General features: G+C 38.7%; 1 protein-coding gene and 1 long non-coding RNA gene across 6 annotated transcripts; one reads left to right on the top strand and one right to left on the bottom strand.

The window, feature by feature from the left end:
* The first annotated feature begins 37110 nt into the window (after positions 1-37110).
* Positions 37111-46099, top strand: REM1 (RRAD and GEM like GTPase 1). 4 transcript variants are annotated; one of them, XM_074211829.1, is made up of 5 exons: positions 37111-37210; positions 37592-38889; positions 42103-42185; positions 42642-42846; positions 43682-46099. In XM_074211829.1, the coding sequence occupies exons 2-5, from the start codon at positions 38484-38486 to the stop codon at positions 43954-43956; spliced, it is 969 nt and encodes a 322-aa protein (XP_074067930.1). In that variant the 5' UTR covers positions 37111-37210; positions 37592-38483; the 3' UTR covers positions 43957-46099. The 4 variants fall into 4 exon arrangements, with proteins under 4 accessions (XP_074067930.1, XP_074067932.1, XP_074067931.1 ...); XM_074211831.1 differs by having other exon boundaries at positions 38522-38889; XM_074211830.1 differs by lacking the exon at positions 37111-37210 and having other exon boundaries at positions 37244-37747; positions 38522-38889.
* Positions 41808-54198, bottom strand: LOC141505729 (uncharacterized). 2 transcript variants are annotated; one of them, XR_012473680.1, is made up of 3 exons: positions 53860-54198; positions 42589-48854; positions 41808-42305 (listed from the first exon to the last, which is right to left on the bottom strand). It is a non-coding gene; the product is annotated as an uncharacterized LOC141505729 (long non-coding RNA). The 2 variants fall into 2 exon arrangements; XR_012473679.1 differs by having other exon boundaries at positions 41808-42316.
* Between the last annotated feature and the right edge of the window lie 17891 nt (positions 54199-72089).

Genomic DNA, 72089 nt, shown 5'->3' on the forward strand with positions numbered 1-72089 from the left:
ATCCAGCCTCAGACACCTAGCTGTGTAGCCTGGGGCAAGCCACTTGGGCAAGCCACTTAACCCTATTGCCTTGCAAAAAACCTAAAAAAAAAAAGAAAACCACAAATTGGGTCATGAAGAGGGAAGAGACAACACAAATGAACTGACTTAACATCAGAAAGGCAGGGTGTCTATGAGACATCCAAGAAGTTTGAATGATCTCTTTTATTCCCCCTACACAAATAAAAAGTTCTACTAATAACAACCAATCTTGAGTCTCATCCCTCCAAACTAGTGGAAAGGACATCATTTATGTCCTTTTGGGAAAGAACTGACCAATTCTATGTGAAAGGGGACCTTAAAAATTAATATTTAATCTATAATGTATTATTATTATTAATCTATAATGTATTAATATTATATATTTATTATTATCTATCATTTCCTCCCAAACCATACTCCATCTCCTGTCTTTGCACTGGCTATGTATGTTTCCTACTTCTGGAATGAACATCCTCCACACATCCAAACTTGAATCTCTAATTTCCTTCAAAAACTCAAATCAAACAGTACCTTCCACAGTGAAGCCTTTCCTGATCTTCCCAACTGATAGTATTTCTCTTACCCACCAAAAAAATGCCATGAATATTTTGTATATATGTCAAATTTTTCCCATCCCTAGAATAAAAACATCTTGAAGACAGGTCCTATTTAATTTTTGCCTTACTATTCCAGCATCTAGAATATAGTAGACACTTGTAAACAATTGTTTATTGGTTGATTAGGGGACATGACCTCCACATGAAAGTTAGGGGACATGATCAGGGGATATAACTTCCACATGAAAGATTTAAGAAACATCCATATTTACACTAACAAAACTGACTGGTGCAATATATCATATTTGATTTATATACCCCTTTCCATAAAGGGTATAAGGACATATCAAGACTATTAATCCTGTATGTATTATCTTTATTTTGGTAAATGAATTTCTATTACCTGCTCAAACTATAACTAGGAAAAATCATAAATTCTCCCCCAAGGACTATGCCTCAAGGCCAGTTCCCTGGGTAACTGATGAACCTTAGAAGATAGTCTCCTTAGGGTATTTTCTTTTCTATAAATACAATTTACTGCAATTACACAATTTTTTCTCCCATCCTAAAACTTCTGGGAAGATCTGACACTTTTTGCAAAACTGAGATAATACTTAAGTCAGCCCAATAGAAGAATTTGTTTATATAGCATTCTAGTTCTTATAGATAACAGATTTCTGCAAACCAGAGATAAGAAAAATGAACCTTCCTACCCGTGAAGTCTCTTAAATTTTTAAAGATTTTTTAAATAGACCATGATGTCACCTGTAAATAAAAATATTTGAATCTCTTCTTTGACCATTTTGACTTTGACCAATTTCTTTATCTTTTATATAGGTAGATATAATCCATGTACTAATCAGTGAGGCAAGAACCCAGGTCAATGCCAGGGCACTGCATATTTAAAAAAAAAGGTTTTGCACAGCAAAAGTCAATGAACTCAGAATAATATGGAAAGAACAATCTCTGGGCAAAAAAAAAAAATCTTTGCATTAAACATTTTCAACAAAAGCATGACATCCAACTTTAAAAAGAACTAAATTTATCTGAATCTTTCTCTAAATAATAAATTGTCAGAGGATACAAATAAACAATTCTCATAAGAAGAAGCTTATTATTAACAATCACATGAAAGGAGTTCAATATCATTAGTGATTAAAAATACAAATGGAAATAATTCTAAAGTTCTACCTGAATCCCATCAAATAGACAAAAATAACCAAAACTGACAAAATTTAGTGATTACATGTATGCATTAAGATAAACATTCTGTTACACATCTGTTGAGGTTGAGAATTAGTCTAGCCTGTCTTGAATGCAATGAGTTACCAAAATATGGATACACTTTAATCCAGTAATCATTCCCCTACCAGGTCTATTCCTGGCTTCTGAAGTTCAAGACCATAACTCTAACACTGTCTCATCCTGGAACTTCCCTTAGAGCCTAGAGTCTCCTCATCCTCAACAATATCTTCAGCCACTTGAAATATTCTTCTTTAATAGCCATGTCCTTCCACTAGTGAATTCCTACTGAGGAATTCATTTTGTTTCCTTCCTGGCTTTCAGGTCAAGCTCCTACAATCTCCAGGCTAACCCAGCCTTTTTTTATTCCCTTTTTGTGTGTCATTTCCTATTAGAATGCAAACTCCTCCCCCCCCCAGAAATTGAGGTGACTTGCTCAAGGTTACTCAGTTAGCAAGTGTCAAATGTCTGAAAGTCTGATTTGAATTCAGTCCCTACTGACTCCAGGACCAGTTCTCTAATCCATTGAACCATCTGGCTGACCCAAGAATGTAAGTTTTTTGAAGATAGGAACTTTCTTTTTGCTTGTTTCTATATCATGGTGTAAAGCACTTAAAAAAATGCTTAATTTCTTCTTCCTTTTATGATACCACCACTAAAAATGTAGCCTAAGGAAAAATTGAAATAGAAAAAAGACCCATCTGCACATGGAAGATATGTAGAAATACAGATAGAGATATAAAGATATAGGTATGTCTCTATCTATGTATCTGTAAATATACATGTATATGTATATATATATATATGTCTGTATATAATAGCATAAAATTGAATCACAAAAATTGCATAATAACCAAAGACATATGAGAAGACATGAAATGTTGGATGAAGAAAAAATCAAAAACCATATTGATGAACCAAATGAACCAAAAACATATTGATAATAACCATGTAGTTAAAAATAACTATGAAGTTAAAATTGCATTATTCACACAAGGAAGATCAAAGGGATGAGCAAAACAAGGAAAAATTGGATACTACTATGTTAAAGCATATATTATATACAATATATATGTTACAAATATTAACAATTGTTAGATAGGAAATTACAAATACATGGCAATCACTGGAAACTTCCTTTATTTTGTTATAACTTAAAAATTTGTTTTCCTTATTCTTTATATTTTTTATGTTCTTAACAAAAAAAAAAAAGAATAATGATGATGATGATGTTCTTGTTTCCCTCCCCCAAAGACTTACTCCAATACTTCAAACTAGATGACCCTAGATTTTCAAAGGATCTGCCAGGATTCTATCACTCTGGAAAGATGTCTAGTACAGTTCCAATGTCCAAGATGATTTATGAGGACCAGTTCAGTTAAGTACAGGGAAGAAGTCATCACCAATCTAGTAGTGAATTCTTTGGCATTATTAACCAATGGAATAAAGAAAAAAAATCATAATGTCCATCAGTCCTAGATTGCCTCTATTCATTTCTGCAGTGACAGTGACAGGGGATTCTGAGAATCATACAGTTCTTAGACCAGTATAAACATTGGTTTCACTCTGGAGCTTTAAATGAGAAATCCATGTCCAATAACTAGAAAATAAACATGTATTGGAAGACAGGAATTGTGTTCACTTTTTGTATATAAAGAAAATTAAAACGCAAAAGCTCCTTCTCTTCCTCTTCTCATGAGCTACCTCAGTAATCACTTAAAATGGTGAAATACTTGATCTGTATGTGTGGGATAAAAATCGACTTTAAAAAAATAGAGACTCCTTTAAGCAAAAAAAAAAAAAAAAGTTTATTTTGGCTTTTATCAAGAAAAGGGCACACTCCAAGTCTCACAAAGGTAGTGAAGATCAAGCAGCTGCCCTGAATTTGACAGTCAAGCAAGATTATATGGCCTAACACAATCCCCTCCTTATCACCCCTTTCTGTCGACTCATTGGTTACTCTTTGGAAGTCCATTCTACTAGTGAAAATCCACCCCAGCAACAAAGAAAAGAATGAAAGGGTTTCATAAAATATTACCTCACCATCCAGATGGTGAGAATAATCTTCAGTATTATAATTATCTTATTGAAGTAATGTAACTTGTCTAGGAACAGTCTACTTATTGTCAAACAAGAGTAGTCTTATGTGCTTCTTTGGATTACAAGATATTTCTTGTGGGAAAAAGTCTACTATTCTTCCAGTAGTCAGTAAAAGTAGTCTTATCAAAAGTTTGGAGAGTGAGCCACCTGTTTGAAATACAAGGGGCTTTCTTCTAGAAATAGTTTAAGAATAATAGTTTGTTCTTTCCTTAATATTTCTTAACCCTGAGAAGACTTCATGAGAAATATTAACCCTGAAATGGTTTTATTGGGAATATTCCACTCATGAAGAACTCTCCAAAATTGTACAAGTCAAGAAATTCAATCTCTGAGTCCACTCCACAAATACCTGGGAAACTATTCAAGCTATGGAAGACATGATTATCTTAAAAGCTACCAAGTACTTAAAAGATATCATACTAAAAAATGATGGAGCTAGTAGATGTGCCCAGGCTAAAGAGAGGACCTGGACATGTTGAGTTATCACTGAGCATGTTCAAAAAATATACACAGAACTTCTGGGTATACATTCTCTCATCATTAAGAATATTCACATTCACAAGTTTACTGCAATGGGTAGGCATATTAGAGGTGACTAAATCCATCTCTACATGAGTTCCCCTGGTCATATTGAAATAATACTTCCTGAAAAGTATTAAATTGTTCAGTAAACCCGAAAAAAGGCAGTGACTCAGAAAGAAAAGCTACCCCAAAGAAACAGAAGGAAAAAAAACTTATGAAACAAGAATAAATGTGCCATTAATGTGCAATTAAGAGGGGAAATTAAAATTTAAAAATTATCAAAACTAGAAGACAAAATAAAAATACAGTCCTATGAAAATGTGGTTCACCAACTCTCTTTGAAGAAAGAAATTGGTTTTGTCATGTACCCAAAAGCAACAAGATAAGTCATTTCTTGGAACATTTGGTAATATCATATTTCAGCACTTGTGGAATGTGTTTGCATCATTACAGAGGCTGAATTAAAGAAATTCAAAGAACTTGATAAAACTCTCAAATTAAATTAATATGGACTTTGATGATATAATGAAATACAAACAAATGTGGAAATAAGGGAAGAAAGTAAGAAGTATTTTGGAAGATATGGTTCAGAAATAAGAGAGAAAAGAAATTAAAGACTTGTAGATTACACAGACACCTAGCTATATACAGAGTCTACTTTCCTCAAAAAAAACAAAAGAATTGGAGGGCATAGCAAGGACCATGACATATCACCAAACAATGAAATTGTTTATATTTTAATCAACAGAAAATAATGCCTTACTGTTATGGAAATAGCTCCTGAAATAGTTGTTTCAGTTGTCAGACAACTGACTGATTAAAATCTACACCAAAATTAAAACAAATCTAATAGAAAGAATAAAAATGAGGAGGGGAAATGAGTGCAATTAAAATGACTTAATCCTGGCCTAGAAAACAATTTATTGATACTGAAAAATGGAAAATGGATGTAGAGAATGGACATTGACCTTGTTTATAATGATTTCATAGAAAAGTTTAACTGATGTAAATCAATTACCATCAGGAGAAACCAAAAGAGAATAAAAACTGCCTCAGGAAACACTTGTTCTCCTTGCAAAATAAAGAGAGGTGGCAAAACACAACAATTATTTAGACTCTTAGCTCATTTATTAAAAGCTTAGAGATGAAAGGCAAAAGGTTATGAGCAGTGTTGCCTTATAAAACTGTGAAGAATAAAGGAAGGAAAAACAAGGACAAATAGAAATTGTTAAGAGATACAACTAAACCATGCCAAGGATATTAAAGGATGAAAACAAAAGAACAATAAACAGTAGATGAATGGAAAGATCTATAAAGATTTTTATCAAGTTCTTTCTCCTTCAAGTGCAGTGTAACTACCACATTTGGTCTCTAATATCACAGAACCAATTGTTCTTTTGAAGAAGTGAATATAGTTCCAGTGAAAACAAAGAAAGGAAAATTACCTAGACTAGATCAAGTATTTTCTGAGGATTGTACTGGAATTTGCACAATTTTGTTTCAAAGAGGGAAAATGTTGGACTCCGTTGTTTAAAAAAAAAAAAGACAAGTGAGAGAATGTTATTTATTACTGAGACATTTGTCTCCTCTACAATCAACAAAAAATGTTTTTGAAAATCTATACATATGTCAAGGGCCCTTGATGATGCTATTGTTAGGGAACAAACATTTTCAAAAGTTAGATTCCACAGTTAGATCACAACTTTAGAATAGGTACCTCCAATTCCTTTACTCTCACTCTCTTCTAAAGTCTAGGTTCTGACCTCATCTTCCCACTAAACTGCTCTATCCAAAGTTACTAATTATCTTTTAATTGCTATATACAATGCCTTTTTTCAATCTTCCAACTTCTTTACTTTTTTGCAGCCTCAGACGCCATCAACCATCTTCTCCTAAATTTTCTTTCATCTCTAAATTTTCATGACTCCACTCTTTTTTGATTCTTCTCCTATTGATCTGACCATGCCTCATCTTCCTTTGCTGATCTTTATGCAAATCAAGCTTACTAACAATGAGAGTCCCACAAGACTGTCCTGGGCTGGCTATTATTCTCCCTTTATACTATTTCACTTAGTGATCTCATCAGCGCCCATGGTTTCAATCTTCTCTAGAACTCTGTACTCTAATGATGATTCTCAAATATATTTATCCAGCCCTAACCTCTCTGTTGAACTCCAATCTCATATCTACAACTATCTTTTGGACATCTTAAACTGGATGTCCCATAGACATTCTAAACCCAATGTTTCCCCTGAAACCTTCTCCCACTTCTAAAGTTCTTTTACTGCTGAAGGTAACATCATCTCAGTCCCCTAGATTTATAATCTAGGGTGACAACCTTTTCTTTTCACTGTCTCTCCCCCCTCCCCCCCCACAATAAGCCTTTTCCAATCCCTCTTAATTCAAGTGGCTTCCCTCTGTTTATTATTTCCATTTTATTCCATATAGAGCTTATCTATACATAGTTATTATCAACTCCATTAGATTGTGAATACCCGGAGAGTTGGGACTATCTTTTACCTTTGTATCCCTCATCATTTAGTACAATGCTAAGTATCTAATAGGTGTTTAATAAATGCTTCTTTGATGACTCTCTGATTTGAATATAAAGTGAATCATTAGATGATAAATGTTTGCTCACCCAAAGTGTTCAAACTTCTCATGGAAAGGGTCTAAATGGAAGAAGGATTCTATATAAATGATAAGGACCTCAAGACATTTCTTTTTGTAGATCAGATATTATGCTGAATACATTGACTCAAAATATTGCAGCTATTAAATTATATCCATGATCACTCAAAATGGTGTGTCTTGACTATGTATGTAGGAAAAATCAACTGGATATAGAAGGACTACTATCCATTGATTCTATGATGTTTTCATGGATTACCTATGGGAGCTTGTTAGTTAGCTTTTATACTTTGGAAGGATACTGCAAGCAAACAATTAAGTTGGCTCAGAATTAAGCAGAAGAATGAGCTTGATTGACTTTATAGACATAGTTAACTGGCAACAGAGTGGACAGAGTATTGGACCTGGAGTTAAGAATTAAATGGAGCCTTAAGTGATTCCTAACTGTTTAAACCTAACAAATCATGTAACTTCTGTTCACCTCAGTTTCCTATCTATGAAATGGTAATAATAATAATAATAATAATAATAATAATAGCACCTATCTTGCAGGATCAAATGAGTTAATAAACAATTTTTTTACATATAGTATGTGCTGTATAAATATTTATTCCTTTCCTTGTCCCTTCCCCTTTGGGAAAATGCCTAGTAAAAGTAATAACTATCTTCTTGTCATCAGAAGTCTTTTAGCAATGTGACATGAATGTGGATAATAGAATACTACGATTTCTATCTTTTATATATCACTATGTGCCAGGCCTGTGCTAAGAGCTTTAGTCCTTAACCCTGGGAAGTAGATGCTATTATTACTCCACTTAACAGATGAAGAAACTGAAATGGAAAAAGGTTAGATGACTTTCCAGGCTCATCCTGTTAGTAAATGTCTGAGGTCAGATTTGAACTAAGGCTTCTGGATTCTAGGCTCACTATGCCATCTAGTGGCCCCGATAAATTGAAACTGAAGTTCATGCCAATGTAAAGGAACATGGTGGGTATGAACAAACTGTGAAACAAGCCTTGTAAATAAAGAATAAACAGAAAAAATAATTGTAAAGAATGCTGTTCAAAATGAATAATTTGGCAAAAGCAAAAAGAGCAGCCACTCATGTAAGCAAGAATAAAGAATAATTCATGGTCTTAATTATTAGGTTATATTATTATCTATATAACATAAAAAAAAGGAAGAGCTCTCCAGGACATTCAATATTTTCTAATGAACTTTGGAGAGAATACACATAAGAATCACACAGGATAGACAGGCATGAATGAGAATGATCACCACCACTATAAATAATACCCACATTAATGATGTCACAGTGTCAAGGGAATATTGGAGCATTTATGCATTTGAGTATCTAGACATGTCAGTGGTAGCAGAAAAAAATTTGAATGGACAAATACAACAAAGAACTATTTTTTAAAGGCCAAAAGTTTTATAAACTAGTAAATTTAATCATAATGAGGGAGAAAACAAATTTCTAAACTTAGAAATAAGTAAAGGGAGATGGCCTCTCTTGACCACAATTTCCTCTTCTGAAGAATGGAAATAATAACAGTACCTCATTCATATGTTACTGTGAGATCCAGATAAAATAACATATGTCAAGTATATCAAACCTTCATAAAGGTTTAGGTAAAACTAAGATTGAATCTCAAAGCCCTGGATGTCTCTTCTAGTTAAACTTTTTTGGGAGTTTTTCCTGATTATAGATGATTGAACAGCAGTCCCAAGATGAATGTATCCAGCCTTAAAGACAACTTTGTGAATTTGAGAAGTCAGAGATCCTGTGTACCTTGGTCAAAGTTCACTAGCAGTAGGGGGAGGGAGTTTCTGCATTAGAGACATTGACCACCAAAGAAGAAGGGAATGACTTGGACTGGTCTGATCAAAAATTTATTCCAAGAAAGAATTGTTTGGAAATTGTAGGGATGAGATGACTATTTGTCAGTCCATCAAAATATTTTGATGGTTTTAACTCTCAATCTTCTAGGAAGTTATAACAGTAGTTATTATATCCTGTTTTGAGTATTTTTGTCAAAGAGCATTGGCATTTAGCATTTCTTTTATGTGGAAAAAGTAAATAGCTGTCATATACATGGTATCATACCTACTCTCCATTTTTGGAAAGTTCTAGATTTAAACCAAACCTAAATTTTCAGTAATTTTCCCTGGGCTCTGGGTTGGGAGGTCAGGGTATAAAGAACCAAAAAAAAGTTTAAAAAAGGGTAACTTTTTCTTTAGACTCCACTGTCCCCCAGTAAGCTTTTATCCAGAAAAGAGGAAACTCTTAGTAGAGGAGAGGATTTAATTATCTAAGCCTCTTAGGTCCAGAATCAGTTTCTGTACCTACCAATGCCGATTTTTTTTTATCTTTTTTGTTTCCCATGGCTAACATTTATAAGACTGTGTTGAAATAATAATGGTGAGAATGGAAAGCCTTATTTAACCCTTGTTCTGAATAGAAAAGTTTTCTATGGTTTCCTTATTGCATATAATGCAATATATATATATTGCATTATACATATATATATATATATATATATAATGCAACATATAATATAATACAAATAGAGAACAGAGAAAATCACTGGAGAACACTATATCCAATATAATTTAGTATACTGAAGAGTGAACTGTCCTTGGAGTAAGATCTGGGTTTAGGCCCTATTTCTGACAAATTGGGCAAGTCATTTAACCTCTCAGTGATCCAGGAAATGTTTAAAGGATGATTTGACTTGGGAGGACTCCCTCTCTAGGAATTCCCTATGCCACTAAAACTAAATCTCTTTTTAAAAAATTATACACAAATACATGCCAATAAACCTGAGAATGTAAAAGTAAAGGCTGACTACCTACAAAAAATTTAAAAAGGTAAAGTGACAAAAGAATAGATAAATCATCTAAAGGGCTCAAGATGGGGGGGGGGGGGAACAAACTTTAATGAAATGATTCATTAAAAAATGGCCTAGATGGGGGCGGCTAGGTGGCATAGTGGATAAAGCACCAGCCTTGGAGTCAGGAGTACCTGGGTTCAAATCCAGTCTCAGACACTTAATAATTACCTAGCTGTGTGGCCTTGGGCAAGCCACTTAACCCCATTTGCCTTGCAAAAACCTAAAAAAAAAAATGGCCTAGATGTATTCCATAGTGACTTTTGTGTAACTTTCTTTTTTTTGTTTGCTTTGTTTAGGGGGAGGGAGGGTTGGGAGACAACTGGGTTAAGTGACTTGCACAAAGTCACACAGCTAATAAGTGTCAAGCATACAATCCGATTTGACCTCAGGTCCTGAATAAAAGCAACTCTGAAAACAGTCAGTTTTAAATTACCTCCAAAATCAATTATCTCAAAGAATAAATGAACAGAAGATTGCAAACATTATTATCCATACGATTTTTCTGTTAGTTTTACTCAATTGTGCATTGTCAACAAATATTTATGAAGCACTTATGTGCAGGCACTGGTTTGAGCTCCGGGATCCAAAGAAAGATAAAAGATAATCCCCGCTCTCAAGGAGCTCATAATCTAATGGGGAAAGACAGCATATAAAAGGAAGCTAAAAAGTAAAGGAGAAAGAGAGGAAGGAATGTATAAAGAGAGAGCTTGATGAAGTCATTCAGCTAGATGGGAAATGATGAAACGTTATCTGTGCTCCTTCCTAAAATAGAGGATCTGGGAAGAGCTCTCCAATGTCCATCCTCCAACCCCCACCAACAGAGAGAAGAGGGACTCCAATGGGAAGGAAAATTTGAGGAAGTGGGAGTTTCTGAATTGAGTTGATCATGCAGGAAGATGAATGTTTGAAGCCAATGATGAAGTTCAAATCAGCACATAGAATGTACACAATACATTCCTGTTGATTGTCTGATTTGTTGTGAGAGTGGTTTCAATGTGGGGGGATAGTTGGGAAATGATTAAAGTATTTTTTAAAAGACATTGAAAAACATTTTTATCTATCTTTGATTTCTCTATATCTAAGAATATGATCAATTTTTGTGTTTGTTCCATATGTGCTTTATTTTCTTTTTTGGAAGGCAATGGAGTTAAGTGATTTGCCCAAGATCACACAGCTAGGTAATTATTAAGTGACTGAGGCCAGATTTGAGCTTATGTCCTCCTGACCAGGGCTGGTGCTCTATCCACTGTGCCACCTAGCTGACCCTTCCATATGTGTTTTTTAAAAAAATACATGCAACCTTACTTCAACAATAAACTCAGAAAAATTAACTTTATAAGTGAAGATTCCCCAAACTTCAGAAAAGAATCTTTGCTTTTTTTCTACTAAATTCTTTGGATCTAACTATGAAATTCATTTTATTCAATACTGCTAATTTGTTGGTCACTGGAGAAAGAATACCTGTAGTTAAATTACTGTTTTAAAAGTCTAAACCTGTGTTTCTTTTGGGGTTTTTTAGCTCTCAGGTAGCTTATTTTTTTAATTTATTTTTATTAAAGATGTTATTTGAGTTTTACAATTTCCCCCCCAATCTTGCTTCCCTCCCCCTGCCCCCCCCCCACAGAAAGCACTCTGTCAGTCTTTACTTTGTTTCCATGTTGTACCTGGATCCAAATTGAGTGTAATGAGAGAGAAATCATATCCTTAAAGAAGAGACAAGAAATCTAAGAGGTAGCAAGATCAGACAATAAGCTATGTTTTTTTTCTAAATTAAAGGGAATAGTCCTTGAACTTTGTTCAAACTCCACATCTCCTTATCTGGATACAGATAGCACTCTCCTTTTCAGACAGCCCCAAATTGTTCCCGATTGTTGCACTGATGGAATGAGCAAGTCCTTCAAGGTTGATCATCACACCCATGTTGCTGTTAGGGTATACAGTGTTTTTCTGGTTCTGCTCATCTCACTCAGCATCAGTTCATGCAAATCCCTCCAGGCTTCCCTGAAATCCCGTCCCTCCTGGTTTCTAATCGAACAATAGTGTTCCATGACATACATATACCACAGTTTGCTAAGCCATTCCCCAATTGAAGGACATTTACTTGATTTCCAATTCTTTGCCACCACAAACAGGGCTGCTATAAATATTTTTGTACAAGTGATGTTTTTACCCTTTTTCATCATCTCTTCAGGATATAGACCCAGTAGTGGTATTGCTGGGTCAAAGGGTATGCACATTTTTGTTGCCCTTTGGGGGTAGTTCCAAATAGCTCTCCAGAAAGGTTGGATGAGTTCACAGCTCCACCAACACTGTAATAGTATCCCAGATTTCCAACAATGATCATTATCCTTTCTGGTCATATTGGCCAATCTGAGAGGTGTGAGGTGGTATCTCAGAGAAGCTTTAATTTGCATTTCTCTAATAATTAATGATTTAGAGCAATTTTTCATATGGCTATGGATTGCTTTGATCTCCTCATCTGTAAATTGCCTTTGCATATCCTTTGACCATTTGTCAATTGGGGAAATGGCTTTTTGTTTTTAAAATATGACTCAGTTCTCTGTATATTTTAGAAATGAGTCCTTTGTCAGAATCATTAGTTGTAAAGATTGTTTCCCAATTTACCACATTTCTTTTGATCTTGGTTACATTGGTTTTATCTGTGCAAAAGCTTTTTAATTTAATGTAATAGAAATCATCTAATTGGTTTTTGGTGATGTTCTCCAACTCTTCCTTAGTCATAAACTGCTCCCCTTTCCATAGATCTGACAGGCAAACTCCAGAGGGACAGCAACAACACCAGTGCCTCTGCTCCCTAGCTGACTCAAGCCCCCACCATCTAGCCCCACCGCTGATCTAGCACGTCCGGCTCTCCAGCCCTCAGACTCCCAGCTCCACTTCAGCTGCTTGCTATTCTGGCTGATCTGGGGCTGAACCACCCTCTGAGGCCAGATTCACCCGCCCAAATTCGGCCAATGCTGCTGCCAGAGACAAGTCCTGAGGTAGATGTTCTTTCTCCTGGCTTTTCTTTCTGGGTTTTGTGGGTCAGATTTCTGTTAAGAGGTTTTTTTCATATGATAGATGGGGAAAGATCAGGAGACTTTAGAACTGTGCCTGTCTTCTCTCCACCATCTTGGCCCGAAGTCTCCCCTAAACCTGTGATTCTTAATGGGGCACTACAATCATTGCAGAAAGGAATGGCCACACAGGAAATAAGGTCATTTAAGTTTTTGTTTGTGTTTCATAGTTGTCAGTGTTAAAGAACTGAGAGACTAAAGAGTAACCTGCTGTTGTTAAGACCCTACACATTCCTCAGACAGCAGACTTAGTCTATTACCAGGACTCAAAACAACATGGCAAGTAGAACCTTTTGGAGTTTGAGTTCCATTTGCTATAGACTTCAAAAAACTCAGTTTCTTCAAAGAATTCTCTGACACAATGAAGCGTCAAAGTAGAATTTTGTGAAGCTTGTAGCATATTTCCAATGATGACCTATTCCATACAAAACAGTATTTGAGATAGTTTATCCAGGATAACTAGGATCAGAAAGGGAGGCAGATGAGTCATTCAATATGATTAAGACAACAAATGAATGGTTCAAATGTCTCACGAGTACTCCCTGCTACAAAAAGATCTAAAAGCCTTCTCCATGCACAGAGAATGGAAAAGCATGAAGGGAATGTGAGCTTCCCAGACGGACAAAGGAAGAAGATCACAGTTCCCTTTAAATAAGAGAAGACAATACCTTCTTTATGTCTGTGGCATCTTTTTCTATTTTTTTCCCCATTCATATATAAAATTTTTAAATTTGCTGCCACCTTCATGGATAAGAAAGAGAAACTGTTCTTTTAGCAAATATGAAGATTGATTCACATGTACTATATCCCCCCATTAGCATGGAGAAACATCCCATGATCTTCAAGGAGCTTATTGGTAAATTTGTTGAGAAGAGGGATTATCTTACTTTTCTGTTGTTATTCAAAGCACTACACAGAGTGCTTTGCACATAGAAAATGTTAATTAAATGTTCTAGTAATTTATCCATTCATTCAGAAGATTATAAAATTTCAGAAAATTTTTAAATTTTCTATATTTCTTTCTCCAGAGCTGTGACCCTTTATTTTATATATATATTTGTTTTCAAAAAAAATTGCAAACTATCAATAGCCACCTGAAATATCATTTCAAATCACTAATAAAAAGAGAAAGAAAATTAAAGGGACACACCCTCAATAGTGATCAAAGATAATAAAAGATTATGCTGAGGATTTGTTGGTTATTCTCTTTTTTTAAAATTTTTATTTATTTAAGGCAATGGGGTTAAGTGACTTGAAATTATTAAGTGTCTGGAGTCATTTTTGAACCTCAGGTCCTCCTGACTCCAGGGCCAGTGCTCTATTCCCTGTGCCACCTAGCTGCCCCCATGTTGGTCATTCTCAATGTTGGAGGAGTTGCAGGATGATAGAGCTGCCAAACATACAGTCATTTCAGAAAAGTCACTAAATTGCTCATATTCTTTGACCAAGCAGTCCCACCATTGAGCAAATATCCCAAGGAGTCAAAGTGGCACTTTTTATGGTAATAGAGAAGTAGAAATAAAGTAAATGTATAGATACATTGTGGTGCAGTGGATAAAGTACTAGACTGAGAACCAGGAAGTCTCATCTTTGTGAATTCAAATCTGATCTCATACACTTATTAGCTGTGTGACATTGAGCAAGTCATTTAATCCTGATTGTCTCAATTTTGCATCTGTCAAATGAGGTGGAGAAGGAAATAGCATGATCCAAATTGGATCATGAAGAGTTGGACACAACTGAAAAGATTGACCAAAAACAATTGTGGAATGCTTGAACAAATTGTGGTATATAAATATAGTGAACTATTATTATACCAAATGGTGAATATAAGCAATTCAATGAAATATTGAAGAGATTTATGAACTGTCTTTCTGTCCTTTGGAAGAAAAGGGTCATGAAGCTATTGACCCCATTAAGTCATACCCTATCATTTCTTTCCCCCACTACTCCATTATCATCTCCTTGAAATATCCATTCATTGTAGCTATATTCCTATCAACTATATCCTTAAAACTATATTACATCATTTCTGCTTCACAAATTGATCAGCTATGATAATCTTTCCAGACAATCTTACTATGCCTTCTCACTTTCCTTCCAGAAAGGATTCATTTTAAGGGGGGGGGTCATCTCTATCAAAATGATAATTCCTGATTGAACTCAATTTTGACTGGGGAAGTTGTCTCTAGCCTTGATTACTCTACCTTCTAACTCTATTCTTGTCCTCCTGACTTAGAAACATACATCTGATTTTCTCCTTAGAATAGGAGCTCTTTAAGAATGGAGTAAAAGGGGGCAGCTAGGTGGTAGTGGATAGAGCACCAGCCCTGGAGTCAGGAGTAGCTGAGTTCAAATCCAACCTCAGATACTTAATAATTACCTAGCTGTGTGGCCTTGGGCAAGCCACTTAATCCCATTGCCTTGCAAAAAAAAAAAAAACCCTAAAAAAAGAATGGAGTAAAACACTAGTCTTATCTCTAAAGATAGTAGATAAAAGTCTACACAGCAAGAAATCAAGGGGCATAGAAAGAGTTCTAACTTGCCCCCATCACTCCTCTAAACCCAGATCCTCTAAAGATCCACCTTCAGAGCTCAAATCTTTTTATTTAAGACTTTGTTCAAATACAGAAGACCTGAGAGGAGTCTTACTAGAAATTCTTGAGTTAGTCATCTGAACCTCATTATTCGATTCACTACACTGCTTGATATATTTACCTTTGAACTAATAAAAGGCAGGTAATACAGGCAGTACATATGGCAAAAGGCCTGGAGTCAGGAAGACTACTTGAGTTCAAATCTGGTTTTAGAAACTTACTGGTTGTGAAATCCTGGACAAGTCACTTAGCCCTGTTTGTATCCATTTCTTCACCTGTAAAAGGATCTGGAGAAGGAAATAGCAAACCACTCCATTATCCTTGCCTAGAAAACCCCAAAAAGGGTCAACAAAGAGTCACACATGACTGAAACAACCAAACAAAAATTGAACTAATGTGTCTCAGGGGGATAGAGTACTACATGGAGGGTCAGGAAGACCCAGGTTCAAATTAGAACTCAACTATTTACTATCTGTGTGGCAAGTTACTTAGCTGCTCTCTTCCTCAACTTCCTCATAAGTAAATTGGAAATAGTACTAGTACCTACCTCATAGGTTTGTTACAAAGGTCCAGTTAGAGAATACATGAAAAGGACATTTCAAAAATTGAATCACAATATAAATGTGAGCTACTAGAACTTAAAGTCCTTTAGAAAAATAGTTGTTATTATTCCAAGAAATTCAATTGATGATTCTCCTGATTCCCACTACTGGTGACCATGAAAGGTAGAAGACCTTAATTCCCTAAAATTTCCATTGACTTTCCTGCTTCTCCCCAAAATTCCAGAAAATGTAGCCCACAAGCTCTGCAATCAATAATTTGTGGAGAATTCCTATTCCATTCTCATGATCCATAATCATTATGTCTGTCCTTGGGCTAATAAACCTAGTACTGTCTACCAAGGAAAAGTGAGGAGGAGGGGAATGCCTCTAAGATCCCACCCTCATCCAAGGCCCCTGTGCCTAATAACCATTGTCTAAGCCTGGCCACATTCCCCATACCACTTGGCAAACAGAAACAACAGTCAGAGAAATGCTTTTTAATAAAGTCCAAGAATATACTAGGGTTTCGAATCCCATAATTGGGATGTTGTTATGTGGTACTCAGTTGTTTGTTGTGGTTGTTGCTGTTTGTTCTTGTCTACAGGAGTTGAAGATGAAGGGTACAGGAGTATATCATCGATTACCATTGGTGGAATAGTTTCAACTTCCGGAGGCAGGCAACACTTTTTATGATTTGGACATCGTTCAAAGAAGACCTCTTCGGATTTGCAGACAAGTCTACATCTTCCTTTCCCACTCCAGCACTTCTTTAGAAGCCATGTCTCCCCTCCAAGAAATAATCATTGAGCTACTATAAATCTTTTAAAAACTGGAACCCATGATGGAGGTGGAGAGGGCAAGAATGGAACTTGGCTCTGTAAATGATTTTGATGTATAGTGTCCAGGGAAGGAGGGAAAGGGTCAGGGAAAGGCTGCCTGCTATGTTCCAAAGAATGCCCCCATAAGGCTCTAGGTTTGCAAGGGCTCCTTATGTCTGTGTCTAGGCCCCTGAAATCCCTTCCCACTCATAAATCACATGTTGACCAAAAGTGTTCCCAGGGAGAGATACCTGGGAGGGAGGGGGGAACAGAACAGTAGTATTGATAGAGGAAAAATACCAAGAGGTATTTTTCAAACCCCTACTTGTAGCCCAAGCTTATTGCCCAAACCCATCCCATTACCACAACCCCTTCTAGCCCTCCAGTCCCCCAACCCAAATCTCAAATTCCATCCACATTCCAGATCCCTCCCAATCTCCACTCCAGTCCAGCCCCAGGCTCCCTAATCCAATTGCAACCAGTTCCCCAACCCTCCAGTCTAATCCTCATTACTCTCCTCATAGATTAATCTATTCTAGCATCTGAAACAGACAACAATTATACCATCTGGTCTTTGAAAACACCAGTTTGGAGGTGGTCATTAGAATTGCTGGGGTCTGGATCTCCTTAGGGACTTTCTTCAGTCTTTCTGGTCCTTCTCTTTCGGATCCCTTCCCCTCCACTCCAACCCTCAAAAGATCCAGAATAATTTTTTTTTAATTCTTCTGGCACCATCCCTGTTCCTTCTGAAAATAGGTATCATTGCTAGGTTTACCTAGAGGTTCCTGAACTAGGACCAGGGAAACAGCCAAGATCAAGAAAACCACCTCATGGTTGAAGGGAAAAGAGTTGAGTCAATGTCCTGTGACCTGAAGTTTCTGTCTTTATTGTCCTTGCTTCTCAGAGGGCCAGAGGTGATAGACCCAAGACTGAGCAGAATGCCACCAACATGCAGAATTTAAGATGCTGTCTCACTCAGTGCCTATCCTCCTATCTTTCTCCTGATTAATTGCCATGCTAAAATTAGCCAAACCCTAAAGGGCATGATCTCCATATCCACTATCTCCCCAGGAGGAATGGCTGTATTATCGCCAGCAGTATCACCTTTCCACCCACAGGCTCCCACCACCACCACCACCACCACCACCACTACCATCTTTTTAGAAAGAGCTTTCTGTTCTGGGACAAAATGATCAGGAAGTTTTGATTCAAGGTCAGAAAGACATTCTGTCCTGAATTGAATACAAAGAGATTTTGAGCTCAAAAAAAAAAAAAGGAAAGAACAAGAATTATGGCAGAGGCAGGGATCTGTCTTTCCAATCTGCTAGGCACTCAGGGTCTTTGCCAGAGAGCAAGAAGTCCAAGGGAGCCATCTCTCAGTACTGATCTGGGTAAAACAGCAACTCCTTATAATTTCCCACCACTGGATTAAATTAAATGTTGATCTCCATTATAAGATCAGCAGTTTCTAAATAATACTTAGAACTTAGTGGCAGGGCAGCTAGGTGGCGTAGTGGATAAAGCACCGGCTTTGGCGTCAGGAGTACCTGGGTTCAAATCCGGTCTCAGACACTTAATAATTACCTAGCTGTGTGGCCTTGGGCAAGCCACGTAACCCCATTTGCCTTGTCAAAAACCTAAAAAAAAAAAAAAAAAAAAAAAAAACTTAGTGGCAAAGAATGATGGGGAATATATCCATAAGGTTGGAGCAAAATCCTGGTCCTTCCTGGAATTCAAATAAGCCAATAAATTTTTACCTATCACCTACTAGATCATTAAATCCTGCACCCTACCCTGTGGCAACTCAGAAATAAAAGATCACATTCCTAAAGGGCTTAAAGGTTTCCAAAGTGATTTTATCACAACTGTGAGAAGATGATCAGGAGGCAATGGTAACATTCCAGGGAAGAGTTGATGAATGAAAGTCTAAGTTCTAGAAAAAGGCTAATAGATCTTCTATATAAAGAACAAGTTATAGCTAGCTAGATAGATAGATAGATAGATAAGGAGTTATATTGAGAGAGGAGAGAGAAAATGATATAGATGATATAGATATATTGATGGAAAGAGCAATAAACTTGGGAACAAATCCTTGATATTCTTAATAGCTATTTGACCATGAAAGAATCACTTAACCTCTAAGAGTCTCTATTTCCTTATCCATAAGTGAGGATGATAATATTTGAACTATCCACCTCATAGATTTGTCTTAAGGAATACACTTTGTAAGCAATTATCCTATTGAGGTCATACCCCAAGGAAGTTAAAGTTAGGAATTGGTCCCAAGTGTATCAAAATAATCATAGGCACCCCTTTATGATAGAAAAAAATTGGGGGAGTGTCAGTTGATTGGAGAATGGTTGAACAAACTGTGGTATATGAATACAATAAATTATCATTATGCCTTTGGAGGGAACACTTAAGAGACACAATGGATAGAGCTCCAAATATGCAGGATGACTCCCTTTCCTGAATTCAACTCAAACCTCAGACACTCACCAGTTGTGTGACCCTGGCAAGTTACTGAACCCTGTCTGCCTTAGTTTCCTCATCTGTAAAATGAACTGGAGAAGGAAATGGCAAACCACTCCAGTCAGTATCTTTGCCAAGAAAACCTCAAATGAGGTCACTGAGAATCAGACATAACTGAAAAACAACCAAACCACAGAGGGGAAAAGTGCTTCAGGAAGCCATAAATTTGAGGAATTTAGAGAACCATTAGAAAATGTTTATGAACTGATATAGAACAAATAAAGCAGAGGTCACGCATTATGCCAAATTCTAGGAATACAATGTAAGCAAAAAAGGATAGCCCTTACACTAAAGGAACTTACATTCCAGTGAGGGAAGACAATATGTAAAAGGAAGCTAAAAGAGATGAACCAGTGATGTACTTGGAGACCATGGTACCTGTCTGGAAAATGAAGAATGGCTGGTCTCACCCTTCCTAATGTATAAATACCATTCTATGGCCCCCTCACCACCTACCACTCTACTCAATAAACTCCTGTGGCTCCCTATTGCCTCAAGGATCAAATACAAAATTATCTGTTTGACATTCAAAGTCTTCATGACTTAGCTCCTCCTACCTCTCAGTTTTCTTACACCTTAATCTTTGATCCAGGGACATATTCTCTGCCTATTCCCCATATCTCTTCATCTCCACCTACTGGCTATCCTGGCTTCCTTCAGGTCTCAACTAAAATCTCACCTTCCACAAGAAGCCTTTCCCACTCTCTCCTAATCCTAATGGTTATTCTTCAGCAGGGCAAAGTCCCGGGGTATACCCACAATTAGGATGATCTGGAAGATAATGAAGCAAAGGAAACTGGTTGACAGGTTAGAAGAGAATCAAGGAAAAATCTCTCATAGTAGTAGTTCTTGAACTGAATCTTGAAGGAAGCTAGAGATTCTGAGAGGAAGAGATGAGAAGCAACAATCTGTGCAAAAAGGTATTGATATGGGTACTAAAGTATGTTTGCAGAACACAAAATGGGCCATATACAAGGATATTATCCTTTTTTTAGAAATTTAATACTTTTCAGTTAAAAATCTCTTCTTTCCTCTAACTCCCTGTATATTGAAAAAAAAGAAAGAAAATAAATGAAAAGTAAAACCTTGTGACATATATTATAGTCAAGCAAAGCATAAAGTCTTAATTGAGCCTCTTTAGCTTCTAGTACCATGCCCCAGTTGCCATGTTTGTATTTTCTATTTATTAATTTTTACATTTTGTCTCCACCCAGAAACTTGCCAGAAGGTATTATTTCATCTTTGGCTTTATACTGTCAGGCTCTAGCATAAGTGGTACAGTGAACAGAGTGGACTCAGGAGGACCTGAGCTCAAATTCAGCCTCAGAAATTTACTAGCTGTGTGACCCTGGGCAAGTCGTTTAACCCTATTTGCCTCAGTTCCTCATTTGTAAAATGAGGTGGAAAAGGAAAAGGCAAGTCACTCTAGTGTCTTTACCAAGAAAACCCCCAAAAATGGAAAAATGGAGAGTTGGTAATGACTGAAAAGATAAATGTTTTTTGATTTGAATTGAATTGAACTAGCCTTTGGGTGGTAGGTGAACAGTTGGATGTTTCAGTGGATAGAGTGCCAGTTCTAAAGTCAGGAAGATTCATCTTCTGAATTCAAATCTGGCTTTTTACACTTACTAGCTGTTTTACCCTGGGCAAGTCACTTCATCTTGTTTTCCTCAGTTTCCTCATCTGTAAAATAAGCTGGAGAAGCAAATCATTTCAATATCTTTGTTAACAACAACAACAAACACAATGCCTACTGGATGCTAATAACACTGACCACATATTGGCCATGTCCGAAAATATACTTCATTTTGTATCTTGAGATCAGAACTTTTGTCAAAAGGTGGATAGTATATTTTATCATCAGTCCTTTGGAATCTTGGTTAGTCATCTCATTTGGCAAATTTCTTAAATATTTCAAAGTAGATGTCTTTACAATTGTTTTTTAATTGGTGTTGCTCACTTCACTTTGCATCAGTTCATACAAATCTTTCCAAATTTTTCTGAAATCTGCTTGTTCATCATTTTTTATTGCATATAGCATCCATAATATTTATATACTTGTTCAGTCACTCCTTAATTGACGGGCATCCCCTCAATTTCTAATTCTTTGCTACCAGAAAAAGAGCTTGCATTAAATATTTTTGTACATGCAGGTCTTTTTTTCCTTTTTTTCTTTTAATCTCTTTGGGATATAGTGCTAGTATTCCTGGACCAAAGGGCATGCACAGTATGACCTCTCTGATTTTCTTCCTTTCTATTCTTCTCTCTCCTATCTCCTCCTCTCCTCATCTAACTTTTTTCATTCTCTCCTCCAACCTCACTCCAACAGGCATTTTTTCCTCCCAACCTTTCCCGTCTCCTGTTCGATATCTTTTCCTTTGTCTGTGGCCACCAGAGGGAGACACTTCTCTCTCTTTCGCATTCCTGCCTAAACTCTCTCATGCATGAATTGGTTATCTATCCTATCCCATGAAGGGTTCACAGGTTCTAGCAAGGAAGGACCTTCTAATCTCCTTGTACTCTCCTTGGCTCATTCTCTGAGACTTATTGACTGAATTGTCTGAATACACAGAACTGCCATTCTCTTGGGTTAGAGGGTACGGAGAGGAAGGGGACAAGAAGACAGGACAGAATGTAGAATCTTTTATAAAATAGTGCCTTCTGACTCGGGGGCGATGATCAACCTTGATGGACTCGCTCATTCCATCAGTGCAACAATCAGAGATAATTTGGGACTCTCTACAATGGAGAATACCATCTGTATCCAGAGAAACAACTGTGGAGTTTGAACAAAGACCAAGGACTACTGTCTTAAATTTAGAAAAAAAAAAACTGATATCTTATTGTCTGATCTTGCTATCTCCTATACTTTATGTTTCTTCCTTAAGGACATGATTTCTCTCTCATCACACTCAATCTGGATCAATGTATACCATGGAAACAATATAAAGACTGACAAATTGCCTTCTGTGGGGGGTGGGGGGAGGGAAGTAAGATTAGGGGAAAAATTGTAAAACTCAAAATAAATAAAATCTTTAATTTTAAAGAAATTAGAAAAATAAAATAGTGCCTTCTGGGGCTGCTAGGTGGCACAGTGGATAGGGCACCAGCCCTGGAGTCAGGAGTACCTGAGTTCAAATCCAGCCTCAGACACTCAATAATTACCTAGCTGTGTGGCCTTGGGCAAGCCACTTAACCCCATTGCCTTGCAAAAAAAAATAAATATATATATATATACACACACATAATGGATTAAACAATCCAATAAAATGACAGAACTAGAGACATCGAGAAAAGGACCTGGTTTAGGGAAGATCATAAAATCATAGAATCTCAGAGCATGGATCCATTACTTAGCGCATAAATCTTCATAAATCTAAGGCACTACCCTTTAAAAGTGATCATTCAGTCTCTTCTTGAACATCTCAGGTGACATTGAGCCCACTACTTCTGGAGGCAATGCAGTTTCATTTTGGTCAGCTCTGATTTTTAGGTATATCTTCCTGATGTTGAAGCAATTACTTTCATTTTGGAAACACCGTGTTAAAAGGAAGCTATCTTTTAGCATTAAAGTTTTGGGACTGAATTTTGGCCTAGCAGAATGGAAGATATATATGTGAATTTTAGTGATATGAAGTTAAGAATTGAAGTTGGCTAAGTGAATGAAGAAGTGTAGAGGGAGGAAAGGACTAGGACAAGAAATTTCATTCAATTCATTCAACAAATACTTGGGGGACAATCTTGGGTCTAACCCACAACCCCTTTTTTGCTCTAAGTAATAACCAGAAACAAAGGCCAGGTAAGAGATTTTAATGAATCAGTAGTCAAATGAGCTTTCTAGAGAAATGAGGTTTAAGGAATAGGCAAGATTTCTTTCTAAGTCTTGTTCTTCATATCAAGTGTTCCAGGATATCATTAGGCATGTAAGAAGGCTTCACACAGCATCTTTTTCCATTTAGACAGAATATGTAGAATCTCTCCTTATTATAACACTGCCCTCTGCAAAATCCTTTTTGGTCCCAGCATGTGTTTTTGCCTCTCACTGCAGAGGAGAAGGAAACATCCATCATCAGCAGTGAATGAAGAAGGAAGGTGAACAAAGAAGATGAGGGGATATGGGAAAGATTAGAGACAATCTTGTGCAGTGGAAAGATCTTGGACTGAGAGTGAATAGATTTGGGTCTGAGTCCTCTGTCCATCTTCCCCTTTCTATCTCTGTTTCTATTTCTGTTTTTGACTTTCCATCTCTATCTCTGTCTCCACCTCCACTTTCACCTTAGAGTCACAACTAAGGTGAGGTAATCTGGGGTTTACTCCAGAGCACTGGATTTGGAGTGTGCTGAGAGTCTATGCAATACTTCTACAGAACAGAAATAGCAGTCTAGTAAGCAGTAGCAAAAATAAATTAGTTAAATAAAAAGCAACCTTGCAATAGACTGGGTTGAGATTCTCCCTCCTACCTGCCCCATTTTCCACATATGACCTGGAGTGGGAACCATTAGCAACTTCTTAGTGATTTCTTGGGGTCTTTTCATCCCTCCAATAGGGCATTTCCCAAACTCATTTCTCTTCTCCAATTACACTATAGTTTCTCAAAGATGGAAAAGCCAATATGCACACATTTATACACTTAGCTTAAAATCTGACCTACTTATTTGATCTCATGTCTGGGTGGCATAGCATTTTATTTCCCCTGATTCATCCCCCACTTCTCACCTGGTTCCACTGGGACAAATTGGGTGACAAAGCTCTGGTTCATAGTACATGTGACACTCCAATATTCATCAACCCAACTGTCCACTACCGAGAAGATCTTTTATCCAAGAAACCTCTGCCCTTTACTTTTACTTTTATCTTGCTCTTGGTCTTGTGGGTATTCTGGCTCTCTCTACAGTCCAGGACTGTACTGATAGAATTAGGATATTCTTATTAGGAAAAAAATCAGATGATGGAATTGTCCCAGAAAGAGGCAATGATTTGTCCAGGTAATATGGAGAATTGTTAGCAGAGGTAAAGGTTTTTGTCCATACTCTCAACTTGGAGGGGTAGGGAGGGATGAAGGTAGACAAAATTTCGACAGAACAGAAATAGCATTCTAGTAAGCAGTAGCAAAAATAAATTAGTTAAATAGGAGGCAACCTTGCAATAGACTGGATTGAGACAGACCTAGATTTGAGATTAGACCTAGAAAAAAAAATAAAGGAAAAATTCAAGGATAGAGGGGAGGGGGGTTAGAATTCTCATATTATAGATATTTAATAAATATATTTTGAATTGAAATAAATTGAACTGAATTGAACTGGAGAAAGTATAGAAGGAGGAAGCCAGGGCGGCTAGGTGGCCTTGGGGGGGGCTAGGTAGCATAGTGGATAAAGCACCGGCCCTGGAGTCAGGAGTACCTGGGTTCAAATCCCGTCTCAGACACTTAATAATTACCTAGCTGTGTGGCCTTGGGCAAGCCACTTAACCCCATTTGTCTTGAAAAAAAAACCTAAAAAAAAAAAAAAAAAAAGGAGGAAGCCACAAACTCATAGCCCCTCCTCCCAAACTACCTTGCATTTAACCATTTCATATTTATTTGTTATTTGTATGTATTCTTTTTATATGTATTCTATATATTCTTATTATGCCTCCCCATTAAAAAGGAATATCCTTGAGAGTCAGAAATGATTCATTCATTGCATTTCTATCTCCAGTATCTAACAGTGTCTGACATAAACATATGGATTGATTGAGGTTGAGATCATCAAAGATAAATTTACTATCTCCCTCTCTTGAAGTAGTCTCAGAAGATTTCCATCCAACACAACCTAAGCACAATTTCTCTCCACAACATTGTTGGCAAATGGCCTTTCAACCCCTCCTTGAAGCCTCCAGTGTGGAGGAAGCCACCAACTCCTCAACAGTGGGATGACTGAGTTTTAGAAAGTTCTTCAGGCTATTTTCCTCACTGCAACTCCCACTCAGAGAGGAAATTTCTGAGAACAAAGCTGGGAGAGGACATTCTGAGCAGCAATAAAGTTCCATGCCAGTGGCCTCTACACTAAAACCTGAGACAAGTCTGGCCCATCTCCCACTAGAAACATTAGAGGAATTGAGACTATGCCACTCTAATGACCTGAGCCTCCCAACATACATACATGGATATTCTCTTCTTGACCTAACCCCCAACCTTGGCCACAGGCATAAAAACATATATACACACACATAATCTATTGAGTCCTTTATACCCTATAGAGCCTGTAATGTGCTAGAAAGATGGAGGGGACAATGGGAAGGGAGGGAGAGGGAAATTATAGGGACAAAGTGGATGAGGGAAACAAAGATGGGGCAGAAAAAGATGGGATGGAAAAAGTGATAAGGAAAGTAAGGATGGGTTTGAAGAATATTAGGAAAGGGGTGGAATAGAGGAAAGGCTGGAAATGGGAAAGTAGAAGGCAGAGGGAAATGAAGAGGAAGATTTTTGGGATGGGGAGGGGAGGAAGAGAATGGAGTGGTAGAAAACTCCAGATGTGACAGAATAGGGTAAAGCCTACCAATCTGGAAAATGAACCCATGAACATTCACAAGAACCCCTAAACAGTACAGCCTCTGAGCCCATCTCCTTCTATCTATCACTATAGGCACCTGGTAGCACAATGGATAGAACTCTGGACTTGGAGTTATGAAATCCTGAGTTCAAATAAAGTCTTACACATTTACTAGCTGTGTGGTCCTGGGCAGGCCATCTCTGTTTCCCTCAGTTTTCTCCACTGCAAAATGAAGATAATAATAACAAAAAAGGGCTTAGCATAGAAGGCATCATTTATGAGATTTTTCCCCTCCCTTCTCCAAAATAGGGGAGCAGACACAGGAACCAGGAATTGGTGTTTTAATGAAATAGCATAAGAAAGCTAGGGTTGGGGACTGGGGCTGGGACTGGAGCTGGGCTAGGATGGGTGAAATAAAGAAGTCTAGGTCAACTAGCTATTCTCAGGCTTAGGCTCAGGCTTCCTCAGCATAAAGGAATAGGCACAGCACATGGAGTTGTCTCTGCAGAAGTGGAGGAAAACTTCCTTACATGTGCAGAAGTTTTGACAGATCCCAGCACTCATAACTCACAGCTCACTGTAAAGGAAAGAGAATGACTGGTCCTCAATCTCTCAGAGTCTACCTAGCTGAAATAAGCAGGGAGGTAGGCACTAAGTGACCATCTACTCCCCAAATGGTTGCAAGTGCCAAACCAGGTAAGTAACTGAAGATGGGAGAAAGTTCCCAAATCTCCCACTCTGCACCTCTCAGAACTAGCCTAAGGTGATTGAATCAACAGGTAGCAGAAGAGAGATAGAAGGAAGAAGAGGGAAAACAATGAGAAGAGGGAAAGAAGTGGTCTGCCATCATTGGGAGTATTCAAGAGGAAATTGGCTACTATCTATCTAGCTATCAAATGAAGAAGAGATGAATCTTACACTAGATGAAATGTTGGACTCGGTATTCTCTAAGAAGATGGCAAAAGATTTTGAATAACTGATTTGAAGAGATATAAGTCCCTGAAATCATTAAAAAAAAAAAAAGAATTGGATAAACTTTTTATCTTTCTTTATTAGTGACTTGCTATGTGAACTTCAGAAAATCACTTGCCCTCTTACCAGTACTGAAATGATCTGGTTCAATATTCCAGATGAAAATGTGCTTTGGAAAATATTTCATTCCCTTCAATAGATATTTGGGGGTTTTACTTTGCATTGCCTTATATTGACTTTGTGCTTTGAATAGAAACTTGACTGGACTAGTTAGGATGAAGTAGTTTGGACTAATTGAATTTCATTCAGCCTGCCTAATGTTCTCCCTTCCTAGAGTCACAGCATGTCACAGCCAGAAGGAGCCTTAGAAGACAGAATATTAGAACCTAGAAAAAGGGGATGCTAGAACTTGAGTCCTGATGCCAGAGATGGTTTGGTCTCTCTTTTACTCACTCCATCTCCTGCTTACATATCTTTCCACTGGTTGTCCCCCGTCAGGCTTTCACTTCGTCCTCATAGAATTGCTTACCTCCTTTAAGTTTTAACTGAAGCACCACCTTCTACACAAAACCTTTTCCTATTTCCCCTACTGCTAATGACTTTCTCCCCAAAGTAGGAATTTATTCTATATACTTAGATAAGTAATTGTATCCTCTGATAGACTGTAAGCTTTTTGAAGGGACTGTTGCATTTTTCTTGTCATTGGTCCCAGAACTTACAACAGTATCTGACATATAGAATGTGCTTAGTAAATATTAATTTTGTATCTCCAGTGTCTAGTACATAGGTTGCATGTAGCAGGCAATTAATAAATGTTTGTATGATACCTTGTTGGAGGTAATTAGATGGCTCAATGGATAGAGAACTAAGCCTTGAGTCAGGAAGAACTGAGTTCAAATCTAGCCTTAGACACTTATTGACTGTTTGACCCTAGCCAAGATATTTAATCTCTGTTTGCCTTAATCTACTGAAAAAGGAAATGGCATACCATTTCAGTGTCTTTACAAGGAAAATTCCATGGACAGTGTTGGCATTCTATGGTTTACGGGTCATGAAGAAACAGACACAACTGGGCACTTTGCAGATATTATCTCATTTTTGAACAGAAACAGTGGCTAGAGAACTGAACTTAGAACCAGGAAGATTCATCTTCCTGAATTCAAAGCTAGCCTCCGACACATCTTACTGTGACCCTGGACAAGTCACTCAACCTGACTGTAAAAATGAGCTAGAGAAGGGAATGGCAAACCAATATCTTTGCCAAGAAAACCCCAAATGGGGTCACAATAGCCTGACAGGACTAGAATCACTCAAACGATAAATATCATGTTGAATTATAGAATATTAAAGTTGAGAGGGACTCTAAGGCCTAGAATATTAGAGCCAGAAGGTATTTTAAACCTGATGATAGGATTGGAATTAGAATGATAGGAACTAGAAATATGATAGTATGTTAGAAGACAAAACATAAAATATCAGAGTTGGAAGGGATATTAAAACATGGAACAAGAATATGAAACACAAAATATTAAATATAGAAAGTTAAATGATAGGACATATATATATCAAAATTAAAAAGGACCTCAACACAGAATTTAGAATGCCAGAGCTAAAAGGGTCTTAGATTAGGACCATAGAATACAAAATACAGAAGAGTGAGATTATATAATATCATAGTAGAAAAGGTCTTTAGGACATAAAATATGTAACATCAAAGTTAAAGGGATCTTAAAATATAAATTATAGTAGCAAGGTCAGGATTAAATTTAAAGGTCATATAATCTGATCCCCTTATTTTATAAATGAAGAAAATGAGGGGAAAAGAAAAGCCCAGGTTGAGAGAGCTAGCTGGCACTTGGTAATTCAGTGGATGGAGTGCTGATGGAGTGCTGAGACTGAAGGAAGACTCATCTTCCTGAGTTCAAACCCAGCCTCAGACACTTCCTAGCTGTAAGACCCTAGGAAAGTCAGTTAATTTCTATCTGCCTCAGTTTCCTCATCGGTAATATGAAGATAATACAATACAGGTTTGTTGTGAGAATCAAAAGAGATAATATTGGGGGGGGAATCTCTTAGCACAGAGCCTGGGACATAGAAGACATCATATAAATGCTTATTCCCTTTCCAGCACAGCCAGGACTAGAACTCAAGTTTATTGACTCCCTAGCTAATCTTTCTACCCATCAAAATTTCCTATGATGCCTTAAGAACATCTGGGTCCCTGCTCCCATAAAAATTCAATTCTATCTGTTATCTTATTATTTCATCAACAGAATATTGTCATCTTCTTCCTCCCCATTCTAGAGAATTCCAAGTTACCTGGGGGCCCAAAGGCCAGAAGCAGGAAAATAGACAAGCCCAGAAAAAGGAGCTTCATTGCTGAAGGTCCACCTCAGAGAGAGGGACAGCAAACCTGATGAGAAACAGAATATCCTATGTGGGCCACAACTCCTTCCTTTATTGCCATTGGATATGGGAGTGGACCACAGGTAATGAAGCAGAGAAAGATGCATAGCTCCAGATCAGACAGGGAGACAAGTAGTAAAGCATAGAAGGAACTACCTGTGCTGATGGAGGGAGCAAAATGAGAATAAGCAGCCAAGAGTGAAGTAAGCAGAAGAACATTGTTCACATTAATAGCAACATTGTATGATTATCAACTATGATGAATACAGATCCTCTCAGCAGTTCAGAGTCCAAAGACAATCCTAAAATACTTGTGTTGGAAAATGCCATCTATATCCAGAGAAAAAAACTATGGAGTCTGAATGCAGTGTAAAGTTTACTACGTTCATTTTTTAAAACTGTTTTGTTTTTTTCTTTCTCAGTTTTTTTCTCTTTATTCTAATTCTTCTATCACAACATGACTAACATGGAAATATGACTACGTATTCAGTCCATACCAGATTGCTTGGGGGGGAGGAAAAATAGGGTGATAGAAAAATGTGGAAATCAAAAGTTTGCAAATAGATGAATATTGAAATAGATGAATATTGAAAACTATCTTTGTATGTAATTAGAAAAAGTAAAATAATATAATAAAACATGTTAAAATATGTATTAACATATTAAAAAAGAAAGAGAATAAGCAGCCAGAATATGGCCTGGATAATCCATGATCATAAATTCAGATGTTATCTAATGCAACTACTTCATTTTACAGGTGAGGAAACTGAGGTTTAGAAAGGTGAAGGACTTTTTCCAAGGTCAACACAAAAAGATACAATCTCTATTACTGTTGAACACAGGACCAGGTCTAACTTATATTTGATGTCTCTAATTCACCTCACCTTCTCTAGTTCTAATCCCACTTTTTTGGGGGAGGAGGGCAGAAGGCTAGGCAACTAATTGGGATTAAGTGACTTTCCCAGGATCACACAGTAAATGTCAAGTGTCTGAGGCAACATTTGTATTCCAGGGCCAGTGGTCTATTTAGGGCACTACCTAACAGCCATCTCATCCCACAGTTGTCATTTGTTTACTATATTACCAGAGTCAAGACTCTTACAATCTCTCAGAATTTCACTTCCCTTCTAAAATAAGAAAGTCCCTAAGGTCCCTGATACTCTGGGTTCTATGTCCTCTCCAAATCTGATGTGCTCTGAGTCTATGGTTCATCTGTGGAGAATAATAATAGTAGTAGTAGCAGTAAAAATTATAATAATGACTAACATTTAAATAGCACTTCCTATACACTAGGCACAATACTAAGCAATTTACAATTATGTTCTCATTTAATCCTTACAACAACCCTGCAAGAGAGGTACTATTATCATCCTCATGTTACAATTGAAGAAACTGAATCAAAAAGAAGTTCAAGGACTTGCCCAGGATTATACAGACTCAAAGTGTGTGAGGTCAAATTTGAACTCAGAACTTTCTGGCTCTAGAGTCAGCACTCTATCCACTGAACTACCTAATTGCCTCAGTTCAACTAAAGAGAAAGGTAAGAGTAGAATCCTAAGGAGGACAAAGGATAAAGAAAAGTCAAAGTTCCCACATAAAATTTTGCATAGAACAGTCTCATTAGTTCACCTTCCAGGCCAGTTTAGAGACAGGAATAGTTTCACTCTGAAGCAGTTATACTTCATCTCGAAATAATTTCAGTTCTGAAATATAATATTCTAAGTTTTCTTCAGTTCTGAGAGGCTATAAGAGCCTTGTCTCGCAAATCTGAAAAAAAAAGGTTTTGTTTATTATTCTAAGTCTCTTCCTTGAAGAGGTTACTTTGAGGTCCTCTCTAACACTTAAAACTGAACCAAGAAAGTCCAGTTTCGTGGTCATCTGAGCTATGTCCAATTTCAATTCATGTTATCCTACTTCTCCCATATCATTCACATCCTGGTCTAATGTGATCCAATCTGCAATGATCCAACAGCACAACATATTCCATCTTACTTTGTCAGGGCCCTAATGCTAAGCCAATTATCTACTCACACAGTTACCCCTCTAATTCAAGACTTTGTCACTTCTTGCCTGGAATATTGTAATAGTATCTTTTTAAAAATTATTTAGTTATTATTCCAACTACATGCAAAGATAGTTTTCAACATTCATTTTTGTAAGATTCTAAGTTCCACATTTTTCTCCCTCCCTCCCTTTCCTCCCTCTCCCCTTGACAGCAAGTAATCTGATATAGATTATACCTATACAATGATATTAAGCTCATTTTCATATTAGTCATGTTGTATAAAAAGAATATTCTCAGAACAAAAGGGAATAAAAAGCCATGAGAGTCGAAAGAAAAAGAGAGAAAGAAAAACAAAAAACATAAAGCAAATTTTTAAAATGAAAATAGTATGCTTTGGTTTGCATTTAGATTCCATAGAGTTCTTTCTCTGAATGTAGATGCTATTTTCCATCACAAGTCTTTTAGAATTCTCTTTGATTATTGTACTGCTGAGGAGAGCTAAATACATCAGAGTTGATCACCAAACAATGTTACTATTAATGTCTTCAGTGTTCTCCTGGTTCTGCTCACTTCACTTAGTGACTTCATATAAGTCTTTCCAGGCTTCATCAGTTCATGTAAGTCTTTCCAGGCTTTTCTGAAGTCTATCCAGTCACAATTTCTTACAGAACAATAGTACTCCACATTCATTTACCACAATTTGTTCAGCCATTCCCTAGTTGATGGGTCTTCCCTCATTTTCCAAGAGAACTACTCTAAATATTTTTATACATGTGGGTCTTTTCCCCTCTCTTATAATTTCTTTGGGATACAGACCTAGTGGTGGTATTGCTGGATCACAGTTTTATAGACCTTTGGCTATTGAATTCTAGAATGGTTGGATCAGTTCACAAATCCACCAACAATGCACTAGTGTTCCAGTTTTCCCACATTCTGTCCACATTTCTAATTTTCTTTTTTTATCTTATTGGTCATTCTGGTAAGTGTAAGGACCTGGTACCCCAGAGTTGCTTTAATTTGTATTTCACTAATCAATAATGATTTGAAGGATTTTTTTCCTCCATATGATTATAGATAACTCTAATTTCTTCATCTGAAAACTGACTATTCATATCCTTTGTCTATTTATCAATTGTAGAATTGTATTCTTATAAATTTGACTCAATTCTCTACATATTTTTGAAATGAATCTTTTATGAGAAAAGCTAGCTATAAAAATTATTTGTCAACTTTCTATAATTCCTTCTAATTTTAATTGCATTGGTTTTATTTGCACAAAATCTTTTTAATTTAATGTAATCAATATTACCCATTTTTCATTTTATAATGTTCTCTATTTCTTATTTGGTCATAAACTCCTTCCCTTTCCATAGATCTGACAGATATACTATTCCTTGTTCTCCTAATTGACTTATGGTATCACCCCTTAAATCAAAATCTTGTACCCATTTGGACCTTATCTTGATATAGGGTACGAGATATTTGTCTATGCCTAGTTTCTGCCATACTATTTTCCAGTTTTCCCAGCAGTTTTTGTCAAATGATAAGTTATTAACCCTAGAATCTGTAATCTTTGGGTTTATCAAACAGTAGATTACTATAGTCATCTACTATTGTTTCTTTTGTACCTAATCTATTCCACTGATCCACCATTTTATTTCTTAGCCAGTACCAGTTTTGATGACTGCTGCTTTATAATATTGTTTCAGATCTGGTACAGTTAGGCTCCCATTCTTTGCATTTTTTCATTAATTCCCTTGATATTCTTGACTTTTTGTTCTTCCAGATTAATTCTGATACTATTTTTTCTAGCTCTATAAAATAATTTTGGCAGTTTGATATTGCACTAAATTATTTAATTTAATTAGAACTGTCATTTTTATTATATTAACTCAACTTATCTAAGAGAAATTGACATTTTTCCAATTACTTAAACTTGATTTTATTTCTGTGAAAAGTGTTTTGTTACTGTTTTCATGTAGCTTCTGGATTTGTCTTGGCAGGTAGATTCCGAAGTATTTTATATTGTCCTCACTTGTTTTCAATGGAGTTTCTCTTTCTATCTCTTGCTGCTGGACTTTTTTGGTAGTACATAGAAATGCTGATGATTTATATGGATTTAGGGGCTGCTAGGTGGTAAAGTAGACAGAGCACTGGCCCTGGAGTCAGGAGGACCTGAATTCAAATCCATCTGTCTCAGATACTCAATAATAAACTGTGTGACTTTTGGCAAGTCTCTTAACCCCCTTGCTTTGCCAAAAAAAAAAAAAAAAAGATTTATATAAGTTTATTTATATCCTACAATTTTACTAAAGTTACTAATTGTTTCAAGTAGTTTTTAATTGATTTTCTAGGACTCTCTAAGTGTACCATCATAACATCTGGAAAGAGTGAGACTCTTGTTTCCTCATTGCCTGTTCTAATTCCTTCAATTTCTTTTCCTTCTCTTATGCTAGAATCTCTTTATTGGTATATTTGCCATCAATCCTTATCCTCCCCCCCTACCCAAAAAATCTTTGCAGTCTCACTACAACCCCTAATATAAAATACAAACTCCTCTGATTGGCATAATAAAGCCTTCTACAATCTGTTTCTAACCTGTCTTTAAAATTAAAATCTTTTTTATTATGAATTCAATAATTTTGATGTGCATAGAACAGAAATCGTATATGAAATTGTGAACTTCTATTAATTCAGTTTTTCTTAATTTAACACAATAGCAAAAAGACTACCTTTGTTGTCTATGCCTCATTCTGAACTACTTTTGCTCTCTTCTATGTACTTTTAAATATTTTATTGATATTCTTTTCTTTCCTTTTTTCGCAATCATTATGTGCAAATTAGTCCTCCCCCAAGAAAATTGAAATCTTCCCTTGTAACCAGTAAGTGTAACCAAAGAAAACAAATCACTATGTTAGTTATATATTGTGTGTATATTATATATATGCATATAAACTATATATATGTATACATATACATATACATATAAACTTTAAATGTATCACCCCTCTGCCAAGTACAAGAAGCAGGCTTCATCATCAGTCTTCTGAAGTCATAACTGATCCCTCCATTGATCAGAATTCTGAAGGCTTCTAAAATTGTTTTCCTTTCTATTATTATATTATCATCATGTTAGTTGTTCTCCTGGACCTACACATATCAATCTACATTGACACAGACAAGTTTCCATCATATTTCTATAAATCTAAGTCATAGTCATCTTTTCTTAAGACATAATTTGTTCAGTGCTTCCCCAGGGTACCAGTTGATAGGCACCACCAGTTCTTTGCCACCACAAAAAGAACTGCTATAATTATTTTTGCATATATGAGTCCTTCCCATCTGTCTTTGACCTCTTTGAGACTAAAGGCCAAGTAATATTATTTAGGGTTCAATGGTTGACATAGTCTAGTGACTTTTTGGAAAAGGTTCCAATCTGCTTTCCAAAATGTACAAATTGCCTTTCAGACTGATCTCCTAGCACTCCCCCTCATATCCTCTATATTCCAGTTAAATTGGTTGACATTGTTCTCTGTACTCAACAGCCTACCTCTCACTTCATTGCCTTTATATAAATGAACTCTTCCCCCAATGCTTAAAATGCTCTTCAGATTCACCTCTGCCTGTTGGAATTTTGAATTCTCCTCTAAGATCCTTTCCTGGGGGGGGGGGGGGCAGCTGGATGGTGCAGTGGATGGAGCTCTGGCTGGCCCTGGAGTCAGGGGGACCTGCCCTCAGATCTGACCTCAGACACTGGGTGATTGCCTAGCTGTGTGATCTTGGGTGGGTCATTTAAGCCCATTGCCTTAAATAACAATTTTTTAAAAAATTTTTTTAAAGATCCTTTCCTGATACTTCAGTCCTTAGTGCTTTCTCTCACTCCTAGGCACCCCCTTCTGAAATTTATTTTGTATATATTTTATAAGAATTTATCTGTGTACATGTTGTTTCCTCCTTGTAAAATGCAAGTTCTTTGAGGGTTAGGATGACTTTCATTTTTTTCCAGTCTTTGTTTCCCCAGTGACTAGCACATAGCAGATGTTTAAAAAGCACTTATTGAATGAATGATTAAGTTGATTCTTGATGATGAAAAAGATCTCTAAGAATCATTTCATTTTGATGAGATGATCTACAAGGACTCTTCCAGCTCCCACATGTCTTGAACAGGATGAAATCTCCCTGGGTTATATATCTACTTTAATTTCTGCCATTCTCTGACTTTATTCCTACAGTACCACTTACTGTGGCCATATCCATTCTTTTCTCAAGTTCTGATTTCTTCAACTGCACAATCACACTTGTATTGTCTTTACTAGACCTCAGTTTCTTTTTTTGCAAAATAGTTGGAAGTAATATGGTATATCAGAGAGAGTACAACACTGGAAGTCAGAGAGAGGAAAGAAACAGGCAAAAAAAATAAAACCATCCCTAACTCTCAAAGAACTGACATTCTACTAGGAGTTAGTTAAAGGATCCTATTTGAAATCCTGGCTCTGTCACATATGATCTGTGTAATGTTGTTCACTCAACCACTCAATTTTTCCATCTACAAATTGATGGGGCTGGACTGCATGACCTCTAAGCCAAGCAAGAGAAACAATATTTGTCCTTGAGGCAGCACAAATCATCTTCAGTATAAGAATATAAAATATACCCTCAAATCAATTCTTTCAAGAAGAGGAACATGGTGGTGTTTAATGTTGAACTGCTGTAGATTCTCTCCTTCTACCACTTTCTCTCTACCTACTTTGAGACTGGGCGGGGGGGGGGGGGGATCCATAAAAACGTTCCTTCTCCCTCCTAAGGAAGAGAGATGAGACCATTGGTGTAATGGGGAAGAGGACATCCCCTCATCCCAGGTCATCAGAGACAGATATCTGCTCCCAATCCTTGTGCTTGAGCAGAAGATCCCCACCCTTTATTCACCTTCCTAGGGTCAGGCTTCACCTACTATCACTGAAAAATGGGATACATAGTCTCATCTACTCATGGGCCCATAAAGGTGAAGAAAAGGATCAGTTGGATGGGAAGGGGATAGGTCTTGTTTTATTACGCAAGCTATATCTGACCCCCCGAATGGGCATTGAGCAACTGTGTGATATCTCCAGGACTAGAGACCCCTTAGCCTCATCAGTCCCTTCTGATGAGAGAGGCCAACACCAAGAAAGCACTGAGTTCCATGTCCCTTGGCACTCTCTTGAGAGAGTTTGCCAGTTTCCCTCAGTTCCCTCCAAAAATGCAAATCCGGGTCTAGGAATCTGTAGGTGGGGATGGGGGTGGGCAGGAAGCTGGACCACAGAATTTTTTATAAGATCCACTGAGTCATCAAAGACAGATTTCTGCCTTTCCTGGTGAAGAGGAAAAGAAGATAAGAACAACGGGGATCGGGGCTGGATACCCTGAGAGAAAACCGAAAAGAGGAAGAGAGAAAGATTTGCTCTCTTCACAATTTCGCCCTTGGCTTTAGAGGAAGAACCGCTAAGTGGGCTGGGTGACTGAGGAGGACCCTTTGCCAGAACTAGCCTGGGAGGGAGCAATGCTGAGATCCTCCGGCTGAGGCCAGCTCTCTGGGCGGGGCCGGGGGAGGGCTCCAGAGGTGGCGGCTCCTCCCCACCTCGGGCTGGGACTGTGGGGCTGCTGAGCGGCTCACGGAAGGTAGGAAGGAGCGGCGGACCCAGGATTCGAAGATATCAGCGCTGGCGGCTGCTTGCGGGGGCGCCCCAGAGGTGGTGCTGAGCCCCAGCACCCCCCCCCAGCGCCGGGGTACGGACGCCCGCTGACGCAGGGCAGGGAGGGGGTGGGCGCTGGGGAGAAGTTTGGGAAAGTTTAGTCAGAGTTGGCCTGGACACCCCCACCCCTGCCCAACATCCTCAGAGTTGAGGGCTCCCGGCCTGGGCGGTGCAGGATGCGGAGATGGAGCAGAGGTGGGACCTTGGAGCTCCTGGGGATGGGGGATCCCAATTCCTTCAGAGTCAGGGGAGGATCCCAGTCTTTAAGGTTTGGGGGTGGGGGGAGGTGGAGACTTTAGAGCTAGGGTTTGGAAGGGAGATGGATCCTCTAGCCCTCAGATAGAAAAGATCGTCGGGTGCGTGCCTGAGTTTCTCAGGGAGTGGAAGCCAGCCCCTTGCCCTGCTTTCATCTTAGGCTAGCAGAGACGAGCCCCCGGAGGAATATATCCCCGACTGCCCGCAGCCGAGGCGGCTGAAGACTGAATCCCTCCCCTCTCCAACAGCTGGGGGCCGCCCCGTGGGTCACCCCGAAGCCTAGCCGGCTGCTCCTGAATATTTTACTCGGGCAGTGGTAGGGGACGCCGTTCCCATGGCACTTAGTGTCTCCTATTACCTGTCCACTAGCCGACCTTCTTCACTGCCACCCGCTTCCCTACCACCTTTTTCTACTCTCTCATAGAGAATTGGAATTTGGGCCCAGGACCCCACCTGTTCTAAGGCCCCCTTCCTTAACTTCCAAAAGTCTCAAGACTTCTGCCTCACAGTTTGACTTACCCAAAGTCTCCTGGCACACTCCAAACTAGCTCCCACCTCCATCCCAGAGTAGCTAAGATCTAGAACCCATAACAGCTTTCCTCTCCAAAGCTTAACCAAGGGTCAGGGATCTTTCTCTCTCTCTTTTTCTTTTTTTTTTTTTTTTTGGTTTATATTTGAACAAAACAGAAGAGACAGCACCTGAGAGGGCTGTTTGTGTGATGATTGGATATGTGTGCGACAACCACAGGTCGTGGTTCTGGATGTATGAAAGGAATTGTAAATGTATATGTTTCTATGGGTGTGCAGAATTACATGTGTGTGTCCTCTGTAACTACATGGGTGCAAGTTTATATATGGGCATGCGTGTATGTCTAATTCTTTGTGTAAATGTGTGTACGTGCAACACTGTATTCGATTCTTGGCCTTTGGGTGCTGTTACTGTACAGTTAGAAAATGTCAGTGATGATTGTATGTGTTCTCTGGGCCTATGACTAGAAGAAACCCCTTACCCAAAACCAGATTTCCCTCCCCCCCCACCACCATTAGAAAAAATGGAGCACAAAGGAGAACCAGTGACCTCTCTGTTCAGCCTTTCATTCCCAGGCAATATGTCCCCTGTTCTCTCCAAGATGACGCTGAATACACAGCAGGATCCTCAGACGGTTCTAAGAAGACGAGCCAGCACCCCACTGTCCCTACTGCCAAAGCCTGGCTCAGGCCTTTTGGCCCCCAAGCCCCCCAGGAGACTGAATCACCCCCAGCTCTGCCAGTCATCCTCTCTCAATCCCCCTGCCCAGCCCCCCTCACCTACCCTGGACAACTGGTCCTCTGACTCCAGTGACTCTGGTGATTCCCTATGCCGTGTGGTGCTACTTGGAGACCCCAGGGTAGGAAAAACCAGCCTAGCAAACCTTTTTGCTGGTATACAGGATCGAGACCTACAGGAGCATCAGGAAGGTAAGACCCTTAAGAGGGTAGAATGGAACCTCTGGTGGTGGGGAGAGGGGGAAATGTTAATGCAAGTTTTAAATTATATTAGCTTAAAACTTACCCAAAGACTTCTGGAACAAATACCTTGTATTTGTATACAAAAAACTAGATTTGGGAAATGTGCTGATCACAAAATCACCAGTTAAAATTGGGGAATTGAGAAGGTCTCTAATCCAGCTCAGATCTGAATAGAAATTCCCTCCACAGCTTCCCTGACTCCCTGATCAACTTGTCATCCAATATCAGACTTGAATTCCAGTAGCTTAAAGCTCACTATCCCCAGGGAGAAGTCATTTTACTTTGAGATAGCTCTAAATGGTAGGGTGCCTTTCCTTCCACTGAACTGAAATATGCCTCTTACCTAGTTTCTAGATCTGACATAACTGTTTTACAGAACAAGTCCAATCTCTCTTCCCTTTATTAGCCTTTTAAATGTTTGAAGACAATGATTATTTCTTCTCAAGCCTTGTTTTCTCCAGGTTAAACATTCCCAGTTCCTTCAACCAATGATCTCAGGTCTCTCTTCAACTTTCTGAACACCTCTGAACACACTCTGGTTTATCCATGTTCTTCTTAAAATATGACATTCCAACTTGAACACAGTAGCTCAGGACTAGTTTGATTAGAGCACAAAACAGTACCTTTCATTTAAGATCCTCTCTCAATGTAGCCTAAGGTTTGTCCACTGGTTTTGGCTGCCAAGTCTTGCCATGCTACTGATTCTTTTTTTTAAGTTTATTTTTTAAAGGTAATCAGAGTTAGATGACTTGCCCAGGATAAATTTATAAGTATCTGAGACTGAGATTTGAACTCAGGTCCTCCTGACTTGAGTCGGTGGTCTAGCCACTGTTCCCCCTAGCTGCCCCTGCTATTGATTCTTATTTTTTTATTTATTTAAGGCAATGGGGTTAAGTAACTTGCCCAAGGTCATACAGCTAGGCAATTAAGTGTCTGAGGTCACATTTGAACCCAGGTCCTCCTGACGCCAGGGCAGGTGCTCTATCCACTGTTCCACCTAGCTGCCCCACTGCTAATGATTCTTAACAAGCATGCTGTTCTCAAAAATCCCTGGATCTTTTTCACACAAACTAATGTCTAATCAGATGACTCCCAACCTAGACTTGGGCAATTGATTTTTTTGAACTTATTTGCAGGCTACATTTTCTCTCATTCAATTTAATCTTATTAGATTTAGCTCACCATAACAGCCTGTTGAGATCTTTTGAGAGTCTGATTTTGTCCCACTTGTTGGCTATACTTCCTGACTTTATGTTATCTGCAAATGTGAAAGGCATGTTGTCTATACTTTCCTTCAAGTCACTGTGGAACATATGTTCAAAGACAGATAGATCTCTGAAGTATTATAACCAGAGACCTTCCTCTAGGTAGACATGGTCTGTTCTTCGGGTCCAATTCTAAACCACCTAACTACAGTCTACAGTCATCTAATCCATATTGCATTGACTTGTCCAGAGGGATATCATAGGTGAAACATTGTCAAATCCTTTTATGTAATAGACTGATTTGTTGACATGTAATTTTGTTGTTATTCAATTGTTTCCAATTGGGTCTGACTCTTCATGACCCTATTTAGAGGTTTCTTGGCAGAGATATTGGAATGATTAGCCATCTTCTTCTCCAATTCATTTTGCTGATAAGGAAATTGAGTCAAATAAGGTTAGGTGACTTGCTCAGGGTCATACAGCAAAAAAAAAGTGCTGTGAGGCCAGATTTGAACTAAGGAAGATGAGTTTTCCCAACTCCAGGTCCAGTACTTTATCTGCTGCATCACCTACCTGCCTATATAATAGGTGGAGGATTAATAAATTTACATATGATGAAAAATAGTAAAATAAATTAATATTATTAAAAGGAACCACCCAGGTGTCCTCCATTAATTCTACTGTCTCCAAACCAGTGAGCAGCTTAGTCCAGCAAGGAACAAGCGAAGTAGGCTGACTCTTTGCATTCCCCCTTCAATAGAATTGAACCAGCATTTTATTAAGTGGGGCAATATAGTATAAATGGGAGAAACACCAAACTTGGTGCCAAGTCAAGTTGGCACAGACTTTTAATCCCTGCTGCTAAGGAAGCTGAGGCTAGTTCATCATCTGAGCTCAGAAGTTCTGGGCTATAGTGACCTAATCCAATTACACCTGAGCACACCAGGGATTAAGTTACCTGGGAACAGGGAGCCACCAGATTGCCTAAGAAGGAACAAATCAGTCCAGGTCAGAAACAGACAGAACAAAGTTCCATGTCAATTAGTAGTGAGACTGAACCCTGAGTAACCAATGTACATCCAGCCTGAGCAAGATAGGGAGACTTAATCTCAAAAAAAAAAAAAAGACCTTGGTTCAAGACCTGGTCTTGACATACTAGATATATGGTCTTCAGCATGTCATTTCTCTTCTCTCTGCCTCAGTTTTCCTAACTGTAAAATGGGGATTTGAACTTTGATGATCACCAGTCTAATGCTCTGATTCTAGTACATATGATAGATTCATTGGTGAGAAGGGAAGTTGCAAGACCATGGTCCCTGATCCATCCTACATATGTGGATGTTGAAATAATGGTCAAAGACCTCCATGTCCCACAGCTCATTGGCTGATCTGAACCCAGGGCTTCGGATGCCTTTCTCTGAGGGAAGATTAGCAAGTGGAATAATCAGCAGAGCAGGCCAAGGAACCCAAAGTCTAGACAGGGGACACTAGTGCCCCAGCAGCTTCAAAACTTGTACCCTACAAGTGATTAGGAGCATAAATCTAGGAAATGGAAGTCCACTGGGAATCCATGGTGAAAGAACCTGAAGTAGGATTTAATTCTCTAGCTCTTGCCCTCACTCAAAGGGAAAGAACCTTGAACTGGGATATGGGATACTCTGTTCTGAGTCCTAACTCTCCTATGGACTTTGTGAGTGACTTTGGACAAATCTTTTTCCCTTTTCTGAGCCTCAGTGTTCCCATTTATAAATTGAGAAAACTGAACTAAATGCTTTCCAAGGTGTATGCCAGCTCTAAAAATTCTAGAAGAGATGACCAATGGGAAAATGTTTAGACAATATCTTATTTTAATTATTCAGTTTCTGCCATGGAATCCAAGGGTTTCCATCTCTCCCTCTGAGTTCAGATCATTCTACCCCTAAACCCCACTGAGCCCAACCTGTCTCCTCTATTTCAGAGGACATGTATGAGAGGACTTTGTCTGTGGATGGAGAAGACATGACACTGCTGGTTATGGACACCTGGGAATCAGAGAAGCGGGTATGGAGCAGGGGTCCAGGAAGACCTGGGTACTTGAGAGAAGCCTCCTTGGAAATCTAGAAGCCTGGGAGTCTCAAACCGCAGCAGAGCAGACATACAGGTTCCCGGGTATCTGGATACCTAGAATGGAACTGCCATAGAATCACTGAATATTTTTTGGACCTCAGAACATAGAATGTCTGAGCTGAAAGAAACCTTAAAGACCATCTAGTTCAACCCCCTCCTTTTACAAAGGCAAAAACTGAGGCCATGAGAATGGAAGGTCATGTAGTGAGTCTATGGCAGACCTAGAATTCGAACCCTGGTCTCTTTGCTTCTGAACTGAGTGCAACCTAAGCCCCTCAAAAATATCCATTCCCCCCCCCTTCTTGCCCAAGAGAATGAGCATTTTCCTCCTTCTCACCTGGGAGGTTCAGGAGGTCTCTTAGAGGATGGCTTCACTCTCTTCCCCTGCAGGATGAGAAGAGTTGGCACCGTGATTACTGCCTACAAGTAGGCAGTGCCTATGCAATTGTGTACTCCATCACAGACCGAAGCAGTTTTGAGAGTGCCTCTGAATTACGCATTGAGCTTCGAAGGGCCCGACAAGCAGACAATATTCCTATCATCCTGGTGGGGAATAAGGCAGATCTGGTACGCTGTCGAGAAGTCTCCGTGGAAGGTGAGGGGAATGGTTTCAATTTACCTGGTCTGTCCAGTTCTGCTACTGTTTCTCCTTCCAACCTTTTTTTTCTGCTGCCCCCTGGAAATATAATGACCCTGAGCCTCTGGGCCCCTGGCCCTTGGTAGAGCTAAGCTGAAATGAAACTGTCCCAAAGTGGCACCATAACTAAGGAAGGACAGTTGAGGATTTGTCCGTGACCATCCCCCCAAAAAATCTGTGGAATGTCAAATTCCAAATGACTGTACCCCAGGTAAAGTCCCCCATGCCTTTCTTCCCATGTGCAGCAGTCTCCCCAAGCAGCAGCTTTTTTTGTATACTAGGGATCAGTCTTGCAGAGTATTTCTCCTCCATAGACCCTTGTCTTTAAAAAGTATAACTCAGGGCACTTTTCTTCTGCTTGCCCTCTGGGTATTTTTCATGGAATTTGCCTTTGGGCACTATAAAATTGCTGATTATGGATCTACCTACTGTTCTTCCCTCCCTCCCTGCCTTCTTTCCCTTCTTGGGATTCTCTCTCCACCTCTATTTTCTCTACTCCTCTCTGTTACCACTTCTCCTGCTTTTTCTCTATGCTTCCCCCTTCTCTTCGGACTCTGCCTGCTCTCTCATTTTGATTTTCCCCTCTACTCTTCTGTCTTTTCTTCTTTTTTCTTTATTGTTCTATTCCTTCTCTTTCAATTTCTCTCCTCTTCACTCCTCTAACCCCCCTCTACCATCCCTCTTCCTCCTCCTCTTCTCCTTTTCTGCCTTTTCCCATTCTCTCCTTTTTGCTCCCTCTCCATGCCTCCTCCCTTCTCCACCTTTTCTCTTTGATCCCCTTCCATCCCTCTAGAGGGTCGGGCTTGTGCTATGGTATTCGACTGCAAGTTCATCGAAACTTCAGCAGCCCTGCAGCACAATGTAGCTGAGCTCTTTGAAGGCATCGTGCGCCAGATCCGCCTGCGTCAGCTGGGCCAGGAGAAAAATGGCTCTCGCCTTCCGGATTCTCGCCCCAAGAGCCTCAGTCAGAGAGCCCGAAGGTTCCTTGCTCGGCTGGCCACGCGAAACAACAAGAAGCTAGCATTGAAGGCCCGATCCAAATCTTGTCATGACTTGTCTGTGCTCTGACACTACTAGGCTCTTCCTCACTGAGCTCTAAGAACAGTAAAGGAGAGGGGAGGCACCATTTAGTCTGGGACCAACCCCAGAGGTTCCCCAGTTGGTACCACCCATAAAGTCATCTCCCTGCTGCACTGAAACAAATACCCTCCAGGTATCTTTGATGTGACCAGCTATAATGACTTCAAATTGGGAGAAGAGGGATTTCCAGGCCTGCAGAGGGAGAGACAGATTGGAGGGGTAGACTGTGTACAGAGAATGGACTTAGAAGTACTGTCCAATCTCATCAGTCATCTTCCCCTTCACTAATAGGGAAGCCAATGTATTCAGGGAACAGAGTCCTGGCACCCCTGCTATTTGTGTGTATCAGGATGGCTAGTGCCAATGTTGGACAAGAGATTCATGTGCCAGCTCTGAGCCCCCTCCCAGGGGCAGTGGGTATACAGCAAGTTGAGGGAGAAGGCTGCTGGGTAAACAGCCCAGGGGGTGACAAATAGGGCCAATGAAATCATCCTTTTGGGGGAGAGAAACTCTTTAGCTGGAAAAAGGATGGGCAGATTTGGAAGAAGAGATAATGCCATCATCTATACCTTTTTGTACTACCTGGCTTATCAACAAGCTATCCTGCCAACAACTATGGCCCCAGGAGCTCCTGCAATAAACCAGACTTGAGACTTGCCCAATCAAACAGTTGCTGTGTCTATTCAGACAGAATACCATTTCTCCTTTTCTAAGTCAGGGCTGGATTTTAGAGAGAGAAAGAGAAAATCAAATCCATCTATTTGAGCAATAAGAATATATAGAATTATATCTGTGTGTCTGCTTCAAGTTAGGGGAAATGAAGAAAATTTAATATCCCTTCTCTTGTTCCCAAGGAGTCCTTACCCCCAAAGAGTACACTGGGTATATTTCATTTTAGTAACCCATTTTACAGACCAGAAAAATTCAAGATGGTAGAAACCTCAGATTATTGATTGTTAGAATAAGAACTTAGAAAATAGAATATCTGAATTGAAACTATCCTAACCCCTCATTTCACAGAGAAGGAAATTGAAACAGAAAAGAGAAGGATATGCCCAAGATCACACAACAAGTTTGTGGCAGAGCCTACAATGTCCAACTCCTAGAGACATCCTTTCTCCATTATATTATACTGCCTATCTCTCAACCCTAAAGGAAGGTGCTAGGGTTCCCCTCCCTGACTCAACCCCAGATGTGGGGAAGATTGGAGGCAATCCAACATCTGGCTGTTGGGGGTTGGGGAAGGGAAGAAAGGACTGGGCTCTAGGCCAGGATCCAGCTGGCTCCCTCAGGAGGTCAGGTCAGGAGTTTCCAGTTAGAAGGAGTTGAAAGGCCCCAATAATTATCTGTCTTTTGCTGTGGGGGGAATGGAGTTTGATAGTGTTTGGGTACTTACTGGCTGTAATTCTGTCCATAGAGCAAGATTCCTCATTCCCTCATATTTTCACACACACACACACACACACACACACACACACACACACACACACACACACCCCTCACATATCCCTTCTAAACCCATCCCAGACATCATCAGCATAACAACCTTCCCTGTCCCTGAAATGGTACAAGGATCCTGGCAGCTGCATCAAGCTCCCAGAGTCCTTAGATGGTACCCATCCTTCTCACTCATCCTCTCCTCACATGCACACACACACACACACACACACACACACACACACACACACATGAAAATCTAATTAGGAGTTTAGAACATAGAAAGTTTATGACAAGGATTTTTAGAATAGAGGAAATAGACTATAGAATATCAATAACAGAATAGTCCTGAGAGCATAGGATGTGTACTGAAATATACCTCAGAACACAGAATATTAGTGATAAAAGGAATCTTAGAACATAGACTGTTCTTGAAAAAAGATAACACCTAGACGGAACCTTTGAACATGAGTGACAGAAGAATTTTTAGAACATGAAGTATCACCAAGATTGTACAGTAGATAGAGAATGAAATAGAGTTAGGAAGACCTAAGTCTGAATAATATCTCAGATATTAAACTATGTGACTCTTTTCTGCAGTTATATCCTTAATCTGTGGTATCAAATGAATGCTTTGAAAATCTTAAGCCTTATAAAAATTCTAGCTATTATTATTATTATTATTATTATTATTATTATTATTATTATTTAGAAGGGAACTTAGAATATAGAATTAGCCATAAAAAGGACCTTAGAACATAGAATGCTAATGAGAAAAAGGTTGTTAGAACACAGAAAGGACCTCATTAAACAGCATCAGAGTAGGAAGAGCATTAGAGTACAACATATAGGATTTAAGAGCCGGAAGGGACCCTAGGACATTGTCCATGGGACAGAAGAGCTGGCAGGATCTTTAGAACAGAGAATTCTTGTCCACCTTCCCTGCCCCTCCTCCTTCCTGGCCCCTGGCTGGCCCATCCAGGCAGCCTGAATTAATAGGGCCAGGAGCCTGACTGAGCCTTCAGCCAGATGGGTGGATCCCAGCTGTAATTGTGGAAAGTTGGCAGGAGACAGCCAGCAGCAGCAGGAGAATGGAAAGAATGATATCGAACCCAGAAAAATGTAACCCAGATAATAAGTCCAGCAGACCCTGCCTGAGATGAAGGAGGGAATGATGAGCCAATCCACTGGTGTCTGAAAAGGGTTGAAAGCAAAGGAATTTTTGAAGCTGGTCAACTTATCTCCTATATTTCCTTAAGGGGAAGACTCCCCAGGCAACTTTTGAAGGGATCACTGCTTTAGGAAGCATGCCCCAGCCCACCTGATCCAAGGAAGAGATGTGAAAGTGAGAAATACCTGCTGAACTCTGCTCCAGGAAAGCCTGGGGGGGGGGGGGGGGAAGAGGGCAACACTTCCTGCTGAGCCCTGACTCTTCTCTGGAGGGGGTTTCTGAGTTCTTTAAAACACTCACATCCCATATACCAGGGGAGTTGCCTCTCTGTCATCACTGCCACCAGCCCCTGCCAGTTTCAGATCCCTTCAGCTCCTTTGTCATATGGGAGGCTAAAAACCCTTCCCTCAAAAGCCCTCTGAGACCAATCTCTTTTGAAACTACAGAGAATTGTGAGGGAAAGGGACATTAAGAGGGTACAAGGTTTACAAAGACTTTAAGAGCTTTGGGTTTAGCCGGCTCTAACCACAGCTCTACCAGAGACTCACTTGTGTCTTTAGGTAAGGATCTTTCCCTCTCTGGAACTCAGTTTTCTCATCTTCAAAATTATAATAGAGCATCAGACCTGGAGTCAGGAAGATCAGAGTTCAAATCTCATCTAAGATACATATTAACTGGGTGTCCCTGGGCACGTCATTTAACCGAGTTTGCCTTAGTTTCCTCATCTATAAAATGAACTAGTGAAGGAAATGGCATGACTCCAGTATCTTTGCGAAGAAAACCCCAATTCGAGTTATAAAGAGTTGAGCATGACTAAAAAAGTTCAGAAGCTCCTATTTTGTGTTCTGACATTTCATGATCAGTATCCAGACAGTCTATAATTTAAGGTCCCTTCTAGTTCTCACATTCCATATTCTATACTCTAAATTCCCTTCCAGTTCTAACACTGTGATCTTAGCTTCAGCACAGGGAAGGGACTGATTTGCTTTGAAAGGTGCTAGAGGGGGGTGGCTAGGTGGCGCAGTGGATAAAGCACCGGCCCTGAAGTCAGGAGTACCTGGGTTCAAATCCGGTCTCAGACACTTAATAATTACCTAGCTGTGTGGCCTTGGGCAAGCCATTTAACCCCATTTGCCTTGCAAAAACCTAAAAAAAAAAAAGTCCTAGAGGGAAGGGGAGGCAGTGAGGCTTCAAATCTCAAATCCCAGAGAGGCAGAGTAAATAAGGCATACCAGCCATCCTTCCCATCCTGAAGTAAAGGTGACATGATAATTCCTGCAGTAAAGTTAGTCAGTGAAATATTTACTAAGCATACCCTATATACCACACTAAGGACTGGGGTTTCCAAAAAAGGCAAAATTTAGTCCTTGTCCTCAAAATATATTAGCAGTGACATCCCTACTTAACATGTGAAGAGGAAAGTGCTTTGTGAATCTTCAAATGCTCTATGTGCTTAGTAGTAGAAGACAGTCCTGACTCTGATGCTTACTAGCTTTGTAACTAGTCATTTGACAAGTTATTTGATCTGAGGCTGTTTCCTCATCCATAAAATGGACAGCATGATCCTTACAATACCAACTTCAAGGAGAAGTGGAAAGAACTTTGTAAACCTTAAAGGTCTAGAAAAATGTGAACTATTGTTATAATGACAATAATTATTATGATTATGATTATTATATAATTCCTACCAATACTAAGGTCACCACCATGGCCCTGCCCTGGTTTTCTCCCCAACTGCCTGCATCCAGAAGAAGTTTCCTATCTAACCCTGTTGAAAAACGAGCTCTCTTTTCTCCAGATATGATTCTTCCCTGTAGGGTCCAGACAAAGAGCTATGCTAGCCTAAGCCTCAACAGAGGGAGATACCAATACCCTGCCCATCATCCATTTCCAATATTAGCAACTCATATTTCTCTAGAATTACTTCCTTGTAGGAGACATAACCTGGCCACCTACACCCTGAGATTCAAGGAGTTAAAACAGAACTGTAAAATCTCTTACTTCCATGATACTGTCTGGGTGTCTATAATTCTACCCATTAATCTCTCTCCCTTTGAATTAGGGTTTTAAAGGACTCTGTGCAAACATTTCTATGGGAGGCAGAGCTAGAGTGGGGATGGAGGGCATCAGACACTGTCTGAAATTTTGGTTCCACTTCTGGCTATCACATTTTATCAGGAACTTTGATGATGATGATGATGATGATGATGATGATGACAGTGACTACCATTTTTACATAGCTCTGTACTGTTTACAAAGTATTTTCTTCACAACAAACCTGTAAGGGAGAAAGAACAATATTATTATCTCCATTTCATTTTACAGATGGAAAAAACTGAACTGTTTTTAAGTGTTAGAATCAGGGGACGGCTAGGTGGTGCAGTCAATAGAGCACCAGCCCAGGAGTTCAAATCTGGCCTCAGACACTTAATAATTACCTAGCTGTGTGGCCTTGGGCAAGCCACTTAACCCCATTGCCTTGCAAAAACCTAAAAAAAAAAGTGTTAGAATCAGATCTCCAGTTCAATTCTCCTGACTCTTTAGTCCAAGACTCTCTTGAAAAACTGATCATATTTTAGAAGAACCAGCTCTTAAGATTCAAAGACCCTGAGTTTAAATCCCAACTTTGCCATTGATTAGCTATGTTACTTTGGTTAAGTCACTTCATCTATCTCTTTAACTGTAAAATGAAATCTTGAACTAGCTCATCTACAATAGATTTCTCCATATTCCAACAACCTCTATTTCTATAAGTCACTCTCGCCTCTTCCTGCCTCAGTTTCCTTCATGTAAAATGAAAACAGTAATACTTGCACTACCTACCAACCAAGGCTATTGCAAGGAAAACATTCTTCAAACTTTAAAGTGTAATAGGAATATAATCTGGAATTAGTAATAGTGCAATGGTGGCAGTAGTTGTAGTGTGGTCATTTTTTTTACTTCATCACACTGCCAGAATCTGGAACGTGTCCAGAATGGGGGTTGCCTGGATGAGGGAACCAAGGACAAAAAAACAAAGGAGAAACAAGAAGGAGAAGGTTTTTCCTCTATGGAATTCCAAGGTTTGCCCCTGAGGACTTTCGCAAATTCGGAAGATCCCATTCTGCATTCAGCTTAAGGGCAGGACTTTCCATCCTGAAGAGATGAGAACTGTTATGGAAAAAGTGATAAATCTCTGAACAGTCTAATTTTTCCCCTGGGCCCCTGACATGCCCCATGGCCTGCCTCAGTCCTTGCTACTGGGGAGAGTTTGCACGTCCTCAGCAGAGTTTCTATCCTAGTTCTAGGGAGGTTTGGATTTGGAGATTTGGATCACTCAGCTTCACCGTGAATTTCCTAGAATATGTAGGATAGGCCAACAGAGATCCTTGAAAATGACCCTCTTCTGGGGTATCTCATTCTTTTCACTTCACCAGGATACTTATTCTTGGTTCAGTCCAGGCCTCTCCCCAAAATGCACTGACCCTAGCTAGAACAGTATAAATCCTGGGGGCTTTCAATATTGTAAGGGACCTTGAGTCCATAGGCCTAGGCAGAGGTTTGGGAGTCAGAATGAAATTCAACAAAAGAAGAGCAAGCAAGCAAGAAAAAAATGTATTTCCCATCCCATTGTCCTGGGAAGAGCTGACAGGGAGCCAGCTTTCCAGAATGGAAAGTTTGCTGCCTTGAGAGAGGGGGCCAAAGCTGGAGAATCTATTGGTTGAGAAGGGAAATGGTGGTAGGAGGCAGCAAAGCAAATAAAAGTTAGTTTACACCAGATCAGCCCTGGACTTACAGGGAGTTTAAGGAGGGAAATAGAGGGTTATTTTCCTTTCTGCAGGGAGACACTACTTCCTTTCCTGGCCTTCCTCCTCCTCCCCCTCTCTCTAGTTCTGAGCTATTTCTACTTGTCTGGGCATTGTCAGCTCCTGGATCAAAGTAGTTGGTTGCTTCTGAAATTAAGCATGGGCAGAATTTGAGATGAAAAGGCACGCAATCTCCCAGCATAGGCCTAGACATAGGAAATAAGTGAGGTAGGTATGTTGAAAAGAACAATAGATTTAATCTGGAAATCTAGTTTGAAAAAAGTTTGAGACCTGTGTATCACTTTGGACAAGTAGTACCATCTATTTTAGCTTCAATGTCAGCATCTGTATAATGGGGTAATAATCCCTGCTTTCTCCTCATGGCAAGTGAGGACTAAGTTTTATATGAAGTGTGTTGTTAATATAAAATACTATAAAAGGCATAAGACTTTAAAACTGAAATATAAATGTCAACTCTTATTACTCACTCCAGAAAGAGAGCTAATGTTCAGTTCCAACTTCACATTTAAAGAGGATGACTCTAGGATCCCTTGAGAGTCATTAGATTTGCCTTATTCTCAATGACCTTGATTTTGCCTACATTTTCCCACACTCCTTAGTGAGTGAAATGATTATTAATAACTGATTAATGAGGGAGGGGAAGAAAGGCAAATCCAGAATTTTTTCTTTTTCTTTAGGTCAACAATCATTCCATAAATCATTACTCTGAATTCAAATCAATTTTAGCACCTGGGTCCCCTTTATATTTGTACACTCCACAAGGTTCAGTTGTTTTTCAATCATGTCTACCTCTTTTTTGACCCAATTTATGTTTTCTTAGCAAAGATATTTCCTTCCCCATCTTATTTGAGGAGGAAATTGAGGCAAACAGGGTTAAGTGACTGGCCCAGGGTCACATAGCTAGTAAGTGTTAGACTGAATTTGATCTCAGAAAGGTGAATCTTCCTGTCTCTAAACCCAGCATTCTATCCCTGCATCACCTAGCAACCCTCAAGATTACTCCAGGTCAAATGCACTCTGTATACTTAACTGACCAGCTCTCTTCAATGTGTTTTACTGGTCTGGTCAACCAGAGAACTCATTATTACTGAAGAAGAAAGAGTAAATTAGCATTTATAGAATGCTATTTAAGAATCGAAAAGCACTTTATAAATATTTCATTTGATCCTCACAACAAACCTGGGAGAATGATATTATTATTATTATCTTTATAGATAAGAAAACTAAGGCAAAAAAAAATAAATGACTTGCCTAAAGTCACAAAGCTAATAAGTATCTGAGCAAATATTTGAACTCATATCTTCCTGACCAGAGGTCCAGCACTCTATCTATTGCACCACATTAATTCAAAACAAGAGACAAATCTATTTAATTGATCGATCTAGTAAAGGGCAACCAGGTAGCACAGTAGATAGAGCACTGGATCTGGAGCCAATAAGACTCATCTCTATGAATTGAAATCTGACCTCAGACACTACCTAGATATACGATCCTGTGCAAATCACTTACCCTTTTTGCCTCAATTTCCTCATCTGTAAAATGAACTGGAGAAGGAAATGGCAAACCACTCCTCTATCTTTTCCAAGAAAACCCCAAATAAGGCAACAAAGAGTCAGATACAACTGAACACAATGTGTAAAAAACAAAGGATCCTTCATGTCCTCATAGGGTGTACTCTTCTACAAGTTATCACACCATTGTCAAGAGAGGACACCTATATAAAGAATAAGTATGACATAGGCACATTCATGGAAGATACTCAGAACACACCTGGAGGGACATGTTTGACCATACCATATTCTCAACTGGCACACTCACACTTCTAAAAACTTACTACTAAAAATTTTTTGGTGATATTATGACACTATTTTCCATTGCATTGCATCTACTGAGCATCTACATTGGTTTTATAGTCATCATCTTGTTACCATCTGCTAAATTTCAGCTCCTCTTTGGGACTAGATTTAGGAATAGCCATTTGTGGTTCACAATAAAAGCTACCAGAATAATTCTCTCTCTCTCTCTCTCTCTCTCTCTCTCTCCTCCCCTCCCCCACCAAATATAGCTTAATTCTTTCCTTCTGACCTACCTTGCTCTTTGCAGTCAGTTCTAACTACTTAGTCTAATTCAGACCTGAATTATCATTAAAAGTCATACCTCGGGGCAGCTAGGTGGTGCAGTGGATAGAGAACCAACCCTGGAATTAGGAGGACTTGAGTCCAAATCCAGCCTCAGGCACTTAATAATTGCCTAGCTGTGTGACTTTGGACATGTCACTTAACCCCATTGCCTTAAATTTTTAAAAAAAGTCATACCTCCTGGTCCTAGCAAATGTTTCCACTGCTCCACATTAGCAAACTGCAATAAAACTGGATGAAGTTGAATTAAGAAGGTTGAATTCAATACCTGAGGACATTATGCCTTATTATTCTTTGTAAATCATAGGGCTGAACTGGGTAGAGAGGCAACTGCAAGGGGCTATCCAATTTTTCCCCATTTAACCAGGACCAAAATGGAGAGGATTTTTTTTTTGGGGGGGGGGGGGGGTTGCTGCCCTTTTATCCAACATTTTAATTGCATTTGTCATGAGTTTCTCTATGACCCAGATTATGTGTTCCACAATCAATCCACTTTCCACTATACCAGCCTCCCTCCCTATCCAGAAAAGCAAGGAATACATATGAACAGATGTAAAACAGAGGAAAGGGAAGGAGAAAAGACAATATCTAGTCATTTGATTAGTTCTGTATCTGTTTGACTATACTAGATGACTTCACACACTGCACTGGGTTCAAATCACCATGTCTGGATAAGCATCATGCCAGAGCACTGAGAGATTTGGTGGATGTAATTATGGAGCTGTTGTGTCTAATCTTTGAAAACTTGTAGAAAACAATCAGGTGCCATTGGATTGGAGATGAACAAATGTCTCAATTTTCAAAAAAGTTTGATGTCTTCAAACCCTGATCTTGACTTCTGTTCCTGGAAAAATTCTAGAATTTATTTATTACTAAAGAGATAGTTGTTAATGAAGATATAGAAAAGCAAATGGTACTGGCCCATGAACAGCATAGGTTCACTAAGAATAGATCATGCCATTCTAATCATCTTGAACAGATTTATTACACTGGTAAATCAGAGAAATGCCATAGACAATCCAAAATCTGAATTTCAGCAAGGTTTTTGATAAAGGTTCTCATAATGGAGAGAATTATGGACTGAATAGAGAGTAATTCAATGGAGATATATCTGAGGGAACGATCTATGTATACTTCATAATATTTACTGAGGGGGATATATATATACATATATATATATGTATATAGCAAGAACAGAAGAATATCACCCCCCAAACCATATGTATATATATATATATATATATGTATGTATAGCAAGAACAGAAGAATATCACCCCCGAAACCAGAAGCACCCTCCCTCCTATAGCTGGTTAACTATACCTCCTATAACCTCTCTTACCTAGGGAGGGCTCAGGGGTTGTTGAGAGCATTTCTCCATCAAGTTTGCTTTCATACATGGTGTTTGCTCCCTTGCTTCCAGGGCTGGACCCTTCAAATTGTTCCTGGAGTCTGTTGATGCCCTGGACTCAGCTTCTGCAAACCCTGGAACAGATTAATCTCACTAGCTCCCTGGTCTGCCAACCTATTGAAGCTCAGAATGTTTACAAGAATTTTACCTAACCATAGGGGAAAAGAGACAAAATAAAGATAGAAGTAACAGCAGAGCTATGTCCTCACAGACCATTAGCCCAAGCAGATGAGAGAGAGCCTGCAGCCCCTCCCTAACCCACAGAAAACTATCCTCTCACTCAGCACGTCAGAGATAGACGGAAGAAGAGGGAATGATTTTGTTGGCTGATGCCTTTGTATACATACTCAGTTCCTGCTCAACAACCAATCAAAAACAACTCTTTGTAATGGACAGGAAATAATCTTAGAAAATCCTTGCATGTTTCAAAGCCTAGACAGAGGATTGCATTTATCTGGGTAAACAGTACATGTGCATAAAGACTGGACTCTTTTTGACCAGTCTATCATTACTGATGAATAGGATTACAAATCTGGAGCTAGAAGATCCGGGTTGTAACATGCCATAGGTCATGCATGCAGTAAAGCTTCAAAGACAGGATATGACCCAGATTATGTGGTTCCATAATCAATCTATCTTCCACCACACCAGCCTCCCTCCCTCCCTCCCTATCCAGAAAAGCAAGGAATACATGTGAACAGAAGCAAAGCAAAGGAAGGGGAAGGAAAAAAGACAATATGCACAATGATTAGAACAATTGAAACAACAATATCAACAAAAATTCAATGCTATGTAATTACAATTACCAAACCTAACCTTTAAAAAAAGAAGAAAGAAAAATCTTACTTTTCTCCCATATTTGCAGACGTGAGGTACTATGACTATCATTTCCCTGTTCCAACCTCTCCATCTCCCACTGTGTATACCATCAGTATATCCATGTGCTGATTTGCCTTTTTCCTCTCTTTTTAATTCTTTCCTTTGGAATGATTCTCTGAGTAAAGAAAAGAGGAGAAATTTATTTGCAAAGGAAGATCATGTAAAAACAAAGCATATCTATAAAATTTACAAAAAGGAATAAAAATGCTAAAAAAAAGATGGACTTTAGCATGAGGAAGCAGCTTGGGAACATGGAAAATACCACTTATGAAATACAATCCAGCTCATTTTCTCTAATTCTGAGCCTAGCTTGTTGTATCTCTTCAGATTCTATCCAAGATGTATATGCACTTATAAATCAAATCAGTGAATGACCCCTCTAACTGTAAATCATAATCTGAACAATAATCATCTTTCATCTATTTTGTTTTACTATGGGGATTTTATCCAATCTTTTTTGAGTGTCTGGGGTTGACATCTGGAAAACCCTCTGTGATCCTGGTCTTGAGGCCAAGTAGTATCATTTCATCAGCAAATGTAACCATGTTAGAAGCAATGTAACAAGAATTGTCATTTTTCCTCCTCTTCACTAAATGTGGCAACACTAAAGGAATATTCAACTTCCTATTCCCATCTCCTTAAGGGTGACAAGGTGGCACCAAGCCTGGAGTCAGGAAGACTCATCTTCCTGAGATCAAATATGGCCTCAAACATTTATTAGCTGTGTGATCCTAGGCAAGTCATTTAACCTTATTTACCTAAGTTCTTCATCTATAAAATGAGCTGGAGAAGGAAATAGCAAATGATATGGGAGCTGGAAAAGTGAGGAAATCAAACAAAGTAGTTGTCATAATACATTCAGCATCTTTTCCTGTCTTTATCCCTTGTTCTAGGTCCCTCTGGATCTTTACCTTGATAGATCCCCTTACCCCTGCTGCCCCTTCCTCTGATTGCTCCATTCCTCCTGAAACCATAATTTTAAGGATGCAAAGGCAAGCACATTAGTTTTTTTTATTCCTTTCTCTGCTCTATTCCTGAATGCTCAGACTTACTTCATCACAATGCTCCCCTTTGGGTACCTTCTCTTTCCTCCCCATCCTCTTTTGGTGTTGTCTTCCCTATTAAAATGTAAGTTAAAGGAATTGTCTCCCTTTTACATGTTTTTGTATTCCCAGCACCTAGTACAATTTCTGGCATCTAGGGCTTAACTGGTGCTTCTTTACTAATTTTATTTTTTAAATTTTTTTATTATGAACTTGACAAATATCAACAAACATGAACATTTTCATATTCAATGATGGGGGAGATTAAATAGAGAACTATGGATCTTTTTTAATGTACAATTTGATTTTTTTTATAGATCTTTATTGAACTATGAAAAGATAGCTCCAGAGTCCAGCTATTGGGATAAAAACTCCCTCTTTGATAAAAACTGCTGGGATAATTGGAAATTAGTATGGAAGAAACTTAGATTAGAACACCCTTTACCAAGATAAGATCCAAATGGTTACAGGACTTAGACATAAAAAAAAATACTATAAGCAAATTAGAAGATCAAGGACTAGTCTACCTGTCAGATCTATGGAAAAGGGAGCAGTTTATGACTAAGGAAGAGTTGGAGAACATCACCAAAAACCAATTAGATGATTTTGATTACATTAAATTAAAAAGCTTTTGCACAGAAAAAAACACTCTAACCAAGATCAAAAGAAATGTGGTAAACTGGGAAACAATCTTTACAACTAATGATTCTGACAAAGGACTCATTTCTAAAATATACAGAGAACTGAGTCATATTTTAAAAACAAAAAACCATTTCCCCAATTGACAAATGGTCAAAGGATATGCAAAGGCAATTTACAGATGAGGAGATCAAAGCAATCCATAGCCATATGAAAAATTGCTCTAAATCATTAATTATTAGAGAAATGCAAATTAAAGCTTCTCTGAGATACCACCTCACACCTCTCAGATTGGCCAATATGACCAGAAAGGATAATGATCATTGTTGGAAGGGTTGTGGGAAATCTGGGATACTATTACACTGTTGGTGGAGCTGTGAACTCATCCAACCTTTCTGGAGAGCTATTTGGAACTACCCCCAAAGGGCAACAAAAATGTGCATACCCTTTGACCCAGCAATACCACTACTGGGTCTATATCCTGAAGAGATGATGAAAAAGGGTAAAAACATCACTTGTACAAAAATATTTATAGCAGCCCTGTTTGTGGTGGCAAAGAATTGGAAATCAAGTAAATGTCCTTCAATTGGGGAATGGCTTAGCAAACTGTGGTATATGTATGTCATGGAACACTATTGTTTGATTAGAAACCAGGAGGGATGGAATTTCAGGGAAGCCTGGAGGGATTTGCATGAAATGATGTTGAGTGAAATGAGCAGAACCAGAAAAACACTGTATACCCTAACAGCAACATGGGAGTGATGATCAACCTTGAAGGACTTGCTCATTCCATCAGTGCAACAATCGGGAACAATTTGGGGCTGTCTGCAAAGGAGAGTGCCATCTGTATCCAGATAAGGAGCTGTGGAGCTTGAACAAAGTTCAAGGACTATTCCTTTTAATTTAGAAAAAAACAGATATCTTATTGTCTGATCTTGTTACCTCTTAGACTTCTTGTCTCTTCTTTAAGGATATGATTTCTCTCTCATCACACTCAATTTGCATCAAGGTACAACATGGAAACAAAGTAAAGACTGACAGATTGCTTTCTGTGGGGGGGGGGTTGGGGGAGGGAAGTAAGATGGGGGGGGGGAATTGTAAAACTCAAATAACATCTTTAATAAAAATAAATTTAGGGGCGGCTAGGTGGTGTAGTGGATAAAGCACCGGCCTTGGAGTCAGGAGTACCTGGGTTCAAATCCGACCTCAGACACTTAATAATGACCTAGCTGTGTGGCCTTGGGCAAGCCACTTAACCCCATTTGCCTTGCAAAAACCTAAAAAAAATAAATTTAAAAAGAAAAGAAAAGAAATAGCTCCAATACCATCCTACTTCTCAGTCTGTGTCCTTTTCTGAATTTCCTCTGTTCTCTTTTGTGATTAAAAAAAAATGACTCAGTGGGATTCTTTTTCTTTTCTTTTCATTTAAAATCTTGATATTAATTTTGACCTTTTCCTCAGCAAGTTAATGATGTGACTGTGCACAAACAACTGATTTTGAAATGACTCTCACAGCCAAAACCAGTCATTTCCAATCTCTTGGGATGTGGTCCATTTCATTTTTGTAACCTTTTTTTATATGAGCTAAATTTAATGCCTCATGACTATTAACTTTTCATATAAACATAGTATGAGGCAAAACATAAAAAAGTGTGGTATTACTCCCCAAAATGCCAATTTGATATTGGGCTTCTTCATTGAGAGAGGCACTAATTTTAAAGATCTACCCTGCTTTCTTCACCTCTAGAATACTGTATTCAACTCTGGGTATTACATTTTAGGAAAGATTAACAAGAACAATTGCAGGATTCTTCTCTGAGCTGCTCTCCTGATTCTCTCAACTCTACCATGACACAGAGCCCCCTTATCCTATAAGTATGCACCACCCTTTCAACTCCCTCCTCTGATCAGTTGTACCTCTAAAAAACTGCAGTTTTAGGAAAACACCCTAGATCAACCATATCTTCAGTCCTCTCAGGGCTCTCAGCATCAGTTCGTGTAAATCTTTCCAGGGTTTTCTGAATTCTGCCTGCTCATCATTTCCTATAGAACAATAGTATTCCAACATTACATCCATATACCACAACTTGTTCAACTATTCCCAATTGAAGGGCATCCCCTCAATTTCCAATTCTTTTGTTGGTAAAGAATTGGAAATTGAGGAGATGCTGAAGAAGAATCAGAGGAAGAAGCTGACTAAAAACAAGCCAAAGCCTTAAAATTGTGCAAACATACTGTTGCTAAAATGTAAGTACACTTGACCAATCCCTGCAAAAATTCATTTTCGTAATATCTAAAGCAGAAGCATGTCAATAGGATGTTCTTCTGCCTAAGGTTTTTGTAGTGTAATGTCTTAATCAGTCTACCATCAAATATTTTAGAGTATCCTTAATGTTAAGATAATGTATTAGCAGTATGCAATAATTACATCCTGAGTTCTCAAGCAGAGGCAGTCTATTGCAAGAACATTCTTGGCTGCTAGTTATCATAGGTTGTTTTAAGTTAGAAAACTGAATAGCAACACTGAATACTGTAGAGATGCACTTTGCTAAGTGTAATGCCTGAGTCATTGCAATATTTGATTATCCATTTGGTTGTTACAGAGGATTCTTAACTGTAATCGATGGTTGTTGCCATAACAGTATATTGTCTGCATTTCCACCTCTAGTCATGGGCTTTATGTGATAGATTTTAATATCCTTGAGCCTGGGCAAGTGCATAGGTCTTTTTAAAAGAAACATGGTTTACTTGCACAGTTTTGAGAGATCATTAATGCCCTTGAAGAGAAGTGGTTTTTGTGAGTGTGAAACAAAAAATGGTGAGAATTTGAATTGGTCCCTCTTATTATAGTATTGAAATTAAGTCTACTTAATTTATCAAGTCATATTCATGCCCTGATTTTATATACTTGTATCTATCAATAAACATTGTGATACTTGGGGGGGGGGGGGAAGAGAATCAGTTGCTGGAACCAGAGATATTAAGCTGGAACAGAGAAGTAAGAGATAGGCTATGATCACTTTCTCTAAGTCATTGAAGAGTTGCCACATGGAAAATAGATTAGACTTGTTCAGTTGGACCTCAGAGGAAAGAATAAAGAACAATAGGAAGAGACTACAGAGGGATAGATTTCATTTAATATCAGGAATTTTTTACTAAAAAGCAGGGATACTCTAAAGTGCTATGGGTTGCCCCCAGAGGTAGGAGGTTTCCCATCAATCGAAGTATTCAGCTAGAGTCTAGATGACTAGTACTTGTAGAGAATGCTACAAAGCTGAAAAAAGAACTTCCTTTCCAAGTTTAAATTAGTTTAGATATACACCCCCTTTTTTTACTAATGGATTTTTTTTCATGATGAAACCTACTTTTTTCCATTTTCATGTAAAGTTAGTTTACAACATTCATTTTTTGGTAAAATTTTGAGTTTTATATTTTTCTCCCTCCCTCCCTCCTTTCACTCTTCCTCCCCTTGACAGAGAGTAATCTGATATAAGCTAAACACATACAATAATGTTAAACAGATTTCCATATTAGTAATGTTGTAAAAGAAGAATCAGAACAAAAGGAGAAAACCATGAGAAAGAAAAAACATAAAACAAATTTTAAAAAAGTAAAAATAATATGCTTTGGTTTGCATTCAGACGCCATAGTTGTTTCCCTCTAAATGTGGATGATATTTTCCATTATAAATCATTTAGAATTGTCTTTTATCATTGTACTGTTGAATTTTATCATAGCTGATCAACCCTCAATGTTGATATTGATGTGTACAATGTTCTCCTGGTTCTGCTCACTTCACTCAACATCTGCTCATGATTTCTTACAGAACAATAATATTTCATTCTTTTCCTACACCACAATTTGTTCACTCATTCCCAAGTTGAAGGGCATCTCTTCAATTTCCAATTCTTTGTGATACCAAAAAGAGCTGCTATAGATATTTTTATACATGTGGGTCTTTTCCCCTTTTTTTATGATCTCTTTGGGATATGGAACTAATAATGGTATTGCTGTATTAGAGGGTATGCACAGTTTTATAGCCCTTTGGGCATGATCCAAATAGCCCTTTGGGTACATGTTCTTCAGTATGGTTGTACCAGTTCACAGTTCCACCATACTGTTGGAATCTAAAAATATTTTTCCCAATTACATGTAAAAGATTTTTTAACATTCTTTTTTTAAATTTTGAATTCTAAATTCTCCTTCTCCCTCTCCCCCTCATTGAGAAGAAAAGCATATTGGCATAGTTTATACATGTGCAGTAGATGACCCCTTTCAACATGAAATTCTGTAATTCCCTTCTAAAACCAATATTCCAGGCTCTTAAGATTCTTTCCATTTGGTATTCTTTGTTCTAAGGTTACTCTTCCAGTACTGATACTCATTCCATGAAATGAATCCATTTCCTAAGGATAAATAAAACTATGTTTTTTATGTGATAAGCATATTCTCTCTCTTTGAGGAAGACAGGGTTTCTGAAACAGCACAAGGTCCCCTTATAAACCCACTCAAGGAGAAATTGAAAGAAATCTCAACATGATGGCAAAAAAGAAAAAACTAATGCATATTGTGACTCTGAAAGGGATAGCAGAAGGTCAGGGCCAGCTGATCCCAACCAGGATGAAGCAACTGGAGATTCGCCCCAGTGTGAGAAATATAGAAGACCTGACTGAATTTATAGGAAGTACCCAGGTGGTACATTGTATAAAGCACAGCTTGGAGTCAGTAAAATCTAAGTTCAACTCTAGCCTCAGATACTTTGTAGTTATATGACCCTGAGCAAGTCACTTACCCTCTATTTGCCTTAATCCACTGGAGAAGAAAATGCCAAACCATTCCAGTAGCTTTGACATTTGTTTTTTATTACATTGGCTTGGCTTAACCATGATCAATTGACATTTTTCCAGTTGTTTAGAAAATAAAAATACAATGAAGTCAACCTTGCCCTCAAAGAACAGAATTCCATTCTTCTGGGTGAGTGGATGCCATTCATACAGAGAACAGCAACTATCTCTCAGAAATCTTCTCAGGAGAGACAGTATTAACAACTGGTGGGGATAGGAGGGGATCTAGAAAGGCTTTAACTGTGAGATGGTACATAGACCTGGGGCTCATAATCTTCTCAGGATGTTGTTGCTGTTGTTCAGTCATGTCTGATTCTTTGTGACCCCTTTTTTCTGTTTGCTTATAAAAGATACTGGAGTGGTTTGTCATTTCCTTTTCTAGTTCATTTTACATATGAGGAAATTGAGGCAAATAGGGGGTTTAAGTGATTTTGTCAAGGTCACACAGCTAATAAATGTCTAAGACCAGATTTGAACTCAGAATGATAAGTCTTCCTGATTCCCCATCCAGGGCCATGTTTCAAAAGAGACCACAGATCAAAGAAAAAGAAAGTTTAAAAAGTATGTGTTGATCTCCATTCAAACTCCTATCAGTTCTTTCCATGGAGGTGAATTTTTTTCATCATATATTCTTTGGAGTTATCTTAGATCATTGTATTGCTGAGAATAGCTAAGTCATTTAAAAGTTGATCATCATATAATTTTGCTATTACTGTGTACAATGATCATCTGGATCAGTTCATATTGTCTTTCCAGGTTTTTCTGAAAGTATCCTACAGGTCATTTCTTTATTCCATCACAATCATACACCTTAACTTATTCAGCCATTCCACAACTGATAGGCATTCCTTCAATTTCCATTTTTTGCCACCACAATCAGAGATGCTATACATATAGTTCCTTTTCCTATTATTTTTTTTAATCTTTTTGGGAGAGGTAGAGTGAAGATGTTGAAGAAAAGACAGCAACTGGCCTGAGGTCTCCCCCAAACCCCTCCAAACACCTTTAAATAATGTCATAAATCAATTCCTAGAGCAGCAGAACTCACAAAAAGACAGGATGAAATAATTTTCCAGTCAAAGATAATTTAGAAAGTCAACAGGAAAGGTCTGTTGCATCTGAGTGAGAATGGAGCACAGTCTAGCATAAGCCACACAAGCACAGAACCAGCCTCAGTAAACCAGGGCAGCATTGGGAGCCACTAACAACCGCAGCTGCTGATTTCCAAACTCTCAGTCCATGGAATGTAAAAGGGATGGTCAAAAATCTATTCTAAAGGAAAGTATAGGGATCTCTTTGCTAATGCTGAGCCAGGACTCTGATGTTTTGGCCATACTTGTATCTGTATCACAGTGCTAAGTGGCAATCCCAGGGCAAGGAGGAGTACTAGCACACTAGAGTTTGCACCCCAGTGAAGCAGATATTCTTAATACAGTTCCAGGACAGAAAAGAGTATGTGATCAGGGATGTCTAGGTGGCGCAGTGCATATGGCACTGGCCTTGGAGTCAGGAGTACATGAGTTCAAATCCGGCCTCAGACACTTAATAATTCCCTAGCTGTGTGGCCTTGGGCAAGCCACTTAACCCCATTGCCTTGCAAAAAAAACCAAACAAAAAAAAAAAAGAGTATGTGTGATCACTAACTGCCCAGAGCACAGGCCAGAAGAGTAGCAAACATACTTTTCCTTAAATCATATCATCTTGGAAGAACTGAAAACATACAGGTGCCTGGAAGTATCTCTGAAAATAACTAAACAAAATGCCTAAATCTTGGAACAGTGCACCTTCCACTCTTTTTTTTTTAGGTTTTTGCAAGGCAAATGGGGTTAAGTGGCTTGCCCAAGGCCACACAGCTAGATAATTATTAAGTGTCTGAGACCAGATTTGAACCCAGGTACTCCTGACTCCAAGGCCAGTGCTTTATCCACTATGCCACCTAGCTGCCCAACCCACCCTCCACTCTTTTAACAAATAGTGAAAAATCAAGTCAGTCTTGATCCACTGTGCCACCTAACTGTATTTTTGTATCATTTCTTTTCTTTTTTTCTTTTTTACATTCCAGCATTCTTGATGAAAAGAAAAGAGCTGGATAGAAAATTTGATTTCAAAAATAAGATTCTAGAGGAACATAAAAAGGTAAACAGGAGGGGCAGAGCTAAGATGGTGGCATGAAGGCAGGAATTACCAGAAGCTCTCTTCCAAAATACTCCAAAAATATTAAAAATATGACTCAAACCAAATTTTAGAAAGGCAGAATCCACAGAAAGACCCAGTGAAACAATTTTCCAACCCAAGGACCCCAGGCCTGTGGAGCCATCCAACAGGGAGCCACCCAGCAGCTGCTTCCAGAGTGCTCAGTCTATGGCAGGTAAGGGGGTGGGGGGAGACTATTGAGGTCTCTCTGTTATTCTTGGGACAGGACTCTTGTGCTTGTCCATATTCAGACCCTGGTCATAGTCTGGGGCCCCCTATTGCCATTGCAGAGCAAAAATCCTCCTCTTAGCTTCAGAGCAGAAGAGAATGCTTGTGATCATACAAAGAACAGAGCACAGGCCTGGAAGCAGTCAGTGCCTCTCATAGGACATGTAAGAGATGAAGTCCTTGTAGGGATATCCCAATAACACTCAAAAACTTGGGAAGCACTTCAATACCATGGCATAAGCTAGAAAAATGATTAAACAGAATAAAAAAAGGAATCTGACCATAGATAATTTATTTAATTATTTCTCTTGGAGGTTCTGGATTCAGAAGTTTTGACTTTGTTATCTTCCAGGTGTGTATTTTGATGACAAAATCAAAGCTTCTGTATCCAAAGCCTCCAAGAAAAAAAAATAAGAATTGGTCTCAGGCTATGGAAGAACTCAAAAAATATTTTGAAAATCAAGTAAGGAAGGTAGAGGAAAAATTGGGAAGAGAAATGAGAGCAATGCAAGAAAATCATGAAAACCAAGTCAGTAACTTGATCAAGAAGATACCAAAATAATCGAAGAAAACATGTTAAAAACCAGCTTATATCAAATGGAAAAAAGCAGTTCAAAAAGCCATTGAGAGGAAGAATATCTTAAAAAGCAGAATTGGTCAGATGGAAAAGGAGACAAGAAAGCTCTCTGAGGAAAAGAACTCCTTCAAATGTAGAATGGGGCTAAAGGAAAATGATGACTTTGTGAAGGAATCAAGAAACAATAAAGCAAAACCAAAAGAATGAAAAACTAGGGAAAAATGTGAAATATCTAATTTGGAAAAACAGATCCAGACCTGGAAAACAGACACAGAAGAGACAATTTAAAAATTATTGGGCTACCTGAAAGTCATGACCAGGAAAAGAGCTTTGACTTCAAATTTAAAGAATTGCTAAAGGAAAACTGCTCTGATATCCTAGAAGCAGAGGGTAAAATAGAAATTGTGGGAATCCATCAATCACCTCCTGAAAGAGATCCCAAAATAATAACTCCTAGGAATATTATAGCCAAATTCCAGAACTCTCAAGTCATATAGAAAATATTACCTGGCAGTCAGAAAGAAACAATTCAACTATCATGGCACTACAGGCAGGATTATACAGGATTTAGCAGTGTCTATATTAAGGGCTTGTAGGACTTGGACAGCAAAAGATATTCTGGAAGGCAAAAGAGCTCAAATTGCAAGAGAGAATGAACTACCCAGCAAACTGAACATCTTCCTCCGAGGAAAGGATGGACTTTCAATAAAATAGGAGACATTCAAACTTTCCTGTTGAAATAACCAGAGCTGAACAGAAAATTTAACCTCCAAATACAGGATTCAGGCAAAGCATAAAAAGGGTTGACAGGAAGGGATTTATGAGGGATTTAATGATGGTGATGTTGAACTGCTTGTATTCATGCATGGGAAGATGATACTGATAACTCATATGAACCATCTCAATTAATAGAACAGTTAGAAGGAGCATATATAGACAAGGCACAGGAGGGACATCAATATGTGGGTATCATATAAAGATGGTATCAATGGGTGAAAAAAGGAATTCACTGGGAGAAAGGGAAAGGAGAGTAGAATGAACTAAGATATTTCATGTAAAAGAGTCAAGGAAAAAGCTTTTGAAATAAAGGGGAAAGGGGAAAGGGGAGGGGGAATGAGTGAGCCTTCATTCTCATCAGAAATGACTCGGAGAGGAAACAATATACACACTTAATAGAGTATAGAAATCTATATTACCCTAGAGAAAAAAGGAGAGGAAGGGGTTGGGAGATAAGGGATGGGGGTGGGGTGATAGAAGAAAGGGAAAATCATGGGAGAGGGTAGTCAGAAACAACACATTTTTTTTTTTGTTTTTGCAAGATGGTGTGATTGGGTAGCCTGCCCATGACCAAAAAGGCTGGGTGGTTGGTTGTTGGGTGTCCGGGGCAGGATTTGACCTTGGGTCCTCCTGGTTCCAAGGCCAGTGCTCTGTCTACGGGATCACTCAGCTGTCCCAAAACATACTTTTAAGGAAAGACAAAGTTAAAGGACAGAGAGAATAGAATAAATGGGAGTGAGGAAGAAAAAAGCTTTTTTAGTGGGGGGGAGAGGGTAGTGAGTGAACCTTATTGTCATCAAAATTGGCTCAAAGTCAGAATAATGTACATGCTCAATTGGATATAGAAATCCATTTTATCCTACAGGCAGGAAGGTAGATGGAAGGGGATAAAAGAGGAGGGGCATACTAGAAGTAAGGGATAGATTGGGAGACATGAGGAGGGAAAGGGTGAAAGGAAAGAGAATAGAATAAGTGGAGGGGAGAAATAAAATAGAAAGAAATACAGTTAGCAATAGTAACTGGGGAAAATTTTGAAGCAAATTTCTCTGATAAAAGCTTTATTTCTCAAACATATAGATAATTAAGTCAAATTTGTACAAATTGAGTCATTTCCCAAATGATAAATTATCAAAAGATATTAACAGTTTTCAGATGAAATAATCAAAACCATCAATAGTCAAATGAGAAAAAATGCTCTCACTAATAATTGGAGAAAGGCAAAATAAAACAATTCTGAGGTACTACTTCATATCTATTAGATTGACTAATAGGATAGAAAAAGAATATGAAAATGTCAGAGTGTTGGAAAGATGAAGCATTAATGCATTGTTGGTACAGCTATGAACTGATTCAATCATTCTTTTTTTAATGTTATTTTATTTTATCAATTACATGCAAAAATAGTTTCTGGCATTCATCTTTTTTTAAGGTTTTGAATTCTACATTTTTTTTTGCCTCCCTGCCTTTCCACCCTCCTCCTCACAACAGCAAGTAATCTGATAGGTTATACATGTATTATCATGTTTGACATATTTCCAAATTAGTCATGTTGTGAAAGAAGAATCAAAACTAACAGGAAAAAAAATCATGAGGAAGAAAAAAACATAAAACAAGTTTTTAAAATTGAAAATATTATGCTCTGGTCTGCATTCATACTCCACAGTTTTTTCTCTGGATTTGGGTGGCATCCTCCATCACGAATTTATTAGAATTGTCTTGATCACTGAATTGCCAAGAGGAGCCAAGTCCATTCTATTTGATCATCACACAATGTTGCTGTTAATTCTGCTGGCTCTGCTCATTTCACTCAGCATCAGTTCATGCATATCTTTTAAGGCTTTTCTATGATTCGTCCATTCTTTAGAGCAATTTGGAGCTATTGCCAAAAGGGCTATAAAACCATGCATACCCCTTGACCACTACTAGGTCAGTATCCCAAAAGAGATTTTAAAAAAAAGGAAAAAAGGACTTACATGTACAAAAATATTTAGAAGTCTTTTCTGTTTCCAAATTCCAATTCCAAAGAATTGGAAATTGAGGGAATGTCTATCAATTGAGGAATCCTGGACAAATTGTGATATGTAATTATGACAGAAATGATAAGTAGGATGCTCTTAGAAAAACCTAGAAAGACTTACATGAGTGGATGCAAAGCAATATGTACTATATGCAAAGTAATAGCACTTCTGTAAGATCAGCTGTGGATGATATAGTTATCAGCAATACAATGATCCAAGACAACCCTGAAGGACTTCTATAATGAAAAATGCTATCCATCCCCAGAGAAAGAACTGATGTGTCTAAAAACAAGTTGAAACTTACTTTTTTTACTTTCTTATTTCCCTTGAGGTTTTTTAACTCTGTTTTCTTTCACAATATTGTTTTATAAAAATTTCATGACTACACATGTATAGCATATATCAAATAGCTTGCCTGTTTGAGGAAGGGAGAAAAATTTGGAACTCAAAGTTTTATAAACAAATGTCAAATATTGTTTTTATACGTAACTGAGGAAAAATAAGATGCTAAACCAATTTTTTAAAAATTTCTTAATAAAATATAATATTTTTGGTCTACAGACCTAGTAGTGGTATTTCTGAGTCAAAAAGTATTCAGTTTTAGCCCATTTGGGCAGAGTTCAAAATTGCTCTCCAAAATGATTGCATCAGTTCCCAATTTTACCAAAAGTGCATTAGTATCCCAATTTTTCCATATCCACTCCAACATTTTTGTTTTCTTTTTCTGAATGACTTATTTTAACTTTATAGATATTTCCTGACATCCCTCTTCACCCCCCCCACTTCCATAGAACCTTCCCTTGTCAGGCATAGGCCTGACACCCACAGAATCAAGCAAAACCAATAGATATGGACTGCATAGCACATGTGATAATCATTCAGTATTTGTCTTACCATGCATTCACATCCAGATTGTGATTAACAGTTTATAAAACATTTTCCTCATAACACTCCCATAAAAAGAGTATGCAAGTGCTATAGCTCTATTCTGCAGCTGACACAATGAGGCCCAGAATGTAATTCACCAAAGGTCACACTTTTTAGTGACTACGTTGAGTCTAGATTTCTTTTTCTCCAGTATGACTCACAATTGCCTTCTCTGCATACTTTCCCCTCTTTCCAGATGCTTTTTTTGTCATGTTTGAAAGCATACATTTGATTTGTTCTTAATTCTCTTATATAGAAATTATCATAGGAACCTAGAATTTAGAGCTATAAAGATCTTCAAAACCATATTGTCCAATTCCCTTATTTTACAGACAACAAAACTGAAGTCCTTGGGGGGGGGGGGGGGTCTAGTAATTTCCTCACAGTCATGCTGGTATTAAATAGCAGAGGCAGAATTTTAAACCAAGAGCTAACCAAGCAACTTTTAGATTTTTTTAAAGACATGTGCAGGAGAAAGAAACTAAGAAAAATAGCTGAAGAAAAATGCAAAAGCTTAGCACAGTTCAGTAAAAAGAATGCTAAAATTCAGTGTAGTGTAGTGAATGTGAATGTGCACATCTCAAAACCAAGCACCTACTTCCCCTTCTCATGGTTCTAGGAGTGCTGAGGGGTTTGGGTATTTCTTCTCTAAAGCTTTTAGGTTAAGTCTCAATGGTTATGTCCCCCTCCCTTTACCTACAATGTGCCAGTGCCTAGAGCCCCAGTTCTATTTAACCCTTTAACATCAATTATCTTTTATAAAGGAATATTTACTTTGAAGATATGGCAATTACAAAAAAATAATTATTTACCTCCAGTCCCTGAAGGGCATACTATCCTATCCTATCTCTTTGAGAAGAAAGCATAGAGTCAGACTTAACAGTTCCCATTTAACAAGTGGTCCTACCAACTTAACAACCGGTCCCACCAACTTCAAGTCCAATTGCAGCATCAATGCCTGGGTGAGTCCTTATTGGGCTGGCACTAAAAATCATTCCTGAAGGTGACTCCTTGCACCTCGGATTATCATGTACTTCTAAAACACATGATATACACTCTCCCTCCCAAACTCCCATACCTCTGGATTGCTGGACTACTGGAGCCTTGTTCTCTTGACCCTTTGAACTCATAAAGTCAGACTCTACAGATTAAGTCCTTTTATCTTAAATCAAAGAACAAATGCCAAGGTAGACAAAAGATCAAGGCTTTTTGAAGGGTCACGTCATTCTCAGTAGTCTCTTCCCCACCATAGTATTGTCTATCTCTCATTAGCTACCATCATCAAAGAAGTCAAACCAAAGAAGGTCCACCAAGAAGGAGAAGCAAAAGAAAACTAATGGCCAGGGGTGAAGCCAAGATGGCAACAAGAGACGATCCTGTCTTAGGTGCTCTCTCATAAATCTTCAAAACTAAGGACTCTAACTAAATTTTCAAGAGAGAGAACCCACAGAGGGACCCAGAGAGGCAGTTCTCCTACTCAAGGTAACCTGGAAAAGAGCAGAAAAGTTCTGCTCCTCGGGGTTGGAGGGGTGACCCGCCAGAGGGGTGGCCTGCCAGAGAGAAAGAACTTCAGCCTCCCGGAGGCAGCCCCAGGGCTCTAGGAGCCAGGGATCACAGCAGCAGGGGGGTTTCCTGACTTATGCCCCGGGGAGCACCAGGCACAAATTGGGGGAAGGGGGGGGACCTCTGCCAGAGCGAGCACATGAAGCCCAGCCCTCAGGGCACACAGCAAGCAGTCCAAGGCAGTTCAGATCCAGGAAACAGAAGCAGGCGGAGCCTGTAAGCAGGAGCCTCCATGAGCTCATTGAACTTAGGGAGGGGAGTGAAGAGAGAGACTGCCAAGCTCTACCCCTGGAACAGGATGCTGGGGTTCTGACCACATTCAGAACCTGATCACAGCCTAGGCCACCCCATAGAACAGCAGGACCCCCCCACCTCAGCCCCATGGCAGAGGGGGGGCACATATAGTCATTCACAGACCAGGAGGGAAGACAGAGCCTCATACACTGTGATCCTTGTGGGAGTGTCCTAAAAACTCGGGAAGCACCCCCAAAACAGGCTAAGGCTGGGAAAATAAGCAAGCAGAGAAACAAGAAGAATACCATTGAGAAATATTTTGCATGTGAGCCCAAGAAGGATCAAAATACTCAGTCTGAAGATGAGGAAGCACAAGCTCCTGCATCTAAAGACTCCAAGAAAAACAGAAATTGGGTTCAGGCTATGACAGAGCACAAAACAAAGACTTTGAAAATCAAATGAGGGAGTTAGAAGAAAAACTGGGAAAAGAAGTGAGAGAGATGCAGGAAAAATATGAAAATGAAGTCAGCAGCTTAGTCAAGGAAATACAAAAAAATGCTGAAGAAACTAGCATGTTAAAAACCAGCTTAGGTCAAATGGATAAAACAGCTCAAAAAGTTATTGAGGAGAAGAATGCTTTAAAAAGCAGAATGGGCCAGATGGAAAAAGAGATAAGAAAGCTCTCTGAGGAAAACAAATCCTTCAGACAAAGAATAGAATTCAGAGAGATTGATGAATTTACTAAAAATCAGGACTCAATACTTCAAAACCAAAAGAATGAAAAATTAGAAGAAAATGTGAAATATCTCATTGAAAAAACAACTGATGTGGAAAACAGATTTAGGAAAGATAATTTAAAAATTATTGGAATACCTGAAAGTCATGATCAGGAAAAGAGCCTTGACATCATTTTCAAAGAATTACTACAGGAAAATTGCCCTGATATCCTAGAAGCAGAGGGCAAAATAGAAATGGAGAGAATCCACAGATCCTCCCAAGAAAGAGATCTCAAAAAACCAACCCCCCAGGAATATTATAGCCAAGTTCCAGAACTCCCAAGTCAAAGAGAAAATATTACAAGCAGCCAGAAAGACACAATTCAAATACCGTGGAGCTGCAATCAGGATCTCACAAGACTTAGCAGCAACTACATTAAAAGCTTGTAGGGCTTGGAATATAATATACTGGAAGGCAAAACGGCTTAGAATGCAACCAAGAATCAATTACCCAACAAAACTGAATGTCTTCTTCCAGGGAAAAAGATGGACTTTCAATGAACCAGGGGAATTTCAAATGTTCCTGTTGGAATGGCCAGAGCTGAACAGAAGGTTTGATCTTCAAATGCAGGACTCAGGTGAAGCAGAGATTGGAGGAGAAGGGGAAAATATGAGGGACTTAATGATGATGAACTGCATATATTCCTGTACAGAAAAATGACACTGATAATACTCATATGAACCTTCTCAATCAACAGAGCAGGTAGAAGGAGCTTTTATAGATGAAGCACAGGAGAAAGATGAATTTGAAGATAAAATATGGTATAAAAATGGAGTTAATAGAAAAAAAGGAAATGTAATGGGAGAAAGAAAAAAGGAGAGGGGGAATAGGCCAAGATATTTCATATAATAAGATTTTTCTTTATTACAATGAGCTATTGCAATGATATGGAAGGGAGGAAGGCAAGGGGGAATGAGGGAATTTTTGCTCTCATCAGAGTTGGCTAGGAGAGGAAACAGCATATATACTCAATGGGGTGTAGATATCTGGAGTAAGAAGGGGGGAACAGGGGGAAGGGGTGAGGATGTGAATGAAGGAGGAGAGGATGGACCATGGGGGGAGAGTGGTCAGATATAACACATTTTCTTTTTTACGTCTTGCAAGGGGCTGGGATTGGATGGCCTGTCCGGGACCATAGGGCTGGGTGGATGCTGGGCCTAAGGGGTGGTATGGGGGCTCAGGGCCTCTTGGCCCTAGGGCCAGGGATCTGTCTGCTGCTCCACTCAGCTACCCTACAGCAGAGTCAGTGAAAGGAGAGAAAATATAGTACATGGTAATGTAGAAATACGAAAGGAGGGAGTTGCGATTAGCAATGGCAACAGTAGAAAAATATGGAAGTAACTTTTGTGATGGACTTATCATAAAGAATGTGATCCACCCATGACAGAGTTGGTGGTGTTAGTACACAGACTGAAGCAAATTTTTTATTATTATTATTTTGGGGGGCGGTGCAGGGCAAATG

Source organism: Macrotis lagotis, chromosome 1 (assembly GCF_037893015.1).
Source record: "Macrotis lagotis isolate mMagLag1 chromosome 1, bilby.v1.9.chrom.fasta, whole genome shotgun sequence".
In the NCBI taxonomy this organism is placed as follows: domain Eukaryota; kingdom Metazoa; phylum Chordata; class Mammalia; order Peramelemorphia; family Peramelidae; genus Macrotis; species Macrotis lagotis.

Excerpts from the sequence above, each read along its gene's own strand:
- REM1 (XM_074211829.1), top strand. The coding sequence starts at position 38,484 with ATGGAGCACAAAGGAGAACCAGTGACCTCTCTGTTCAGCCTTTCATTC. Across the intron at positions 38,890-42,102 it reads CCTACAGGAGCATCAGGAAG|AGGACATGTATGAGAGGACT; the intron begins GTAAGACCCTTA and ends CCTCTATTTCAG. Across the intron at positions 42,847-43,681 it reads TCGAGAAGTCTCCGTGGAAG|AGGGTCGGGCTTGTGCTATG; the intron begins GTGAGGGGAATG and ends CCATCCCTCTAG.